Consider the following 72,089-nt stretch of genomic DNA (forward strand, 5'->3'; position numbering starts at 1 on the left):
GGAACCTGAGGAGACCACATCCTATAGCATGGCAGGATCCCCAGTGGAGTGATAGGGACACCAACCACATATAAAATGTATGATCCCAAATTTATCCCATGAAAAAGAAATGTAGAAAGCAAGCACCAATCACCCTACCATCACTTCTATGTATATATGTGTATACTTTCATGTATATGTGTATATGCACATATGTGTGTATGTGCTTATTATGTGTGTAGAGAACCGAGAACAGCTTTTGGGAGTTATTTATTTACTTCCATCCTATGGGATTTGGGGCTCACCGCAGGTCATTAAACCTCCAGGAAAGCAAATCTATCCATGGAAGAAACACCTTACTAGCCCTCAGCTTTTAAATTGTTAAAACTTTATTACAAATAACTTGTGAGTAAGAAAATATCACAAATTGAAATTATTCCAAAGTCTGTATAAATCTATACATTTAGAATAGCCATTCTGAGGCTGTGGGTCTTCACATTGCCTTTTGTGCTTCACTGTCAAATATGTTTTTATGCAGTTATCTACCATGACTGAGTTAAACTAGAAAAAGCTTTGAACTTTTTCATTTTCATGTCTCATGTCCACTCTCTGTTTTCTACCCTAGCTTGCCATTTAATATTTACTCTTTCCTGGAATAATAACGAAATATCATTGTGGTTTGGGATTATCTTTGCTTATCTGGACTACAATAGTATATCAAAAGATTATGGAAACCATACTTAACATTAACAACAAGCCACAAAGTTTTATTTCTCAGAAATAGAGAGGGTGAAAAGATTCCTTGAATTTTGGAAGGAGAAAGGAGTAGGAAATGATGTAATTTTATCATATCAAAAATTTAAAAAGCAGTTTTTAAAAAGTTCCTCTACTGTTGACATTTAGTCTAAGCTCAGCCCCACAGTAACCTGGCAAGAGCCAGGGTGCGTGACTCACTTTCCCTTTCCTCATTCTCTTTTGTAGAGAGCCACTTTGAAGTGCTATGACACCGAGCACGACTTGATATTGATCAAGGTGAAGTTCATGGTTCCTCCAGGTCTACGAATTCCTGAATTAAGCAGGTGACCCGCAGTGGAGCCAACCTAACGCCCAGTGAACAGCCAGACCAGTTCCCCAGAACACACCCCAGAACACACCCCGGAATTTGGGGAAAGAGTCTTGTCCCGCCTATATATATTTGGAGACCTTCATTAAACTTGAGTCTTGAGCAGGAAAACTTGTCTTGACTCCAAGTTTCTCTTGCGACACTGTTCCCATCCCCAGCTTTCCTTCCAGGTGACTGGGTAAACCAATTGAATGTAGCTGCGGATGGCTACACTCTTACTCTGTTTCCTTGCTCTGGCCTCTTGCTCCTACCCACCCCTCCACAAGCTCATGACCAGACTCTCCCCCCCTCCTCTCTCCCCAAGCCTTTCTTTCAACTCCCCTCCCCATGAATATACTCTGTTCTATACTATACTTTTGTGTGGCTGGTCCATCAGGGGAAGGGATGCCTCAGCAGCGGCATGAAGAGGAACCCTCTTCCCCACACTATACTTTGTGTCCACCAAACATATCTGCGGCCCCTTTATTTTTATAAAACACAACATTGGTGCCCTGAGTCAGATTTAGAAACTCAAAGATTCATATCCCTTGATGCTACACAGAGAGCTATCCCAGGCTAGACCTTTCCATCTAAAATTTGGAGAACTGGTAAGCTCCCTACCTTACCTGGTCCCAGGGGAGAGTTTGTGAGCTCGAACCACCCCGTGCTGCTCTTGAGGACAGGGACATTCAGTCTTTGGTCTTTTCACTGACCCTTGTTCTAGGACCTCAGACCCTTGGGTGACTCCTCCCTGCCCCCCACCCACCCCTCGGAAGTGGTTTTCTTTTGCTGCCATAGAAAAGATTTAAACTTAGGCAGAGTGCTTTTCCCTGTGAGTCTGGGACTCACATCTGATTTCACTCTCTGATTTCTTTCCATTCTGCCGTTTGTCTCTTCATGAGTTTTTGTCTACTAATACAACCTGTCAAAGTCAGATAAATAATGCTTTTTAAACAGTAAAAAGTCAAAGATCACCGCCTTAAATATATGTCTTAGATTTGTTGTTTTGGTTTGGTTTGGGGAGGTTTTTTGCTACTGACATTAAGATATAGTGTGCTCTATTTGCTAGACAAATTCTCAAACAAGTAATTAAACAAATCCAGGTTGTCCCACTCACATTTGCTCAATAGATATTGCTCTCAATCTTGTCAGAAGTTCACTAAATGTAATAATGTTTAAGCTTATGACAGATATACACCCAAACACTAACAGTTACCCCTACAAAGTCTCCAAGAAGATACTTACAAAAGACTACCTGGATTGTGGTATGAGAACCCCTGGGAAACACCACTCCATTGCCTTGACCACTTCCAGGACTTGGTCTACATTATGGACAAAACAGGATACTTTGAGAGTCAAAAGTCTCATATTGCCTAAGTCAAGGTGGAGCATTTCTCATTTTATATGTATTTATTCCACATTCTAAAAAGCTGTTTATCTTCTGGGCTTTACAGCTGGACTGGCTCCACCTAAGTTGCCATGGAGACCACAGGAACCGGAGAACTGTTTAGGTAGTGGACTGTACATGAAACTCTTGTCATTTTAATTAATACATGGTTCCTAGATTATAATTTATTCCCAGATTTCTGATTATATTGACAACTCTGGTAACTATAGTATGACAGCTAGAAAACAGGCCTAGCTCCTTACCCTAAAGTAATCCACCACTATATTTGCTCATTAATATATTCACTAGCTAAGACTGTCAGATTTCTTATAGCCTTAGAGATAAAGGTAGATACACAAGTTCAGATGTAGTATTTCACACATATAACCTGTTACTTCCTTACCTAATCTCAGTTTCCAGTGTCTAAATGCTTCATGTTTCCACTTCATGTTCCCACTTCTTGATATGCCACTGTCCTAACATTATTTGGTAGAGTTCATATAAATTTGCCTAACCCTAATAAAACATTCCACTATATGACCTAATTGTATAATCACATACTAAAAATTTTAAGTTTTCTTTGATATTAAGTGTTTCTCGTGCTGAATCTACATTATCATCTCTCTTGCTCAAATATAATTTCCTTCAATTGTCTTTTAGCTATAGATTAAGACTTTCTTTTGCTAAATTATATGATCAACTATCATAATCACAACATTAAGGTTCTGAGTTTCCTTTGTCTTTCAAATGTAAACTGAAAATTGTTTCTTGTTATACTAAATTTATATATATTCAGTCTTCTCGACAGAATAAAAAAAAAATCCCTCTTGCTTCTTCTGCTCCACAAAAGGATATTGTTTCCCCAAGCTCATCTTAAATACTGTTCATGTTGTCAACAAATCTCTTTTGTAAACTTAAAATCTAAAGGAAACCGACTCAGCTCTACCTCTTATGCTTGAAATAGACTACATTCAGATAAGTACACCAACTAATTAATAGCCTAAAGTTCCCACTTAACACCTATTCTAGAGAATAGGGGGATTCATTTGTTGTTCCTGGGATTGGAGCTCACCTCACCCACAACCACCAAGACCTAAAGGTTTCAAATGTACACCTAAGAAAAATTTTCTTCTTCCCTAACATATTTAACTTTATTATAGACCTATAATATATATTATATATATATATTAATATTAATAAAACACAGCAATGGTGACCAGACTCAGATTTAGAAAATTGATTATTTCAAATGTGGAAGGATTGTATACATACATCAAATGTCTTATAAACATCCCCATACCCATTAACTTTATATAAAATATTTGAACTGGTAATGGTATTATAGAAACTTTGTACAGGAGATAAGAATGGATCAATTTGCATTCTTCTACAAGTTTACTGCCAGTTGAACCAGCACCAATTATTGAAAATGCTGTCTTTTTTTCCTCTAGATGGGTTTAGCTCCTTTGTCAAAGAGCAAGTGACCTTAGGTGTGTTGGTTCGTTTCTGGGTCTTCAGTTCTATTGCATTGATCTACCTGCCTGTCACTGTACCAACAACATGCAGTTTTTATCACTATTGCTCTGTAGTATAGCTTGAGGTCAGGGATGGTGAGTCCCCAAGTTCTTTTATTGTTGAGAATAGTGTTATTTCACTATCCTGGGTTTTTTGTTATTCCAAATGAATTTGAAAATTGCTCTTTCTAACTCTATGAAGAATTGAGTTGGACTTTTGATGGGGATTGCATTGAATCTATAGATTGATTTTGGAAAGATGGACATTTTTATTATATTAATCCTGCCAATCCACAAGCCTGGGAAATCTTTCGTTCTTCTGAGGTCTTCTTTGATTTCTTTCTTCAGAGACTTGAAGTTCTTGTCATACAGATCTCCCACTTGTTTGGTTAGAGTCACATGAAGATAATTTATATTATTTGTGACTATTATGAAGGGTGTCATTTCCCTAATTTCTTTTGCAGCAGCCTCTTTATCCTTTGAGTATAGGAAGGCTACTGATTTTTATGGGTTAATTTTATATCCAGCCACTTTACTGAAGTTGTTTATCAGCTTCAGGAGTTCTCTGGTGCAATTTCTGGGGTCACTTAAGTAAACTATCATATCATCTGCAGAGAGTGAAATTTTGACTTCTTCCTCTCCAATTTGTATCCAATTGACCTCCTTTTGTTGTCTAATTGCTGTAGCTAGAATTTCAAGTACTATATTGAAGAAAGAGGGTGGGGGAGAAGGCAACATTGTCTAGTCCCTGATTTTAGTGAGATTGCTTCAAAATTCTCTTCATTTAGTTTGATATTGGCTACTGGTTTGCTATCTATTGTTTTTACTATGTTTAGGTATGGGCCTTGAATTCCTGATCTTTCCAAATTTTAACATGAAGGGAATTTTAATTTTCTCAAATGTTTTTTCAGCATCTAATGAAATGATCATGTGGTTTTTTTCTTTGAGTTTGTTTATTCTCTGGATTACATTGATGAATTTCCATATATTGAACTATCCCTGCATCCCTGGGATGAAGCCTGCTTGATCATGGTGAATGGTTGTAATGATGAGAATTTTATTGAGTATTTTTGTATCGGTATTCTTAAGGGAAATTGGTCTGAAGCTCTCTTTCTTTGTTGGGTCTTTTGAAGTTTTTTTGTATCTGCATTACTGTGGCTTTATAGAACAAATTCAGTAGTATTCCTTCTCTTTCTATTTTGTGGAATAGTTTGAAGAGCATTAGGTATTAGGTATTAGGGTATTAGGTTTTCTTTAAAAGTCTGATAGAATTCTGGACTAAACTCAGCGGGTCATGGCCTTTTGGTTGGGAGACTTTTAATGTCTGCTTCTATTTCATTAGGGGTTATGTGACTGTTTAGATGGTTTATTTGATCCTTATTTAATTTTTGTATTTGGTATCTGTCTAGAAAATTGTCCATTTCATACAAATTTTTCATTTGTGTGACATAAAACCAGATATACTGAATCTAATAGAAGAAAAAGTGGAGAAACGTCTCCAGCACATGGGCCCAGGGGAAAAGTTCATGAACAGAACACCAATGGCTTGTACTCTAAGATCAAGAATTGACAAATGGGACCTTTTAAAATTGTGAAGCTTCTATACAGCAAAGGACAGTGTCAATAGGAAAAAATGGCAACCAACAGACTTGGGAAAGATCTTTACCAATCCTTCATCTGATAGAGGGCATATATCCAATATATACAAAGAAATCAAGATGTTAAACTCCAGAGAACCAAATAACCTTATTAAAAAAGTGGGTATCTGAGCTAAACAGAGAATTCTCAACTGAGGAAACTCCAAGGGCTGAGAAGCACCAAAAGAAATGTTCAACATTTTTGGTCATAAGGGAAATGCAAATGAAAACAACCCTGAGATTCCACCTCACACCAGTCAGAATGACTTACATCAAAAACTCAGGTGACATCAGATGCTGGTGAGGATGTGGAGAAAGAGGAATACTCCTTCAATACAGGCAGGATTGCAAGCTGGTACAATCACTCTGGAAATCAGTCTGGAGGTTTCTAGAAAATTGGGCATAGTACTAGCTGAGGACCCAGCTATACCACTCCTGGGCATATACCCAAAAGATTCTCCAGTATATAACAAGGATACTATGTTCTCTACTATGTTCATAGTAGACTTATTTATAATAGCCAGAAGCTTCAAAGAACCCAGATGTTCTTCAACAGAAGAATGGATACAGAAAGTGTGGTACATCTACACAATGGAGTTCTACTCAGCTATTAAAAATGAAAATTCATGAAATTCTTAGGCAAATGGATGGAACTAGAAAATATCATCCTGAATGAGGTAACCCAATCACAAAAGAACACACATGGCATGCAGTCACTGATTACTGGATATTACCCCTAAAGCTTGGACTACCCAAGATACAATTCACAGACGACATGAAGCTCAAGAAGAAGGATGACCAAAGTGTGGGTGCTTAGGTCCTTCTTAGAAAAGGGAACAAAATACTCATTGGAAAAATATGAAGACAAAGTACAGAGCAGAGACAGAAGGAAAGGCCATCCAGAGACTGTTCCACCTGGAGATTGATCCCAGAGACAGTCACCAAACTACGAAACTATTGTGGATGCTAAGAAATGATTGCTGAAAGGAGCCCAATAAAACTGTCTACTGAGAGGCCCTGGCAGATCCTTACACTTAGAGTACAATGTTTGCAGCCAACCATTGTACTTAATGTGGGGTCTCCAGTGGAGGTGTTAGAGAAAAGACTGAAGGAGCTGAAGGGGTTTGCAACCCCATAGGAAGAACAGCAATATAAATCAAGCATATCCCCAGAGCTCCCAGGGACTAAGACACCAACCAAGGAATACCCATGACTCTAGCTGCATATGTAGAAGAAGACAGCCTTGTTGGGCATTAATGAAAGGAGAGATCCTTGATCCTATGAAGGTTTGATAAATGCCCCAGTGTAGGGGAATCGAGGGCAAGGAGGTAAGTGTGGGTGGGTGAGTGGAAGAACACGCTCATTGAAGCAGGGGGAGAGGAGATAGGAGAGGAGGCTTCTGGGGGAACCCTTATGTGTTCTGAGTATCTAGAGGCTTCCCTAAAACTGCTTTATTCATTGATAGCATTTATCATAAAATGCTAAGATTTTGGAAAAACAGAGGCCTGCAATAGGTCCATAATTTTCACAGAGCATGAAAAAAATCCAGCTACATCTCAACCCATTCTGGGATCTGCCCACAGTGTGGAAACCTTGGCTATGATTTATTTTTGGGAGCTAGTGATAGAATCCAGGGTCTCTTAAATGTCAGGCAAGCTCTTGCCCTCTGAATCCCAACAATGCCATGCAGTTAGTGTTTGTGCTACTTTATTTTACATTCCTCCAACATTTTGGAGATTCCATAGCCCAATGACTTATAAAAAGAGCAAAGAACATTGCACACACAACAGGAAACTGGAAAAGCCTAAGTTATGGAAAGAGTATGGTCAGTGGATGGGCATTTTTAAGGTGAGGGTATGTTAGAGAGTCAGCAAAGATGATGCTCCTCCTATCAGCCCAGAACCTTCTTTCACACCTCAGATATCAGTCCATGGTAGTCTAGGTACAGAGCGAGTGAGGATGTTGTTGGTAACGTTTTAAGAGAGGACACTCATAACTCTCTTATTAAAGCCTCTTAAGGAGAATGAGAACAAGCCTGTAGCCGAATCCAAAAACACATCAAAACGATCATCCACCATTATCAAGTAGGCTTCATCCCAGGGATGCAGGGATGGTTCAATATAAGGAAATCCATCAATGCTATCCACTACATAAACAAACTCAAAGAAAAAAGCCATATGATCATCTCATTAGATGCAGAAAAAGCATTTGACAAAATCCAGCATCCTTTCATTCTAAAAGTATTGGAAAGAACAGGAATTCAAGGCCCATACCTAAACATTGTTAAAGCAATATACAGCAAACCGGTAGCCAATATCAAACTAAATGGAGAGAAACTTGAAGCAATCCCACTAAAATCAGGGACTAGACAAGGCTGTCCTCTCTCTCCATATCTTTTCAATATAGTACTTGAAGTTCTAGCTAGAGTAATTAGACAGCATAAGGAGGTCAAGGGGATACAAATTGGAAAGGAAGAAGTCAAATTATCACTATTTGCAGATGACATGATAGTCTACTTAAGTGACCCGAAAACCTCCTCCAGAGAACTCCTACAGCTGATAAACAACTTCAGCAAAGTGGCTGGCTATAAAATCAACTCAAGCAAATCAGTTGCCTTCCTATACTCAAAGGATAAGCAGGCTGAGAAAGAAGTTAGGGAAATGACACCCTTCAAAATAGCCACAAACAATATAGAGTATCTTGGTGTGACTCTAACCAAACAAGTGAAAGATCTATATGACAAGAACTTCAGGTCTCTGAAGAAGGAAATCAAAGAAGACCTCAAATATATTTTCAATAATGTATTTCTGCAGCTAGAGATGTTTTGTTCATCTTAGACTTCACCATATGCTCCTTTTCCTTGCCATCCAGACACTACACTGTAGCAAGAACATCAGAAAAGACTGACTAAAATGTTTTGTTGCTGTTGTGTGTGAAGCTATAACATCATAAGTAACATTACTCTGCTTGTTTCATTTGTGAAAGAGGAAGAATTTTCGTCAAGATATCAAACCAGACTTGATGAAAATTGCCTGTATATTTACACAATGGAATACTACTCAGCAATTAGAAACAATGAATTCACAAAATTTTTAGGCAAATGGTTTGATCTGGAAAATATCATCCTAAGTGAGGTAACCCAATCACAAAAGAATACACATGGAATGCAATCTCTGATAAGTGGATATTAATTAGCCCAGAAGCCCTGAATACCCAAGGCACAAATTGCATAACAAATGACTCCCATGAAGAAGTATGGAGAGGGTCCTGATCCTGGAAAGGATTGATCTAGCATTGGAAGGGAATATAAGGACAGAGAAAAAGAAGAGAGGTGATTGGAGAAGGGATGGAGAGAAGAAGGTTTATGGGACATATGGGGTGGGGCGATCCGGGAAAGGGGAAATCATTTGGAATGTAAACAAAGAATATAGAAAATAAAAATATTAAAAAAAAGAAAATATATTTGGAGATGAGTATTAGGTTACCAACAGAATTTACAAGACACAATTTCTATTACATAAAGTTTATTTAGCATTAAGGAAAATGTCCCAAACATGTTAAACAACCATCCACAAGGAACAGAATCACCAGGACATCAGAAAATTGAACATTAATTTTCATTTTTCCAAGTGGAAATTATACTATTTGTGAGTTGATTTGTCCTTAAGGGAGTATGTGAAGTACATACTATCATCACAGAGAAGCAAACATGTTGGGAGATCATCAACTCACATCACAATGAAGGAAGCATGTCTGTAGATCACCAACTCATATAACTCTCTGAATATACAGCCTCTGTGTGAACAATGTGTCATTGCAAAAATTCAGAAGAATACTAAAATTCTACCTACAATCTATAGTTGGCTAGGTGCCATCTTGCAGTAAGGGGAGTTTTCCCACAATAAATATAATCCATATAGAGTTTCCATCAAATTTTATGTTACAAAAGTATAAGTAAAGCACAAATGTTCAACCTTTAGGAACAGTATATGATCAAGTAAACTTTCTCTAATATGCAAAGTGTTCTTAAAAAAAGCAGTATATAAACTTCATGGGGGGTGATTGAAAAGAAAAATGAACTTAATTCACCTTGAGCAGTTTATGCTAATGTATAAAGAGCTCATGATTGGAAAAACCCTAGCAGAAGTACAGTCCAATGCTCAAGCCATACAAATGTTACTATAATTATACCCTATTACATGTCTCTTCATCCATAGTTTCTTTTCTTTACTCATCTCTTTATTCATTTTTTGAAACAATGTGTCACTAAATACCAGTGGCTGTCCTAGAACTAGCTACAAAACTCAACCTGGTCTTGAACTCACAGACACCTGTCTAATTGCCTACGGTACTGCTAGAGAACAATATGCCAACTGATCCAGACCTCATGACTGCTTTCCATTTTTATTGGAAGCTATTTTTCCATGCAATACATTCAAAATTTGGCTTATCACTGTCATGAATCTCAAAAATGTTGGCCTGTAGCCAAACACTTATTTTTCCACTCTTCTGCCATTTTGAATACTCAAAGTACACTGAATTACAACAAATTGTAATTAATACAGATGATCAAATGATTATCCTCATTTTTGCAATATTTCTAAGATCAAGTAAGTCTAGTAACGTTCTCAAACATATACAGTAACCTTTACTCAATTTGAAAAGTAGCTTTATCCACAAGTCAGTTAATTTTGTGCCCATTCTTCACACAATAGTTCAAAATGTAACTGTCACATTTCTTTATTGATTACCCCACCTACATGCTCTGTTGACTCACAGATTTTCTTCTAACCAATTAATATACTTATCTCTTATTTTTAATCCTAAATTTAAAAACACTGGTGCTCTGGTGAATGAGAGGGCTCCGTGCACTCCTTTCTCTATATGCTCATGAGTAACTTTTACCCCAACATTTCTAAGCCGTGAGATGTAAATGAGACTATCATCTCTTAAGAGATCATGTTCACAAGTGACAATGTATGTTAATGGCAAACTCTGTAACTGGGAGTCATTGACTAGCAAAGGGGACAACCTGCTATCCACAAGGACTGGATAAGAAGCATTCATTTTTCCAAGAACTGGTTCAACGTAAACATGGTTCTTTTTATACTTCTCAGGAAGGTAGTCACTCCAGTTAACCAACTTGAATAGGTGTCTTGACTCTGTAGGCATATGCTCATTTCTCAGTGCAGCTTGGGGTAGAACTTTGTCTTCAGTCACATATAGGCTCACCAACTTAATTGCCATCTCCCTGGTTAGAATTGGACCGTGTTGATACTCTTGATGGGATGGTAACAAAGTATCAAGTGACTGTAGGCCAGGATACATCAAGGCTTGTGCTTTAATTTTATCTTTGAAGTTTGGATCATTCTGTAGCTAGAAATATAATGAAGTCTAATGAATCCATAGCTTCTAAACAAAAGGACTTGAAATATCATTTTACTATCCAGAAGTAAATAAATTCATTTGAAACTCTAGTCAATTTTCTCATGGCATTTATCATTAGAGACATGAGAGGATCTCATTATCATCCACATAGAAACAATATATACTCTGTTGTTCATGCATTTATTCTCATATGACAACTAAACAGCAATATCTGTAGCATCTTAATGATGATGACAACATTTTCATTTGGGATAATCAATTTTTTATTTTTATGTATGGTTTTTCTTTTTTATAAATTCAACTATTGTGGGTTATTTTAAAAAAAAATAAAGTCTTGTAGAATATCTCAGGGTTGTTCTGGAATGCAGTGTCCCCTTGTTTCAGTACCCCAATTGCTATAATAATAACAATCACGTATTCCCATGTCTAGTTTCCCTAAAAGAATTGTTGACATACTTTTTGACATAATGAGCAATATCTACAAATATAATGAAATACAATCGTCAATACTAACACGTAAAAAGTGTAAAGGAACTTGCCGTGCTCAGAAAGCATTTAACACTTATCTAAGTAGCATGGTGTGGTAGACAATACAGAGTAATTTATGAAAATCAGAAGATTAGAAAATGATATGAAGTCTCTGTTTCTTATCAGAAATAAGAGGAGTTGTGAGTCTGCAGTTTTATGCTTTGCTTCTTGTACACTCCATGACAGTGAACCTAAACTTCACCTGTGAACATGAATACTTCAATAACACCAGATTCTACAGCAGTTCTGCAACTGCTTGTCTGTAGTGTCCTTTGGAAATTCCAAGCTATCAAAAGTGCTCTCAAAGCCATGGCTTCATAAAGGCAAAGGGCAAATGTAAACTGACAGATTTTGCTCTATAAGGAAGGCCCAAGATAATTCATTTTAGGAAAGATTCCTCTTATTAATATGTTTTTCCTGTTATTATTAAACATATACAGCAATTTCTAGGTATTAGCTCATCCCTTTTGAGCAAATCTCTTCAGATCTACAAAGATGTACTTTTGTAGTATAACATCTTGTAGTGATGTTATATAGACAAATAGATGACTTCTTAATTCTGATTTCCTAATTTTATATCAATGATTATTAAGCTCATCTATAGTGGGACTGCTATTGCATCCTTTTCTTGTAGTCAAAATTGCAGTGAGGACTGCCGTTCTCCCATGTCACCAGTTAATTGTTTCTAGTTACTAACCAGACTTTCTCCTACACAGAGCACATTTCAAGAGATTGTTTAAACAATTAAGCAAAGGTCATAAAATGAGAGCTAAATTTATTATAGGTGCTAGGACAGAAGATAAAATATTGACTGGGTTTATCTATACAAAACTTCACTAAGAATTTAATTATGGTTTTAAGCCTTCACTAGGCGGTGGTGGCACGCCTTTAATCCCAGCACTTGGGAGGCAGAGGCAGGTGGATTTCTGAGTTTGAGGCCAGCCTGGTCTACAGAGTGAGTTCCAGTACAGCCAGGACTATACAGAGAAACTGTCTCGAAAAAACAAAAATCAAAAAACAACAACAAAAAATGGTTTTTAGCTTTCAGTGAACCTGTGGAGCAGAGTCAGGCGATGGATGTTTAGCCAGATAATTACTCCTAATAGATAATGCATGTAAACACTCTCTGTTGTAAACTTCTATTTCAATTTATGATTTGATTTTTTGTGTGAACTTGTGAGGAAAATTTTAACACGTGATCATGTCTTCTTAAAGATGTTTAAGTCCTGAAGAAAAAGAGAAGTGTCAAAAGAACTGAGCTGAGAACTTTTTTGGACAGAATGCTTAGACAAAGAGGAGAAGCAAGAACTTTTCCCTTATCCCCTTTTGCCATTCATTTAGTCCTTCCTCCTTTTTTCAGATAGCTTTTATTGGAAACATTTTACAACTTAGAAATAAATGCTATATTCACTTTTCAAAGTGTCCCTTTTTCCTCTTCTGACTTCAGATTAGCAGGCTGAAAGTTAGAGCTGCAAAGTTCCTACTGAAATAGAGCAAAGGCCACATTACTTAATTCCCACCCCCCAACCCTTCCACCCCTGCTGTCAGACTACATGTGTTAATCTCCTAAACCAGTAGCTTTTTACCGTCAGAAAGTTTTTAGGATTTCTTAAAAGTTTATCATCAGCATTTCAGTATAGTTAAAGAGCTACTAGAACATCAGGAGATCCTCAGATTTTAAAGCCACACCAGAGTCCCATTCTGTGCCCCACCACCACCCTTTCCAGGCCAGAATGTTGCAGGTACCTAAACATATCCCCATGCTTTTGCCAGTTTAGCATGCAGTGATCTTAGCTACCTTAGTTTAACTCATAGAACAAATTTGATTATTCTCAATCAGCTGAAGGATCAAAATGTAGAAAGTTAATGACTTTTACAAGCTACAACCCCAAGATTATTATTCTGTCAATAACTATTTCATATACTTTAGTAGATACTTAATTTTTACCATAATCATATATACCTGTACTTGTATATTTTATTTCTAGTCAAGAGACTCAAATCCTAACCTCAAAGAACAATTTGTAGGAGTCCCTATAAACCAGTGATCATTCCTCACCTTATTTTAAACAGTGTTTGTGTGTATGTGTGTGTGTATACAGTATATACTCACAGAAACCATCTCAAAAAATAAATATAAATATATAAAATATAAAACCAAATATAAGTATGTAAGGATCTAATTATATAATATGTTACATATAATTAAGTATTTTATTTTATTTAATATATAATTGCATGTTATCATGTATAGTTAATTACATGCAGTATTTTATTTTATTTTTTATTGTTCAATCTTTTTTTTTGCAGTCTAGTCTTATCCCCCTCCTGGTCTGCCCTCTGATCTGTTCCTCTTCCCATATCTCCTCCCAATGTCTCCAACCCTTCCCCACCAGACCTCCCCACTCCCTGGGGCCTCAAATCTCTCCAGGATTAGGTACATCTTCTCTCACTAAGACAAGTGAAGGTAGTTTTCTGCTGTATATGTATCAGGGGCCTCATAGTAGCTGGTGTATGCTGCCTGGTTGGTAGATTATTGTCTGAGATCTCAGGGAACCTGAGGGCCAGCAGAAAGAATGGAAACAATCAACCTCGGGAGGTAGGAGGTGGGGGGACACTCTAGAATCTTCCAGAGACTTGGGAGCTGAGAGACTCTCAGGACTCAAATGGAGGCATCTTACATGAAATGCTCTAGAGTGTTGAGAGGGAACTTGTAGAACCCACCTCCAGTGGAGGGACAGGACATCAAGTGTGGGATTGGGTTGCCATCCAACAGCCAAAAACTCTGACATAGAATTGTTCCTTTCTGAAAGAATTGCAGAGAAAAAATGGAGAAAAGCCTGAGGGAAAGGAGGTCCGGGGACAGGCCCAAATTGGCATCTAGCTCTTGGGGAGGTCCCAAGGCCTGATACTATTACTGACGCTATGATGTGTTTACAGACAGGACCCTAACATGGCTGGCCTCTGAGAGACCCAACAAGCAACTGAAAGAGTCAGATGCAGATACGTATACCCAACCAAAGGAGAGAAGCCTGGGACCTCTGGGGTTGAATTCAGGAAAATCTGGAAGGAGTTCAAGAGTTCCACCCAATAGGAAAACCAGCAGTCTCAACTATTATTTTTATTTTACTATGAAATAAATGTGTTGTTTATATATATATATATATATATATATATATATATATATACAAAATTAGAGAGAGAGTGAGTGAGTGAGAGAGAGGGGGTATTGAGAGGCTTAAGAAGAACAAAAGAAAAATCAGAATTGAAGCTGGGTACCAGAAATCATGTCCCCAGACTTCTTGATTTGGAAGATAGGAGCAAGCAGCCTCACACTCCTAGTGCTACAGCTATAATCAGCTACCACTGCCATGCTTTTGATGCTATGATGTATTTAATGTTCCAGGAGCCATTATAACCTCTTCCCTGTATTTTCTTCTTGTTGAATGTTTCATTTCAGAGTAGAAAAATACTTATAAACTCTTCAGCTATAATTATATAAAAATATTGAGAAATCCTTTATAGTTTTTCTATTTAAATTCAATAAGTATGAACAACAACAATGACAACAAAATATCCTGCATTGAACTAAATAGAGAAAGTCAAAGCAATTGGTGAACTTTTACCTAACATTGCCAGGTTAAGCCAGGGTTTTCATTACAGTTTCCTAATACTTGGTTCTTGAGTTTTAGGATGGAACATTCACAAGGTGAAAGCCTACACAAACTATAGAGCAATTTATGGAATCTAATCGAAAGCCTGTTTTGAAACAATAAGTTTAAAAGAGAAGGTTACATAGTCCTTGGTAGAATATTTGCCTGATTTCAGTGCCCTGAACCTTCCCCCAAAGCCCTAAAATGTACAATTTTAAAAGCTGTCCTTAGCATTAGACAATAAAGCCACTCTATAGTAATATCATGCAAAATAGATAATCAGACTTTTTAAATTTAAATTTCAGAAATAACAGTATAAAAATAATTCAGACACAGCTTCTTTTTCATTAGGATTAAAACATATATAACACATACAACATACCAGTTGAGTCACTGTTGCTGCCAAGGTACCCCCAGAACTGTCTCCCATAATGCAGATGCGTGTGGGATCCACTCTGTATTTTGCAAGAATATTTTCCTGGAGAAAGAACTTGATCACATAAACACAGTCTTCAAGGGCAGCTGGGAATGGATACTTAGGAGCAAGCCTGTAGCTTTAAAGATAAATCAAGCAAAACCACAACAAACTCATGTTAAAGTTCTGTGTGGATATATCTTACTCTCACCAACAGATACACTCATATGTTGGCCATACTTTGAATCCTAAGTCTCACCAATTAACAAGAGCTTACTGGTAATGTCTCTCTTAAAGTGAGGAATAGAGTCTACTTAAGGGTTTCAGGCACTGGTTCTAAGACTATTTCTGTTCTATGGAATTGTCAAGATACACAGCATTTTTTTTCATTCCTACTAATGAGAATTTCAGTAGTATAGTGGACAGATATGAGGTCCTTAGGTAATAAGTATTTGCTCATATTTTGTATATATTATTGTAAATGTTGGCAAAAGATTGTTGATAATATTTAGACTTTTCATTTGGAAAATGTCTTGAAATGTTCAAGTTATTGAAATATTTTTACCTAATAGAATTACAACCAAGAACAACTCTGACTCCACACAGTGTTTAGAAACAGGTCAAATAAGATATAATATCTCAAGAACATTATGAGTATACCTTTCTATATATATGTGAGAATTTTAATTTAGTTGCAGATAAAAAAATGATGCTTAAGAATCCTGGAGTTCATATTCTAAGAGATGTCATAACTCACATAACAAATATGCTTATTCCTCTGACCCCACACTTGTATCTAAAATGGCAGAAATCAAAATAAACACTGATGCCTTTGGGGGAATGTATTGACATTAAAATTATGAGAAAATATAATATAAACAAAAACCCATATATATATATTTGTTGGTTGGGAGACAGCTCTAAATAGACAAAGTTATGTTGTGAGTGCATGGACTGTGTGTGGCAAGAAGTATTGTCTTTCTCTTACTCTATTCCCACAACAACAGCATCAAGCTTGTTCGCTGTCCACCTGTTCAAATCATCATAGGCTGACATTTCTGAAATGAAAGAAATAAGTATAAAATAGTTCACTGTAAATAGTAAACAATGGAAACACTGAAACAGTCATGAATGTGATAGAAATGTGAACTGTGACTGGTTGGTTGACTGACTAACTGATTGATCATTTGGTTGACTAGAACACAATAATCACTTATTGTCACAGGCAACAATCTCTCAGGCCTCACAAAGAAGATTGTCTGCAACTCATTACAGGCATACTTCAGAAAACTCTTGGGAGAAGTATTAGAAAATTTGAAATTGAGTTGAAGATAACATTATAGGCAGCATTATAATTTTCACATATTTAGAGATTCAACATAATTATTATTTACTGAAGGAAGTTTTCAATGATGGGGCATCAACTTAAGTATAAGGTAGGAGATACAATTTAGTGCAATTAGAACTATTAAGTTTTTCTTTTGCCGGAGGTTTGCAAATTTATATAAGTTTGTGCAATTTAATATATTTACTTAAACTTTAGGTTACCATTCTGTATATAAATGAGAATTTAAGTATTTACTAACATCAAATAAGAATGTGCTCTTGTATTTGTAATTCTCTACAAAAGTTACCTGTAAATAAATAGTTAGTAAACTTAAGAGGTAGGAAAAACATAGTTTCCTAAAAGTTTTAATGGAACTTAATGTCAATTATTCTTTTAATTAACAACATATACTCATTTACTTACAAAGCATTAATTGGTGTCCATTATATTAAACATCAAAATAATAATTGTAAGAAAATGAACAAGAAAAAATAAAATGTGATTTTTAGGAAAATTACAGCAGTTTACTGAGAATTCACAGAGCTTGGGAAAGCATATATAGCTAAATATGTTAGAGGGAGCAGAGGCATAAAGTGGACGAGGTAGCAAAAATGGACTAAGGGGTCTATACTGCAGAATTTGACATAGGATTAATAAACAAATGGGTGTTTTTTTTCTGAGCTGTTTATTAATAATCAGTGTGGCCATATTTTTGAATCATGGTAGATTGAAAAAGAAGGTAATAGAAATGGCAAAATGGGGATGAGCCACCCGAGAGGAAATAATAGGAATAAATCTAAATGATAGTTTACATAGTGTGGGTACAAGCAAGAGGATGCTCAGAAGTTTTGTCCAGAACATTTCAATAAAGTGTGGGAGGTTGAAAGATTCTACAAAAGAGCATGGTAGTCACTATGGAGGGAAGTTTGCCTTTCTTGTGTTCTTGGGAGTTTTATCCATTTACTGTGGAGAAAGTCATGTGATTTTTTTCTGCTAAGGAATTCACATGATACACTAATGGCCAGGTTATGCAAACCAGTCTGCAGCTGAATTGACTGAACTTAAGTCCAGCAAAAATGTTAGAGATGGGAAACAGCCCATATCAACATGGACAAGAATGGGCACGGGGCTAGAGTGGAAAAAAAAATGAAGACATAAGTATAGGAAAACGTGGAACCAAAAACTGAAGAATGAAATACTGGGATGTGGGGAATATTCATATTGGTAAATTACAAACAATTAACTTATTTCAACATGGTTTTAGCTTTTCTCTTGTTTTGCAAGAGAAAAATGTTGCAGTTGTAAAAGGAGGAAAAAGGAAGAATGCACAAATCTCTTTTATACAACCTCATAGTGTAGCAAAGAGCAGAGGTTTTTTTTTTTTTTTCAGGTTCCATTGTTCTGAGAAAGAATTAAAAGGCAAGAAAGAGACAAGCATGGAAAATAGTCTCAGAAAATTGTAGAATGATAAGGAAATAATTAGAACAACTGAGGCAGAAAAGACAGTTCATATTTAGGAAATCAACAAAGGTGGTACAATTACAGGTAGAAGAAACAAATGAGGTGAGGATTTGGAAGAAAATATAATTCCTAGGAAAGTAGAGACTCATCTTGACCAAAAAAATAAACATGTAAGTAGATGTATTCCAGGATGTAAGTGGAGAAAATGCAGAAGAGACAGGCAAGATGCCAGTAAGTTGCAGACAGTGCAGACAGGTAAGGAAAGACGAGTGCTGGGAGATACCAAACACGCAATTATCTTCCAAAAGAGCAGGTAAGGTTGGAAACAGAACTTCAATTTAAAAAGATCACTTGAGTAAAAAGAGGCCCTAAGTGCTTCTGTGAGGTGGCATTTTCCATCCTACAAAATCTGCTCAGCAGGAGACTTAATCCTCTAGATTCTGCTCAGAGGCCCTTTGCTTCCTCCCTTTCCTAACTGTAGGTCATTGAAAACATTTCTTAATCTATTTGTTTCTGCACCACTAAAATGTGGAGATAATAGCTATCTGAAACTTGCTCACTCAGTTGGCTGCCCAGCTTTCCACAGTAGCCTCTTTGCTTATCTTAAAATGTTCACAGAGTATGAAAACAAAACACTGGATATTATAACTAAGCAGTGGGTTCACTGAGGACAGAAATGCTATCACCTGTTGTTACTTCTGTCAAGTGCAATATCCCAAACTTTTCTGTTGAGTGAATCAACAAAGTCATCAAAAGTCTAAAATGGTATGTGTTTCTGTTTCTGTCGGTTTGTATCTCTCTTAGCTACTACACTCACTTCCAGGCAAGAACTAACTACTCAGCTTTAAATCATTTTTATAATATTAGTACAAAGTTATGCTTGTTTCTAACCCTCAATATTGCTATATCACATTCTACAACTTGTACAAATTTTAACTATAGTATGGCAGCAATTATATTATTTCCTTTCTAAAGATTAATTCCTGGTTCACATCATAATAAATGTTTAATTTATGTGATTGGGTTATTTTACTCTAAATTACAAGTTTACTTTTATGTACTTTCAAGTTTAAGATATCAATATAGTAATGTAAGACTCTAATTTCTAACAAAACCATCTCATTTCTGTTTGGCTGTTTTACTACCAAGTTATATATAAAGAAGAATGTGAACTATGACCCATACATTCCAAAGTGCACATATTACTCAAGCCAGCATTGTACTCACAAATGTCTGTCAACTCATTGGTAGACAGCAATTATTTCAATATGAATATATCAATAGCACATGTATAAAAATATACTTACTGTAACTTCCCAAGACAAAGGCACCACCATGAATAAAAATTACAGCTGGCCTTTGCCTTTCAGACTTCCTCTTTGGCAAGTACAGACGAATAGGAATGTCACTAAACTTTGTGTCAATCACTGTAATGTTTTCATCTGAAACTGGTTTTGTAAACTGAACTGATGACAAAGTTAGTAGCATTTCTTCATATTTCAGAAGACCTATGTTATCACACAGTGTGGCCTATAAAAACAAGACAAAATTTTAAGCATTATGTACATGCAGTGGATGGTCGCAACCTGAAGAGTATGTGTGTCTCATCCCAAGCTTTGTAATAGAACACCTGGTACAGCTTCCCTTTTACTCCAGTCATGAACACCTGCAAGATATACCTGTTGGAAGAGAAGAACTGACCCTCATATGATATACCTAGACCTCTATATATGCCTTAGCATGAACCTTCACTCCTAGAATAACACACACACACACACACACACATGCACACACACACAAACATACATAAACAAACATGAACTAATTAATTGGTTAATTGATTAATTTTAAAATGTAATAAAGAGTTCTTGAGTATTTTCTAAATTAAATATAAACAATCGTGTCCAGTTAATATGAGTGCTTAAGCTATCAATGTATTCAGATAATTTTGCCTTCAATGAATTTGCTCTTGAAAATGAGAATTTTAGCAAATGGCTTTCTTTGTTTTATGACAATATTTTCTGGATGTACTACTGTGCTTGATACTTAAGCATTTTAACACTATAACAAAAACTACCCAGGTGAAAACTATCAAATGTTTTTCTAATATTCCTAATCTTTAATACATAGAACAATCCAGACAAATATTTAAAATTAGTATCCTCCCCTATAGGTTAATTGACACAATGCAGAGTGAAGGAAGTTTCTCAAGATTATGTGTTGATACTTCACAAAACCCTAAACAACATATGGTTGCACAACAATGCACTCACATTTTACTAGGCTATATTTTAAAGATCATTAGTTTTCACTTTCTCATTTTGGTTTTTTCAAGACAGGGTTTCTCTGTGTAGCCCTGGCTGTCCTGGAACTCACTCTGTAGACCAGGCTGTCCTCAAACTCAGAAATCTACCTTCCTCTGCCTCCCATAGTGCTGGGATTATAGGCGTGTACCACCACTGCCCAGCTTAGTTTTCACTTTCATATGTGAAAATTTAAAGATTGTTGTCTTTGCAATCTAAATTGTATTATTCCATGCTGAAATTATCAAAGATTTCCAAATTTTCTAGGATAAACTTTAATTACAAATTTATTTTGTCTATTATGATCTTAAAGGTGTAGGATAATAACTCATAATTTCAAATGTGTAAAGTATGTGTTTTAATGCATGATGGCTGGGAACATGTGAAACTAAGAAAGTAGGAGCTTCATATTAGAGTGAGATGTTCTGATAAATAATGTTGTGATTTTGATGAAAGTATGGATACTTCTCACCCTAGGGTTTAAATACATGTGAAATAATCAAAAGACAACTGACAGGGCTGGCTGCAGTATTCTTTCTTCAATTGAGTAATCAGAACATTTGAAAAGGAGAACTGTGGAAGAAAGACCTAGAGATGAAGAGATCATCAGTTGGAGAATGCTGTGTCATAGAACTCTGCCTCGTTCTTCTACACCTTGAAATGCCATCACTTCTGAGCAGCTACTGATTCTGTTGACTTATTTTTCACCCTCTGTCTGTTAGAGTTGCTAAAGCGCATTTCTGCAAGGTATCCAATCTGCACATAAAAGAGCAGAGTTGAATCATGCAGCATGGAGCTCAAATTTAAATTGTTGCTCTGTATTCACTCCTCTGAATATCTTTTTCTCTCATATAAACCATACAGTTAGAAGACAGTGGAGAATGAGAGGAGATATACGTACATGCAATGAAAGCACATATATTACATCATCAAAAGTACCAGTTTCTGACTATTCAGGAACAATTATAGCAACTATATCCACATTGCATATTCTAAGATAAGCCTAGAATTTCAGCAATTTAGAATTGGAGACAGACAACAGAGGCTATAAGATAATAAAAAGTTCTGATTTAATATCTAGCAAGTACTATTCATAATAATTCATATTTTATGCTATAAATAATTATTGGACCTGGTTTGTTTTTCTTAAAACACAAGTGAAAATCAAGATAACAATATTCTTTTAAAAGTAATGCTTTTTTCAAAAATATAATTTCAATAGTATTTTCAAAATATTCAAAAGATTTCTGTCTTAATCATTGAAAAAATTATATTCTCCTTACCATATATCACAAGTTTTAACAACTGCATCCAAGGCCATTACTTTCCAGGTTTCTTCAATGTTGTCAGGCATGGGTGTATAAATATAAGATTAAAAGCTAGCACAAAGAAGCTGCAAACAGAGAGCTTTGAATCCGATGGAATCCCAGATTAGAGATTAAAATATTTCCGTGAATACTGAATAAAAAGCCACAGATGAGTACATACTTGGAACCCTCTCAGTTAATGCAACTATTCTTACAATGTGAGGCTGATTTTTAATTCAAACATTACAGTGCTGGTTCTGACTTGTTTAGTCATAGACTCTTAAGTAGTTGTTGAAATTCAACAGGTCAGGCAGCTATTATTAACATGTAATTAAAATTCCCTGCATCATTTCTTCATTCTGTGGTATTAATGTCAGCATGAATAAATCTTAGGAAATCGGGACTCAAACGCAAGTACTAGATAATTCTTGAAGTAATCTTTTGTGGTTGCAATATTTTCTAACAGGCTTATAGAAAGCTACTTGATATCCAGTCAAAATATATGCTAATGTCACCACTAAGTATTATTACTTATGTTAACAAATCATGTCTGGTGTGGACCGAGTTTTAGAATAAAAGGAAGGGTGTGTGGAGACTTGTTCAAGTATTATCATGCACCAAGCCAAAACTTTAAACCTAGACCAGAAATACCAGAAAGTTCAGAACAAGTATTTTAGTATGCCTTCTGGCTTTTAGAAGATAGCATGATATCATGAATCAAATTCATGAATCAACATGACTTAGACTAGGTGCTTGGTATTAGTAAAATATTGCTCCTGAATGTGCCTGCAAGGGCGTTTCCAGAAGAGAACTTTGTGTTAGTCACAGAGACTCAGATATGGCTGGATACCATCAGATGCACTGAGAGTATGAGTAGAAGAATGAAAAGAAAGCATCATTTCACACATTTTCCTCTCTTCTTGAGCAAGCCTCATTATAATTATAATCATATTCATGTTAATCTGCTTCTACCTTCTGTCCTTGACCTGGGCTTGTCATCTTTAATCCATGTATTTGAGAATGTGTCTACTCATTTCTTGTTTTAAGTCCCCTCACCCTGAAGTTCTCTACCTCTTTATGCAGTTGTTTTCTGAGTCTGATGATCTTCCCAAAATATACTAAGTCCCTATGATTAGTTATTTATTCCCTTGAAATTAAGCAGTCTCACTCAGTCTCAGGAAACCTGCACAGATATACCCCAAAACTTCAACAATGGACTCTTTCCAAATGTCCTCCCTTCCCTCTTTTTTGCTCCCCTTTGGTTAATTGAAAGACAGTTTTCCTAATAGCTACTCTTTTTTTCCCCCTATTAAATATATTGATCCTCTTTTCCTAGGGACCACAAGTAAATAACCTAGGTTTACTTATCCTTCATTTAGCAAATCACATAAGAACTCTATCTTTCCTATCTTAGGATGTCAGAGCTTCCGGGTTTTGTCTATAAGAGTTAGAAACTTACACCACAGCCCCTATGCCTTGGGTCCTCAGGAGTTTAAACTGAATTATATCAGTGGTATCTTTTGTTCTCCCTCTTACAGATATAAGATTGTGGACCTACGTTTCTATAATAGCATCAACTAGTTCAGATATTTTGTATAGATTGAATACATACGGATATGTGTATCTATGAAACTCTCCATCCACTGCCCCATTCAAGTCAGAGTGGACATACTTCAGGGATGCAATAAACTGAGGATTTTCTTTCTGATGGGTGGGAGCTAATTGAATAGTACATATATAAAACTAATTTTTAATGATAGTATTCACTCAACTCAGAACATCCATTAGTGTTAGTTTTGTGGCTCATTTATTAGAAGGTAACAGCTCCTTTTCTGTAGTATATCTACCCTCCATATCAGAAAGCAATTTAGGCTGCAAGAAAACTACTTTTTGATAAGCACACAATGTTTAAACCCTCTTCTCTAACTTCAAAGGTGGGTAATCAGTTTTTCAATTTACGTATTTATTCATTCACTTTACATCCTAATCACAGCATGGTCTTTTCCTTCATCCACCATTCTTTTATGAGAATGGGAGAGACACCACTACCTCTGCAGGAAATAACCCACCCTAGCACATTAAGTTACTGCAAGACTAGACTCATTTTCTTGCACTGAGGCCAGATAAGGCATGACAGTTAGAGCAACAGCATTTCCCAGTCAGGCAACAGAGCCCCATCTAAAGTTTGGCGGTTGGTCTCTGCATTTGTTTTGGTCATTTACTGGGTGGAGCTTCACAGATGACAGTTATGCTAGGCTTCTGTCTGCAGGTATAACAGTGTATCATTACTAGTGTGAGGAATTGGTTCTTGGCTGTAGGATGGATCTCAATTTGGGTCAGTCATTGGTTTGCCATTCCCTGCATCCCTATTCCATCTTTGTCTCTACACATCTTGTAGGCAGGGCACATTTTGTTCAGATTTATATGGGTGGATTGGTGCTCTTACCTCTCATCTTAGATGCCTGCCTGGCTGCAGGAAGTAGCCAATTCAGGTTACATATCCCAGAATGCTAGGAGACTCAGCTAGAGTCACCCTTATAGACTCCCTGGAGACTACCTCATCCCAGGACTCTAGCAAGTCCTAGAGATACACACAGCCCAGTCTGAAGGAGATTTTGGTTGCTCGCCCTACACCACATCTCTCTTCTATCTGTGTTGCACTTTCTAAATACTCTCCCATTCACTCCCCTCCATCCATCTACTTCCTATTTCTATTTTATGTCCCCTTTTGAGTGAAGTTCAAACATCCTCCCTTGGGCCCTCTTTGGTTAGTTGACTTCTTTAGGTCTGTGGATAGTGGAGTAGCTATCCTGTACTTTATGGCTAATATTCACTTATAAGTGAAAACACACCATACATGTCATCCTCACCCAGGATATTTTTCAATTCCATCATCCATTTGCCTGAAAATTCATGATGTTCTTGTTTTTAATAGCTGAATAGTATGCCATTGTGTAAATGAACCACATTTTCTTTATCCATTCTTAAGCTGAGAGACATCTGTGCTGTTTCCAATTCCTAGCTATTGAAAATAAAGCTGCTGTGTACATAACCAAGCAAGTGTCCTTTTGGTATGATAGAGTATCTTTTGTGTATATACTCAGGAATGTTATAACTGAGTCTTGAAGTAGAACTTTCACCAACTTTCTGAGAAACCACTAGTTTGATTTCCAGAGAGATAGTACAAGTTTGCACTCCTACCAGCAATGGAAGAGTGTTCCCCTTGCTCCACATCTTCACCACTGTATGATATCACTTGCGTTTTTTCATCTTATCTTTTCTGATGGGTGTAAGCCAGAATCTCAGAATTAAGTTGTGGTCCAGGAATTAAATTTAATTCCCTTGTATGTTCATCTTTTCAATAAGAGGAACAATTTTCAATCCTTGTACTACCAGAGGATTTAGTACTTTTAAGGTGTAGGAATACAAAAAATTCTTTTTTGAATTAATAGATAACATCTTCAGTTGATCAATTAATGCCTAAAAGTATGCATAGGTAATCACTCATAGCCACTAGCAGCAATGGAGTTCAGATACTAAGATAAGGAGCAGCCACAGACATAAGGAAAAGAAGGAGAGCTAATGATTTACACACAAATGAGCAGCAAGGAAGCAGCTATGTGAGACAAGATGGACAACATTTGCATGACAAAGAGGCAACTTTGGAGAGGCTGTGAAACACAGTCAAACAGTTCTGGACACAGAGTGTTTATTTTTGTTTTCTCTTAAGATTTATCAGTGTTGTGTTAGTTGGTTGACACCATTGGCATCTTGGAAGCCTCCTCCTCTATTTTATTTCTTTTCTTTTTTTTTTTTTTTTACTTTTTTTTATTCGATATATTTTTTATTTACATTTCAAATGATTTCCCCTTTTCTAGCCCCCCACTCCCCGAAAGTCCCCTAAGGCCCCTTCTCTCCGCCTGTCCTCCCACGCACCCCTTCCCACTTCCCCGTTCTGGTTTTGACAAATACTGCTTCACTGAGTCTTTCCAGAACAAGGGGCCACTCCTCCTTTCTTCTTGTACCTCATTTGATGTGTGGATTATGTTTTGGGTATTCCAGGTTTCTAGGTTAATATCCACTTATTAGTGAGTGCATACCATGATTCACCTTTTGAGTCTGGGTTACCTCACTTAGTATGATGTTCTCTAGCTCCATCCATTTGCCTAAGAATTTCATGAATTCATTGTTTCTAATGGCTGAATAGTACTCCATTGTGTAGATATACCACATTTTTTGCATCCACTCTTCTGTTGAGGGATACCTGGGTACTTTCCAGCATCTGGCAATTATAAATAGGGCTGCTATGAACATAGTAGAGCATGTATCCTTATTACATGGTGGGGAATCCTCTGGGTATATGCCCAGGAGTGATATAGCAGGATCTTCTGGAAGTGAGGTGCCCAGTTTTCAGAGGAACCGCCAGACTCATTTCCAGAGTGGTTGTACCAATTTGCAACCCCACCAGCAGTGGAGGAGAGTTCCTCTTTCTCCACACCCTCTCCAACACCTGCTGTCTCCTGAATTTTTAATCTTAGCCATTCTGACTGGTGTAAGGTGAAATCTCAGGGTTGTTTTGATTTGCATTTCCCTAATGACTAATGAAGTTGAGCATTTTTTAAGATGCTTCTCCGCCATCCGAAGTTCTTCAGGTGAGAATTCTTTGTTTAACTCTGTACCCCATTTTTTAATAGGGTTGTTTGGTTTTCTGGAGTCTAACTTCTTGAGTTCTTTATATATATTGGATATTAGCTCTCTATCTGATGTAGGATTGTTGAAGATATTTTCCCAATTTGTTGGTTGCCGATTTGTCCTCTTGATGGTGTCCTTTGCCCTACAGAAACTTTGTAATTTTATGAGGTCCCATTTGTCAATTCTTGCTCTTAGAGCATACGCTATTGGTGTTCTGTTCAGAAACTTTCTCCCTGTACCGATGTCCTCAAGGGTCTTTCCCAGTTTCTTTTCTATTAGCTTCAGAATGTCTGGCTTTATGTGGAGGTCCTTGATCCATTTGGATTTGAGCTTAGTACAAGGAGACAAGGATGGATCAATTCGCAGTCTTCTGCATGCTGACCTCCAGTTGAACCAGCACCATTTGTTGAAAAGGCTATCTTTTTTCCATTGGATGTTTTCAGCCTCTTTGTCGAGGATCAAGTGGCCATAGGTGTGTGGGTTCATTTCTGGATCTTCAATCCTGTTCCATTGATCCTCCTGCCTGTCACTGTACCAATACCATGCAGTTTTTAACACTATTGCTCTGTAGTATTGCTTGAGGTCAGGGATACTGATTCCCCCAGAATTTCTTTTGTTGCTGAGAATAGTTTTAGCTATCCTGGGTTTTTTGTTATTCCAGATGAATTTGAGCATTGCTCTTTCTAACTCTGTGAAGAATTGAGTTGGGATTTTGATGGGTATTGCACTGAATCTGTATATTGCTTTTAGCAAAATGACCATTTTAACTATATTGATTCTACTGATCCATGAGCATGGGATGTTTTCCCATTTTTTGAGGTCTTCTTCCATTTCCTTCCTCAGAGTCTTGAAGTTCTTGTCATACAGATCTTTCACATGTTTGGTAAGAGTCACCCCAAGATATTTTATACTGTTTGTGGCTATTGTGAAGGGGGTCATTTCCCTAATTTCTTTCTCAGCCTGCTTATCCTTTGAGTATAGGAAGGCCACTGATTTGCTTGAGTTGATTTTATAACCTGCCACTTTGCTGAAGTTGTTTATCCGCTGTAGGATTTCTCTAGTGGAGTTTTTTGGGTCACTTAAGTAGACTATCATGTCATCTGCAAATAATGATAGTTTGACTTCTTCCTTTCCAATTTGTATCCCTTTGACCTCCTTATGTTGTCAAATTGCCCGAGCTAGTACCTCAAGTACAATATTGAAAAGATAAGGAGAAAGGGGGCAGCCCTGTCTAGTCCCTGATTTTAGTGGGATTGCGTCAAGTTTCTCTCCATTTAGTTTGATGCTGGCGACTGGTTTGCTGTATATTGCTTTAACAATGTTTAGGTATGGGCCTTGAATTCCTGTTCTTTCCAAGACTTTAAGCATGAAAGGATGCTGAATTTTGTCAAATGCTTTTTCAGCATCCAATGAAATGACCATGTGGTTTTTTTCTTTGAGTTGGTTTATGTAGTGGATTGCATTGATGGATTTCCGTATATTGAACCAACCCTGTATTCCCGGGATAAAGCCTGCTTGATCATGGTGGATGATCATTTTGATGTGTTCTTGGATTCTGTTGGCAAGAATTTTATTGAGTATTTTTGCATCGATGTACATAAGGGAAATTGGTCTGAAGTTCTCTTTCTTTGTTGGATCTTTGTGTGGTTTTTGTATCAGTGTAATTGTGGCTTCGTAGAAGGAATTGGGTAGTGTTCCTTCTGTTTCTATTTTGTGGAATAGTTTGAAGAGTATTGGTGTTAACTCTTCTTTGAAGGTCTGATAGAATTCTGTACTGAAACCATCTGGTCCTGTGCTTTTTTTTTTTGGTTGGAAGACTTTCTATTTCTCCTTCTATTTCTTGAGGCGTTATGGGACAGTTTAGATGATCTATTTGGTCCTGATTTAATTTTGGTATTTGGTATCTGTCAAGGAAATTGTCCATTTCCTCCAGATTCTCCAGTTGTGTTGAGTACAGGCTCTTGTAGTAGGATCTGATGATATTTTTGGATTTCCTCAGTTTCCGTTGTTATATCTCCCGTTTCATTTCTAACTTTGTTAATTTGGATACTTTCTCTGTGCCCTTTAGTCAGTCTGGCTAAGCGTTTATGTATCTTGTTGATTTTCTCAAAGAACCAGCTCCTGGTTTTGTTGATTTTTGGTATGGTTCTCTTTGTTTCTACTTGATTGATTTCGGCCCTGAGTTTGATTTCCTGGCTTCTACTCCTCCTGGGTGAAATAGCTTCTTTTTGTTCCAGGGCTTTCAGGTGTGTCATTAAGCTGGTAATGTATGCTCTATCCATTTTCTTTTTGGGTGCACTCAGGGCTATGCGTTTTCCTCTTAGCACTGCTTTCATTGTGTCCCATAGATTTGGGTATGTTGTGTCTTCATTTTCATTGTGTTCTAAAAAGTCTTTTATTTCTTTCTTTATTTCTTCCTTGACGAAGGTATCATTGAGTAGAATATTGTTCAGTTTGCATGTGTATGTGGGTTTTCTGTTGTTTTTGTTGCTATTGAAGACCACTTTTACTCCATAGTGATCTGATAGGAGGCATGGGATTAGTTCGATCTTCTTATATTGGTGGAGGTTTGTCTTGTGACCATTTATATGGTCGATTTTGGAGAAGGTACCATGAGGTGCTGAGAAAAAGGTATATTCTTTTGCTTTAGGATAGAATGCTCTCTCTATATATATCTGTTAAATCTAATTGGTCCAAAGCTTCAATTAGTTTCATTGTGTCCCTGTTTAGTTTCTGTTTTCCTGATCTGTCCATTGAGGAAAGTGCAGTGTTGAAGTCACCCACAATTATTGTGTTAGGTGCAATGTGTGCTTTGAACTTTAATAAAGTTTCTTTTACATAAGAGGGCGCCCTTGCATTTGGAGCATAGATGTTCAGGATTGAGAGTTCTCCTTGTTGTATTTTTCCTTTGACCAGTAAGAAGTGTCCCTCAGAGTCTCTTTTGATTACTTCGGCTTGAAAGTCAATTTTATCTGATATTAAAATGGCTACTCTAGCTTGTTTCCTGAGACCATTTGCTTGTAAAATTGTCTTCCAGCATTTTACTCTAAGGTAGTGTTTGTCTTTGACCCTGAGGTTTGTTTCCTGTAAGCAGCAAAATGTAGGGTCCTGTTTACGTATCCAGTCAGTTAGTCTATGTCTTTTTATTGGGGCATTGAGTCCATTGATGTTAAGAGATATTAAGGAATAGTGATTATTACTTCCTGTCATTTTTGACGTTATTTTTAAAATTTGATTGGTTAACTTCTTTTGGGTTTGATGAAAGGTTACTATCTTGCTTTTTCCAGGGTGAAGTTTTCCTCCTTGTATTGGTGTTTTCCTCCTATTATCCTTTGTAGGGCTGGGTTTGTGGATAGATATTGGATAAACTTGGTTTTGTCATGGAATATCTTAGTTTCTCCATATACGGTGATTGAGAGTTTTGCTGGATATAGTAGTTTAAGCTGGCATTTGTGTTCTCTTAGAGTCTGCATGAGATCTGCCCAGGTTCTTTTAGCCTTCATAGTCTCAGGTGAAAAATCTACTGTGATTCTGATAGGTCTTCCTTTATATGTTACTTGGCCTTTTTCTCTTACTGCCTTTAATATTCTTTCTTTGTTTAGTACATTTGGTGTTTTGATTATTATGTGACGGGAAGTATTTCTGTTCTGGTTCAGTCTGTTTGGACTTCTGTAGGTTTCTTGTTTATTCATGGGAATCTCTCTCTTTAGGTTAGGGAAGTTTTCTTCCATAATTTTATTGAAGATATTTGCTGGCCCTTTAAGTTGTAAATCTTCACTCTCATCTATGCCTATAATCCTTAGGTTTAGTCTTCTCATTGTGTCCTGGATTTCCTGGTTATTTGGGGTTATAAGCTTTTTGCATTTTGCATTTTCTTTAATTGTTGAGTCCATGGTTTCTATGGTATCTTCAGCATCTGAGATTCTTTCTTCTATCTCTTGTATTCTGTTGTTGATATTTGCATCTATGTCCCCTGATTTCTTCCCAAGGCTTTCTATCTCCAAAGTTGTCTCCCTTTGAGTTTTCTTAGTTGTTTCTACTTCTGATTTTAGATCCTGGATGGTTTTGCTTTGCTCCTTCACTTGCTTGTTTGTGCTTTCCTGTAATTCTTTAAGAGATTTTTGTGTTTCCTCTTTCATGACCTCAGCCTGTTGATCAAAGTTCTCCTGTATTTCTTTAAGTGTTTTTTGCGTTTCCTCATTATTGGCTTTTGTATTCTCCTGAATTTTTTTCAATGATTTTTGTGTTTCCCTTGCAAGGGCTTCTAACTTTTGATCCATTTTCTCCTGAATTTCTTTAAGTATGCCCTTCATGTGTTCCTGTACCAGCATCATGACCAGTGATTTTAAATCCAAATCTTGTTTTACTGGTGTGATGGGGTATCCGGGACATGCTGGTAAAGGAGAATTGGGTTCAGATGTTGCCATATTGCCTTGATTTCTGTTAGTGATGTTCCTGCGTTTGCCTTTTGCCATCTAGTTCTCATTGTTGTTAGTTGGTCTTGTCAATGCTGGACTCACCAGTGCAATCTGCCCCTTCCCAGGTGGCCTCTAGTGCACAGCTTACCTCCTGCACTGCCTGGAGACAGGGTGCTGTTGCCCAGGCTGTTCAGATCCTGAAGCAGACACCTGAAGGCTCCCGCTGGGGCCTGCTGGATACACCGGAGCACATGGACTTCTCCCTGCTGGCTGCTCAGAAGCCCCTCTTGCCTCTTGTAGGACCTGGAGATGTGGTGTTGCAGCCCAGGCTGATCTGGATCCTGAAGCGGAGAGATCTGAGGGCTCCTGCCAGAGGCCTCAGGACTAGAACCTAAGCTCCTTGCCACAGGAGCAAGCTGTGCTGTCCTCTATTTTCTTTCTTTTTTTTTTTTTTTTTTTTTTTTTTGGTAGAAGGTATATTCTTTTTTTTTAATTTTTTTATTCGATATAATTTATTTACATTTCAAATGATTTCCCTTTTCTAGCCCCCCCACTCCCCGAAAGTCCCGTAAGCCCCCTTCTCTTCCCCTGTCCTCCCACCCACCCCTTCCCACTTCCCCGTTCTGGTTTTGCCGAATACTGTTTCGCTGAGTCTTTCCAGAACCAGGGGCCACTCCTCCTTTCTTCTTGTACCTCATTTGATGTGTGGATTATGTTTTGGGTATTCCAGTTTTCTAGGTTAATATCCACTTATTAGTGAGTGCATACCATGATTCACCTTTTGAGTCTGGGTTACCTCACTTAGTATGATATTCTCTAGCTCTATCCATTTGCCTAAGAATTTCATGAATTCATTGTTTCTAATGGCTGAATAGTACTCCATTGTGTAGATATACCACATTTTTTGCATCCACTCTTCTGTTGAGGGATACCTGGGTTCTTTCCAGCATCTGGCAATTATAAATAGGGCTGCTATGAACATAGTAGAGCATGTATCCTTATTACATGGTGGGGAGTCTTCTGGGTATATGCCCAGGAGTGATATAGCAGGATCTTCTGGAAGTGAGGTGCCCAGTTTTCAGAGGAACCGCCAGACTGATTTCCAGAGCGGTTGTACCAATTTGCAACCCCACCAGCAGTGGAGGAGTGTTCCTCTTTCTCCACACCCTCTCCAACACCTGCTGTCTCCTGAATTTTTAATCTTAGCCATTCTGACTGGTGTAAGATGAAATCTTAGGGTTGTTTTGATTTGCATTTCCCTAATTACTAATGAAGTTGAGCATTTTTTAAGATGCTTCTCCGCCATCCGAAGTTCTTCAGGTGAGAATTCTTTGTTTAACTCTGTACCCCATTTTTTAATAGGGTTGTTCGGTTTTCTGGAGTCTACCTTCTTGAGTTCTTTATATATATTGGATATTAGCCCTCTATCTGATGTAGGACTGTTGAAGATATTTTCCCAATTTGTTGGTTGCCGATTTGTCCTCTTGATGGTGTCCTTTGCCTTACAGAAACTTTGTAATTTTATGAGGTCCCATTTGTCAATTCTTGCTCTTAGAGCATACGCTATTGGTGTTCTGTTCAGAAACTTTCTCCCTGTACCGATGTCCTCAAGGGTCTTCCCCAGTTTCTTTTCTATTAGCTTCAGAGTGTCTGGCTTTATGTGGAGGTCCTTGATCCATTTGGATTTGAGCTTAGTACAAGGAGACAAGGATGGATCAATTCGCATTCTTCTGCATGCTGACCTCCAGTTGAACCAGCACCATTTGTTGAAAAGGCTATCTTTTTTCCTTGGATGTTTTCAGCCTCTTTGTCGAGGATCAAGTGGCCATAGGTGTGTGGGTTCATTTCTGGATCTTCAACCCTGTTCCATTGATCCTCCTGCCTGTCACTGTACCAATACCATGCAGTTTTTAACACTATTGCTCTGTAGTATTGCTTGAGGTCAGGGATACTGATTCCCCCAGAATTTCTTTTGTTGCTGAGAATAGTTTTAGCTATCCTGGGTTTTTTGTTGTTCCAGATGAATTTGATAATTGCTCTTTCTAACTCTTTGGAGAATTGAGTTGGGATTTTGATGGGTATTGCATTGAATCTGTATAGTGCTTTAGGCAAAATGGCCATTTTAACTAACCAGAGCACTTTTAAACATGTTGTGGTAAAAATACTTTCTCAGTTTTCTCTATAATAAACCATGTTTCCCAGTAGAATAGTATATGTTTCCAACAATCTGCAAAATGTACCCATGCCCCTTTTTGTATAGTTGTTTAGCCTTAACTGCCAGAAATGATTGAGCTGAAACAATACATATGCCTTCTGGGATTGCTAGACTATCCTTCTCAGGATGATTCCCTTTTCTCTAGTCGCACACTCCTTCTGTGAGTAATGGGTACCTCAATATCCCTATTGTACCATCCAGTGAGCCTTCCAATGTCATTTATTGGTTACCTCTTAACTGTGCTGAAGTGCTGACATGTGCCACTGTCCCAATGACAAGAAACTGAATTTTCACCTTGTTCTCTAAAGAGGTGCATACAGAAAGAGAGTCTTCTGTGCTTTGTGTGTTTTTTCTCCAAAGGCTTCTTGTATTTGGGGATGGGTTGTTGAGTTGTTGAGAGGTAGTAAAACTTCTTAAATAATTTTTAATTTTTTTGATAGATTATAATTGTGTCATTTCCTCCTTCTATTTCCTCCCTCCAAAATTTATGGACTCCTTTATCATCAATTGTTCTTACATGCATATATACACATATATTTTTATATACAATCTATATATAAAAATATACACATATATATTTATATACACATATAAAAATATACACATATAAAAATATACACGTATATTTTTATATACAATCTGTATATAAAAATATACATGTATATTTTTATATACAAACTGTTCAGTTTATTAAATGTTACATATATATATATATATATATATATATATATATATATATATATATATTCTGGGCTCATCACTCATATTTGATAACCAACTGCTGTGTTCTTCCCTGGGGAATACTTTTCCCACTCTCAGCATTCTTTAGTTGTCTGTAGTTCTGAGGGCTCCTGGAAACATTGTAGTAAAGTAGACAGAAAATATGTTAAGAGCCTAAGGATCAGGTAGTGAGTGAGCTGGGCAGTGGTGGCACACATTTTTAATCCCAGCCCTTGGGAGGCCAGCCTGGTCTATAAAGTGAGTTCCAGGACAGGCAGAACTACACGGAGAAACCCTGTCTCAAAAAAAAAAAAAAATCAGGTAGTGTGTCTTAGAAGAGGTGAAGCTTCGGATAAGGTATTTGTCCACTAGAAACATGTGCTTATGATGTCTCTTCACCACAATCTAACCCTGAAAAAGACAATGGAAACAGAAAGAAAACTGGAGTTTGACCTCCAGCACCAGTATAAAAAGCTGGGCATGATGGGAGCACTTGTAATCCTACATAGGAGGACTGGTAGGGAGCTCACTGGCCATCCAATCAGGAAATTGTAGGGAACACTAGAGACCATGTCTCTAAAATAAGGTAGAGGATGTTGACATTTTACATAGACTGCACCCTACAGTTTCCTCGCAAAAGCCAGGTATGCCTGACACACTATAAAACAGGCTGCTTGCCCCCTCCTCTCTCTCTCTCTTGTTCTCTTGCTTATGCTCTGTCCTTACTCCTCCTCCCTCTCTCTCTCTCCTCCCCTCCCCCTTTCTCTCCACATGCTCATGGCCAGCCTCTACTCCTTTATTCTCTCTCTCTCTCTGTATCTGTCTCTCTCTCTCCGCCTTTCTCTGTCTCTACTCCTTCAAGTCCCCTCCGCATGTCCTAAATAAACTGTATTCTATACTATACTTTCATGTGGCTTCTCCCTTAGTGGAAGGGATGGCTCAGCATGGGCCCACAGAGGCACCCACTCCCCCACACCTGACTGCATATCCACCAATACAAATGAACACATGTACAGATGCCTGCAAACACACACACATACACACATACACACACACACACACACACACACACGCCCCCCACACGCACAGAGAAAGAGAACACACACACACACACACACACACACCACATGCAGAAACAGAGACAGAGAGAGAGAGAGAGAGAGAGAGACATATTTTCCATTGCCCTTTTTTGCCACATGAAAGAAAATGACAGTGGAAGAAAAAGTATGGAAATGAACATGTGGAAATGAAACCAGACTTAAGGGTTGAATTGTGTGTGAACCACAGACTACTGTTCAAACACTAGGTCTCCAGAAGATAATGATGTTCTGAGAAGTAGTCAAGTTTTTGGAAATGGTACCTAGCTTGTAGGTAAATGCAGATCTATTGAGATCAAACTAGAAAGTCATAGCCTGGCCTTGGTTCTGGCCAGTTTGCTTCTCACTACTGATGTGAGCCAACCAACTAGCTGCCTCCTTGTTTCACTGACAGGCACTTGCCTATCCCTCTGCCATGCCTCTTCCACCATGATAGGAAAGTGTTTTTTAATCTATGAAACCAAATATCTATCTTTCCTTCCTTGAAGAGTTTCTATTAGAAGTTCTGTCTCAGCAATAAGAAAAAGAATTAACATAGGCTTCCTTATTAGACAGTAAATATTTTTTATTTTTTTTTAACCTATCTCCCTCCAGGGCTATGAGAATCAAATCTTTGTGGTTTGTTGTTCATGATATATGTGTTGTCCATAATATTTTGCTACATGCTTGTAATCTGAATAAGGTAAGACAATCGCAAAGATGTTGTTTAATTATTCCATTTAAGTATAAATATTAGCTGATAAGGAAGGGATGAATATAGAAAATAGGCACAAGTCGTGGAAGAAAGAAGAAACAATGCCAATCATTTTTGTACTTTTAACTCTGAAATAGACCTTTCTTTTTCAGTTTTGGTTGGTAGATTAGCACATACAACTATATTTGATAGTGAAGCATAGAAGCAGTGTGAAGGCCCACAGCTTCAGAATGAGTATTCTAACTGTGCAGAAGTTGATTGATTTGGACAGACTTGGACTCAATTTAATTTCACTTTGGGTTGTTTTTCTTACATTCTCTTTATAATAAGGTTTTAATAATCTAATAGAAGAAGAAGAAGATCGGTAAAGAGTTCCTTCCATGATTAGGGCTGCTTTCCTGAAGGCCTAATGACCTGTGGCCAGCCTCAAGATCCCACAAGGTGGCAGTAGAAAAGTAACTCCCAGGAGCTGTATTCTGACCTCTACACACATACATATAACACACACACACACACACACACACACACACACACACACATGAACACACACCACAAAATCAAATATATAAAGTTATAAAATATCACAAAATTCTACCACATATGTATTGAGTAAGTAATGGATCTGAGTCTGATCAACCTTCTGGGGTCTTCTTGGTTTTCTCATGAAAATGCAAAGAGAAGAACGTAGTGAACTGCCAAAAGAGTATATGATAGGAAACTCTAGACACTTTTAGAAACCACACACGTCAAGTTTGTTTACTGACCAATTAGAAAGTTTAGCGTAGATACCTCCATACCTTCAGGAGAGAGCTGGTCTCCCAGGAGTGTGGACATGCCTGTGAGTACAAGTAAGACCACCACTTCTGCTCCAATGAACCCGCATGGAGTCCTCAGGCCACAGGATCCAAGGAGCAGCCTGGGACAGGATACTTCCATCTGCACCAAGAGCTGATCCTGTGCCTCAGCGCTCCATACCCAAACATCAGAGAGAACTGGTCTCCCCAAAATGCTGATTTACCTGTGAGCACATGCAAGACCACTAATTATGCCCAAATCCTTGGCTCAAGAGGGACTTGCCCTGAGTCATCAGGACACAGGAACCAAGGAACAGCTGGGGACAGGATCCTACCAGTTTCCATCTGCACCCAGGAGCTGACCCTGTGCCACAGCTCTCCATACTCAAATAACTCTCTGAGAGAACTGGTCTTCCAAGAGTACTGACATACAGGATTACAGGGGGCACAAGTCACAGTCAGAGACAGCAAGACCAGCTCACAACAAAGATAAAAAGATGGCTATAGACAAAGGCAAGAGCATAAGCAACAGAAACCAAGGCTACTTGCATCATTAGAACCCAGTTCTCCCACAACAGCAAACTGTGGATACCCCAACACAATGGAAAAGCAAGACTATCATTTAAAATCACATCTCATGATGATGATAGAGGACTTTAAGAAGGACATTTATAACTCCCTTAAAGAAATACAGAACACAGGTAAACAGCTATAAGCCCTTAAATAGGAAAAACAAAGATCCCTTAAAGAATTAGAGGAAAACAAAACCACAGGTGAAAGAATTGAAGATGAATTTGATAATTGCTCTTTCTAACTCTGTGAAGAATTGAGTTGGGATTTTGATGGGTATTGCACTGAATCTGTATATTGCTTTTGGCAAAATGGCCATTTTAACTATATTGATCCTGCCGATCCATGAGCATGGGAGGTTTTCCCATTTTTTGAGGTCTTCTTCCATTTCCTTCTTCAGGGTCTTGAAGTTCTTGTCATACAGATCTTACACATGTTTGGTAAGAGTCAACCCAAGATACTTTATACTGTTTGTGGCTATTGTGAAGGGGGTCATTTCCCTAATTTCTTCCTCAGCCTGCTTATCTTTTGAGTATAGGAAGGCCACTGATTTGCTTGAGTTGATTTTATAACCTGCCACTCTGCTGAAGTTGTTTATCAGCTGTAGGAGTTCTCTAGTGGAGTTTTTTGGGTCACTTAGGTAGACTATCATGTCATCTGCAAATAATGATAGTTTGACTTCTTCCTTTCCAATTTGTATCCCTTTGACCTCCTTATGTTGTCAAATTGCCCAAGCTAGTACCTCAAGTACAATATTGAAAAGATAAGGAGAAAGGGGGCAGCCCTGTCTAGTCCCTGATTTTAGTGGGATTGCTTCAAGTTTCTCTCCATTTAGTTTGATGCTGGCTACCAGTTTACTGTATATTGCTTTAATGATGTTTAGGTATGGGCCTTGACTTCCTGTTCTTTCCAAGACTTTAAGCATGAAAGGATGCTGAATTTTGTCAAATGCTTTTTCAGCATCCAATGAAATGACCATGTGGTTTTTTCTTTGAGTTTGTTTATGTAGTGCATTGCATTGATGGATTTCCGTATATTGAACCAACCCTGCATCCCTGGGATAAAGCCTACTTGATCATGGTGGATGATCGTTTTGATGTGTTATTGGATTCAGTTGGCAAGAATTTTATTGAGTATTTTTGCATCGATGTTCATAAGGGAAATTGGTCTGAAGTTTTCTTTCTTTGTTGGATCTTTGTGTGGTTTTGGTATCAGCGCAATTGGGGCTTCGTAGAAGGAATTGGGTAGTGTTCCTTCTGTTTCTATTTTGTGGAATAGTTTGAAGAGTATTGGTGTTAGGTCTTCTTTGAAGGTCTGATAGAATTCTGCACTGAAACCATCTGGTCCTGTGCTTTTTTTTGGTTGGAAGACTTTCTATGACCCCTTCTATTTCTTTAGGGGTTATGGGACTGTTTAGATGATCTATTTGTTCCTGATTTAATTTTGGTATTTGGTATCTGTCTAGGAAATTGTCCATTTCCTCCAGATTCTCAGTTGTGTTGAGTATAGGCTTTTGTAGTAGGATCTGATGATTTTTTGGATTTCCTCAGTTTCTGTTGTAATATCTCCCTTTTCATTTCTAATTTTGTTAATTTGGATACTTTCTCTGTGCCCTTTGGTCAGTCTGGCTAAGGGTTTATCTATCTTGTTGATTTTCTCAAAGAACCAGCTCCTGGACTCGTTGATTCTTTGTATGGTTCTCTTTGTTTCCACTTGATTGATTTCGGCCCTGAGTTTGATGATTTCCTGTCTTCTACTCTTCCTGGGTGAAATAGCTTCTTTTTGTTCCAGGGCTTTCAGGTGTGTCATTAAGCTGCTAGTATATGCTCTCTCCATTTTCTTTTTGGAGGCACTCAGGGCTATGAGTTTTCTTCTTAGCACTGCTTTCATTGTGTCCCAAAGATTTGGGTATGTTGTGCCGTCATTTTCATTAAATTCTAAAAAGTCTCTGATTTCTTTCTTTATTTCTTCTTTGGCCAAGGTGTCATTGAGTAGAGTATTGTTCAGCCTCCATGTGTATGTGGGCTTTCTGTTGTTTTTGTTGCTATTGAAAACCACTCTTACACCATAGTGATCTGACAGGAGGCATGGGATTAGTTCGATCTTCTAGTATTTGTTGAGGTCTTTCTTGTGACCAATTATATGGTCGATTTTGGAGAAGGTACCATGAGGTGCTGAGAAAAAGGTATATTCTTTTGCCTTAGGGTGAAATGTTCTATAAATATCAGTCAAATCCAATTGGTCCAAAGCTTCAATTAGTTTTCCTGTGTCCCTGTTTTGTTTCTGTTTTCCTGATCGGTCTATTGAGGAGAGTGGAGTGTTGAAGTCACCCACAATTATTGTGTTAGGTGCAATGTGTGCTTTGAGCTTTAGAAAAGTTTCCTTTACGAATGAGGGTGCCCTTGTATTTGGAGCATAGATGTTCAGAATTGAAAGTTCTTCTTGGTGGATTTTTCCTTTGACCAGCAAGAAGTATCCCTCAGTGTCTCTTCTGATGACTTTAGGTTGAAAGTCAATTTTATCTGATATTAGAATGGCTACTCCATCTCATTTCCCGAGACCATTGGCTTGTAAAATTGTCTTCCAGCCTTTTACTCTAAGGTAGTTTTTGTCTAAGACTGATCTTAAATAGCAACAAAAACAACAGATACACATACATATGAAAGCTGAACAATGCCTTACCCAATGATAACTTGGTCAAGGAAGATTTAAGGAAAGAATGAAAGCAGTGCTAAGAGGAAAACTCATAGCTCTGAGTGTCTCCACAAAGAAACTGAAGGGAGTATACACCACCAGCACACCTGAAAGCTCTAGGACAAAAAGAAGCAAATACATCCAAGAGAGTAGAGAGTAGGAAATAATCAAACTCAGGGCTGAAATCAACCAAATAGAAACAAAAAGAACTATATAATGAATCAACAAAACCATGAGCTGGTTCCTTGAGAAAATCAACATAATAGATAAACCCTTAACCAGACTAACGAGAGGGCACAGAGACAGTATCCAAATCAACAAAATCAGAAATGAAAAGCAACAGAAACTAAGGAAATTCAAAAAATAATCAGATCCTTCTACAAAACCTATACTCAACACAACTGGAAAATCTGGATGAAATGGAAAATTTCCTAGACAGATACCAGGTACCTAAGTTAAATCTGGATTAGATAAACCATCTAAACAGTCCCATAACCCCTAAAGCAATTGAAGCAGTCATTAAATGTCTCCCAAACAAAACAGGACCAGAAGAGTTTAGTGCAGAATTCTTTCAGACTGACAAAGAAGAACTAATACAAATACTCTTCAAACTATTCCACAAAAGAGCACCAGAAGGAACACTACCCAATTCATTTCATGAAGCCACAGTTATACTGCATATTCCCCCTTGGAGATGGAATTGTTTCTGTCTAATCAGGCACCTGTCACATTTTACATTACAATGTAGAACTTAGATTCAGCACAGTAAATTAAAACATGAAAAGGCAACCCTTAAGAACATTATATACCTGGTAAGTGGGCATGGTTTAACAGTCTCATACATACTCAAAGTGCTCAAGGAACTTCTTGAGAGGGGAAATAAAAATGAAATCAGTACAGAATCTTTAAAAAAAACCATGATCATATTAACACAATTCACAATGACAAATATAATGAAAACCACCCAAATGGTTTCATTAGATTCATTAATGTTCTCTAGCAGATTAAACATGTAAATATGTGTGTATAATTGAAAATTATAAACTTTCAAGGTAAAGAGAATATCTTTTGCTACAACATAAACCATCCTTGTCACCATTATGACACACGAAACAAGGAATCACAAAAGGAAAAACATTTGTATTCTAATCAAATGATATATTTAAAAGGGACAACAATTCTAAAAAGTTGTAAGGACAAGGAGAAAAAAGGACAGAAGCTGGTGTTGTAAAGTGACTTTAAATGTGCTTAGATTTAAGTACATAAGACATTGGTGATGGTAAACTTAATAGTATCTATTTTTGCAATGCTAAATTAAAAATAGTTTTGAAAGGGCTTGCTAGGTAAGATGGCAGATTAGAAGCAGACCCTTTGTGATTCTCCTAAGAAGGAGAAAAATTGCACACAATTCAGTCTTAGTCTTTAACAGTGAAGGATACAGTGGTCAGTTGTCCTGCCATCTGTGACACTGGTCAAAGTTAGTCACCTGAGTGCCACTGGGGATACTGAAAACCCTAGTTCTTAGGTTATTGGGATGTTCATCCTTCAAGGCTACATCACTGTCTTCTTATCTCCCTGCCCAATGGATCTTTCAGACTACATAGTCTTCCCTGTCTCCCACTGAGTATTTGAGATAGATAGGCTATACAGGTGGCAAAATTGGTTTTTCATCCTGACCTTTGTACTCTGTATGTTTCTTACCAAGCTTGGGAGGCACTCCTAAGATTGAAGAAATTGAAAATGAGCCACTCTACGATGAAGAAGTTGAGAAGTCTCTGGACCAAAGCTGATTTTAGCCAGCAGAGGCTCCTAGTCTTCAAAGAATATAAGTTTAGAGGGTGATAGTAATTCTTTTGGACATCTGGTCCCTTAAAGTTTAGGCTCAGAACCAACCTCAACCATAGTAAAATGAGACTACTCCAACTTTGCCTGAAATTTTCCTCTAATTGCTAAAGTCTGAGGATAGGTACCTAAGAAAAAAGTTGTGTCCACATATTTTTTGTAAATTTATTTTTTACCTTTTTCCTTATAGCATATTTTAATACTATCCTTAAGTTCTGTCATTGTTTAAAGTGGGTTGTATCTATTTTTCTTCTATTTATATATTTTTGCCTGTGCACCATTTCTTTATTTTGTATATATTTCTCTCTTCCTCCTTCTTACCCACTTCCTAGCGCAGGTGACCTTTCTCTTTGGTTTCAGACACAGGGACAAGGGCAGGAGGTACATATTTTACATATCAAAGCAGACTTGGCCTCCAGGTTCTCCCAGCATGCCCTCAGTTCCTACCTGGCAAACTCTGCCACCAACCATGAACTTTTCACCCTGGGTCTGGGTTGCTTTTCCCTGAGAGGTTCTTCCCTATTTAATACATACATCTTGGTCTATCTGTCTTTCTCTTCTTTTCCCTCTCTTTTCTCTCTGGTGCACTGACTCCACCCCGTCTTGCCTCCATGACTACGCCCCTGGACTCAATCCTTGGGGCCAATGAACTCACCCAAGAACAGCTTCCCAATAAATCTGCCTTTAATATAATCTAATTAGGCATGAGTTGCGTCATTTCACTGGTAGCAGAAACATAACCTATTATGTTCTTCTTTGTTTCTTTTATTTAACTTGGCCCTTCTTTCTCTCTTGTCTTTCCTTACCTCTTTTATTTAACTAACTTACTGTTTTTATCTCATTGATTGTAAGCTCATAAGTTAAATTATTTTGCCATTTTCTATTCAACATTCATTGATGGTATATTGGTTATGAAGTAGAAAAAAATAGGAAGACCAATTATAATATTTACTTCATGCTCATTTCATTATTACCTAGGAAAAAGTCATGTCGAGAACTAGCTGAAACTATGGGCCATTGCCCTTAGCAACCTGACCACCTTAACTCACTCCTGCCAATTATAACATATGCCTTTAAAAAACAAAATGCTAGCTAGAGAGAGCTTCTGTAAAATCTCACTTGTTGCTCACCCCCACCTTATGGATGAGAGTATATAATGGGAATGCCAAGTGGATCTGACACCAAATCATTTCAGATGATACCCTGGCTTCAGTCCACTGTTGATATATCCTCTCTTCACACTATTAGTGTCAGGGCACTTTTCCCAGAGTAATGCATGCAACAGGTTTTTTTTTCCTCAATGTTAAGCTTACTTCTATTTGGCTTATTTGATTGGATGTTATACCTGTTAAAGCAGTATGACTTTTTTTGTCAGTGGCACTAAGAATTGATCCCTCGAGAATTTGCCCTTAGAAGATCACTAAATGAAAGATACATCTAAACTGACAGAATTTTAAATCAACACAGAAATTCGAGAAATATTAAAAGCATGAAGATATGCCTCCTGTGGAAGATAATATTCTACAATCAGTAAAGTCAAAGACACTAAGCATGATTAAAAGTTTTAAGAGGACTTCTGGAGTTTACTTATAAATGTGACCAATAGCTTTAAAGTGTATAAACCAGCAAATTAAATCAGATAAGAATTAAAAAAAGAAATCAGACTATATAGTTGAAAAAGTCATCAATAGAATCAACTTCTGAACAACAACAACAAAAGAAAACAGAAATAGCAGTAATGAGGTAAGGCGGTGTGCTACTTTAATCTCACTATTGGGAGCTGAGGCACAATCATCTGGAGTTCAAAGACGGCCTGGGCTATACAGCAAGATCAAGAAGAGCCTGGATTGTCTTGTTTCTCTTAAAATAGATTTATTAAAATTAAATTTCAATAAACTCAACAGAAATAATTCAAATTATCACACATAGACATATTTTAACATATCAAGAATAAAAATAACAGGTTTGAGGAAATGCTATATTCTGATATGGATAGAAGAAAGGTAATAAACAATCATTAACATAAACATTGAGTACTGTGGGATAAGATCAATTAAATATCTTATTTTCTGAGACCTTGAGAAATATCACTCAGCATATATAGCTACAAACTTTTCCTTAATACTGCTTTTGTTCTGGGAGACGGATCTGATATTTTGTTCTCACTTTCATTAATTTATAAGAATTTGGTCTGTAATGCAGTTTAAGTTGGAAGAGTCTCTGTGATGGTTTTTGTTTAGATGAAAAACAACAAGTGCCAAAATAAAAGTAAGACACAAAAAGTGTAATGAAAATAAGAGCAGAATTAATTAAAGGGAAATTTAAAAGAAAGCACAAAGAAAGAATGAATGAAATATTTGATTATTTGAAAATACGGTTTAGTCCACAAACTTTGTGGATAAGAACATGATATAGCACTGTTTTCTGAACCTTCTGAGCAAGCCAAGCTGCCTTGAGCAGGCTGCCATCCCAGGGAGGCCCCATTCTCCTGCTGCCTCTCCTCTATCTCTATCAGACTCCTAAACCAATAAGGTAAGCTTCCCTTGCCCCACACATCTTCCCTGCTGCCTGAGCCCTCTAGTTCAATGCAAGCTGGCCTGGATAGCCTGTCATCCCAGGGATACCTCCATTCTCTGACAATCTCTCCACTTCCTCCATCAGGCTCCTAAACCACACAGAAAGATTCCTTTACCCCACCCAACTTCCCTTCTCTTTTTTGCCATCTGGGACAGGCCAAGTTGCTTTGAGCAGCCTGCCATCCCATGTAGACATCTATTCTCCTGCATCCTTTCTGCCCAACTTCATCAAACCTGGGGCTCCTGAACTATACAGAACTACAGGTCCAGAACCATACAACCCAAGGATAACCATCAAAGACTTGGCATACCAGGATCATTTAGGTTCACCACTCTGTCAATACCTACTACAAAAAGAATATCCAAGGACCAAAATCATCTGTATGGATAAAGGCTTTCAAAAGAACAAAATCAACATGAGCCTGGGAAATATGACACCTCCAAAACATAGCTACTCCACTACAGGAAGCTCTGAATACCCAAACATGACTGAAACAAAAGAAAATGACCTCAAAACAAAAGAAAATGACCTCAAATTTAATCTTATAAAGATGATAGAGACCTTTAAAGAGGAAATGAATAAATCTCTTAAAGAAATATAAAAATTTACAATCAAACAAATAGAGCTCCTTAATTGCCAGAACCTGGAAAGAACCCAGGAATCTCTCAACAGAAGAGTGGATGCAAAAAAATGTGGTATATATTCACAATGGAGTACTATTCAGCCATTAGAAACAATGAATTCATGAAATTCTTAGGCAAATGGATGGAGCTGGAGAACATCATACTAAGTGAGGTAACCCACTCTCAAAAGATTAATCATGGTATGCACTCACTAATAAGTGGATATTAACTTAGAAAACTGGAATACCCAAAACATAATCCACACATCAAATGAGATACAAGAAGAATGGAGGAGTGGCCCCTTATTCTGGAAAGACTCAGTGAAGCAGTATAGGGCAAAACCAGAACAGGGAAGTGGGAAGGGGTGGGTGGGAGAACAGGGGGAGGGAAGGGGGCTTATGTGACTTTCAGGGAGTGGCGGGCTAGAAAAGGGGAAATCATTTGAAATGTAAAGAAAAAATATATCGAATAAAAAAAAGGAAATGAATAAATCTCTTAAAGACATACAGGAAAACACAATTAAAGAGGTCAAGGAAATAAATAAAACTGTGCAAGACCTGAAAGTGGAAATAGAAGCAATAAAGAAAATATAAACTGAGGAAATCCTGAAGATTGAAAACACAGGGACAAGAACAGAAACAATAGATGCAAGCATCATTAGCAGAATACAGAAGATGAAAGAGAATCTTGGGTATAGAAGATACAATAGAAGAAATCAATCAAAGAAAACATTATGGTAAAAAATTTCCTGACACGAACACAAAATTTTCCTGACACAAAACACCCAGGAAATCTGGAGTAACATGAAAAGACCTAACATGAGAATAATAGGGCTAGAAGAAGGTATAGAGTCCTAGCTCCAAGGCCCAGAAACATATTCTCAACAAAACCATAAAAGAAAACTTTTACAATCTAAAGAATGAGAAACTTATAGAGCACCAACATGACTAGACCAGAAAAGAAAATCCTCCCGGCACATAATATTCAAAACACAAAATTTACAGAACAAAGAAAGAATATTAAAAGTACAGGAGCATGTTGTCCTCTGAGAGGCTCTACTCAGAAATCAGATACAGACACCTACACAAACAGTGGATGGAACTTGGGGACACTCATGAAAGAATAGGAGGAAGGATTGTGAGCCCCTAAGGGGATAAGAACTCCATAGGAAGACCAACAGTCAACTAACTGAGACCCTTGGGACTCTCAGAGTCTGAATCGCTAATCAAGGAACATACATGGGCTGGACATAGGCCTTCCCAATCATATGAAGCAGATGTCCAGCTTGGTCTTCATGTAGGTCCTCAATAATTAGAAAGGAGGCTATTCCAAAAGCTGTTGCTTATAAAGGAGATATATTCTACTAGCTGGGCTGTCTTGTGGGACTTAGTAGGATAGGAAGCATTTAGCCTCACAGAGGCCTCAAGTGTTATGGTGCGGGTAGATACACAGTGGTCTACATCCACTCAGAAAAGAAGGGGAGGTGGAACTGGGGAAGGATTGTAGGAGGGGTGACTGGATGGAAAGCAGGGAGCAGGATACAAAGTAAATAAATAAATAAAAATTAAAGTAATTGTAAAGAAAGAACATGATATAACCAGTGGCTGTGGTTTCTGAAGAGATGATAGCCTCTAACTTCAGGACAAGTGTCACACTCTCTAGCCTAAATAAAAAATGAATCTCGATATCAGATGCTGTATTATGTCACCTCATTGCAACACTAGGTTTTCACTAGACTTTGTTTGATGATGGCTTTATTATGGTATTTGCCAATGACTGGACATTCTTTTGATATACAAGATTGTATTTTTAAATATGAACACATTATTTAATGTTTATTTGAAGCAGATTAAAATGTAAAAATATACTCTCAGAAATCTTAGACTCATAAAACTTGATTATTAATGAGACTCACTGTGAAATTCTCCCAATCTTAAAGAAAAGTTATATCCATTGACAAGCATTTTTATGAGAAGACATAGGCAACTACTGTCAGAGAAGCAAAGAGATTAATTGCAAATCTTCACCTCTCCTTCCATTCATTCAAGTCCAAGCCAGCTCCCTAGCTCTGCAGCAGAACACATAATGTAAACTCCCTTCCCTTCCAGCACACATTTTCAGTGGACCCCACAGATCTTTCCCTTTAAACTTCCTTTTCTTCTGCCATTCATTGCTTAGCTCCAGGTCCTAGCTCGCCATGGTAAACCACAAGGCACACAGAAGGGAGCAGGTACATCAATGGGCCAGATTCATCCCTCTCCATTGGCCCAAGTCATATCCCAAAATTTCAACCCAAATCATTAGCAGAACTTCAACTGTGCCTTCTCCTCACTATCCCTCCACATTCCTAGGTGAATAAGGAAGAATACTATGGTGAAACACTCGCCTTTCTTCTTTTTATGAAACCCCTCAACTGTGCCCAGCCCATTTCCATTCCTAAGCCTAAAGATGCAATACATAGAAACACATTTTGGCAGAAACTTTTGGTGCCCAAACTTAACAGGACCCCAAATTTTCCTACTAGGACACATAGAGACCACACTATTCTAAGAAAAAGAGAAGAATTTTAAATCAAAGAGCAAAACACTAATAAATAAAGACAAGGCCAGTATCAGCACCTACATTTATAATCTTCCTAATCCCAGATGCCAAAATACCAATATAAAAATAAGAGCAAAACTTCCAGGACAATATGTCTCCATTAGAGCCCTACAACCTTATCACATAGTCCCTAAATATTCTGACACAGTTCTAACACACACACACACACACACACACACAGTAATCACACTCAAGAGGATTTGAAAGTAAAAATTAATCAAATGCAGTACTAAGATCAATAAAATAGAAATAAAGAGAACAATACAATGAAACCAATAGGTAGTTCTCTGAGAAAACCAATAAGATAGACAAGCCCATATCTGAACTAACAAAAAGGCAGAGAGGGAATATCTAAATTAACAAAATTAGAAATGTCAAGGCAAACATAACAACAGACACAAGGGTATCCAGAGAATCATAAGGACATATTTTAGAAAATATTTATGACATCAAATTCAAAAATCTAAAAGAAATAGACAATTTTCTGATTAGGTACCACTTAAAAGTAGTCATGAGTGAAATAGAAGTATGAATTAAAATTATTCCAATCAATAAAAGGTGCTCAGAACCAGATGATTTTGGTGCAGAATTCAGATTTCCAGAGAAGAGTTAACTCCAATATTCTTCAAAGCATCCCACAAAATAAGAGTACAAGAAACATTGCCCAATTTATTTTATAAGACCAGTTACCCTGATATACAAACTGTATAAATAGCCATCAAAAGACAATTACAAATTAATTTCCTTTATTACCATAGATGCAAATATATTCAACAAAATTGAAAAAACACTAGTAAAAAAATACTTGCAAGAAAAATATTTGTAAAACAAATCCAATATCACATCAAAAAGATTGCCCACCATGCTGTTTCATCCCAGAGATGTGGAGATGGTTCAATATATGAAAAATTAATGAATGTAATCTGTGATATAAACAAACTAAAAGAAAAAACAAATGATCATTTTATTTAGATGCAGAAAAGGCCTTGACAAAATACAACACATCTTTATGATAAAAGTCCTGGAGAAATTAGAGAGCTAAGGGACATAAACCTAAATATAATAAAGTCAGCTTACAACAAGTAAACTATAGCCAATATCGAATTAAAGATAGAGAAACTCAAAGTAGTTCCACTAAAATCAGAAACAAGACAAGCTGTCTCTCTCTCTCTCTCTCTCTCTCTCTCTCTCTCTCCAAATTTTTACAACATAGTACTTTAAGTCTTTGCTAGAGCAAAAACACAAGTGAAGGAGATTAAAAGGATACAAACTGGAAAGAAAAACATGAAAGTATTGTTATTTTGAAAACTATGATAGTATACTTAAATGATTCTAAGAGTTCCACTGGAACCACAACTAGTAAACACATTCAGCAAAGTGGCTGCATATAAAATTAACTTACAAAAAAATCAGTAGACCTTTCATATACAAATGATGAATGGACTGAGAAGGAAATTTGGGAAATAAAACCTTTCACAGTAGCCTCAAATAATGTAAAATATGATGCAGCTACTCTGTCTAAGCAAGTTGAAGATTTCTATGATAAATTACAATGGAAATTCAAATGTTTGAAAACACTTAAAGAAATGTACAATATCCTTAGATGCAACAGAAATCCACATGAAAACTACATTGAAATTTTATTTGTCAGAATACCTAAGATCAACAAATAACAACTAATTCTGACAAGGATGCGGAGTAAGAGAAGCACACATATATTGCTGGTAAACTTACTAAAATATATACATATTTGAAGGTGACCTAAATGAAATTGCCAAATAATGGAAGAGACAGAGTACAGAACAATTGTCTCTTGTCATCAAAGAGAACATCAAGTACTGGATTTGGATTGCATCAGGTTGAGTTGTTGGCCAAAGGGGTCTCACTGGGTTCCTCAAACAACACAGGGTGTTGCCAATACTATAGGTCTTGCTCTCCATAAACTCACAGAAAGCCTGTTGCTATGGACCCATAGCCAAACATTACACAGAGCATGAGAATACTTTGAATGGTCAACATAAATGGTATGTCTCCATAAAATCCCTCCCTTCAGAGCTCAGGGACCATTGCATCAGAGGAGTCAGCCAGTGTAAGAGCCTGATGGTATCCAGGATGCCAAGAAAACAAGACTGTCTACAACAATGTGAGCAAAACTCATATAAACTCACAGAGATTGTGGCAGCAAGCATAGGACCTGCAGAGTTCTGTACCAGGTCCTTTGTATATATATATTGTGGCATTTAATTTGTGTTTTTTATTTCATTTTTCATGGAATTCATGAGTGTGAAAATGAGTTTGTCTCTGATAATTGTGCCTTCCATTGGTCTTTTTTCCTTTTGGTGGCTTGTCCTGCCCAACTTTGAAGGGATAGTTTTTGTTCTATCTTAGATACTGAAAAAGCCTTTGACAAAATCCAAAATCCCTTCATGGTAAAAGTAGTATTAGAGATCAAGTATACAAGGCATATATCTAAGTATAATCAAAGCAATGTACAGCAAGCCAAAGCCAACATCAAACTAAATGGAGAGAAACTTGAAGGAATTCCACTAAAACCAGGAACACAAAAGGCTGTCCACTCTCTCCTTATCTATTCACTATAATACTTGAAGTTTCAATTAGAGCAAGAAGACAACTAAAGGATATCTATAAGGGGTACTTCTGATGCTAAGGTCCTATTCCCCAATTGGTTCTTGATTTATCAGTAAAGAAGCCAGGGACTAATTGCTGGGTAGAAAGAATAAGCGGGACTTCTGGGTCCCTGCAGGCAAAGAGATAGACACAAAAAGGAGTGAGAGAGTTCGCCATGCTTCTGAGGGAGAAAAGGTGACCAGCCATGTGAGATCTTGGACAAAGTGACCACAGGCCACTCCTACAGGTATGTGGTTGGTAGTGTTAGCTGGGACTAGATATAACTGAGCAACTAAAGTTGAGAGCAGGTGGAGAGATACTAAGCTAAGAGTATTGATAAGTGCATGCTTCTCCAGGCTGGAGATAAATAGCACCCAGCAATTGTGCCAAAAACGCAGGTTGAAATTGAACAACTGTGTGTGAATGTGTTTTTGTCTTTGGATTTAAGGGAATCTGGGTGGGAGCTGGTAGTGTTCCCAGAATTTAAGCAGTGTAGCAAAAACTATTCATAGCAGAAATCAAGGGGATACAAATTGGAAAGGAAGAAGTCAAACTATTACTATTCACAGATGATGTGATAGCATATATAAATGGCCCAAAATATTCTACCAGTGAATGCCTGCAGCTATAAACAGCTTAAGTAAAGTGACTGAATACGAAACTTAAAAACAAACAAACAAAAACCAGTAGCCCTCTTTTATACAAAGGATAAACAGGCTGAAAAAGAAGACATGGAAATAACATCCTTCACAATTGCCACAAATATCCCGGTGTAACTTTAACCAAGCAAGTGAAAGATATATATGATATGAACTGAAGTCTTGTTTCTGAAGAAAGAAATTGAAGATATCAGAATATGAAATTATCTCCCATTCTCATGGATTGGTAGGATTAACATAGTAAAAATTGCCATGTTGTGAAAAACATGTGCATATTCAATGTAATTCCCATCAAAATTCCAATACATTTTTTTATGGAGCTATGAAAGAACAATTCTCAAATTTGTATAAGAAAACAGAAAAGCCAAAGATAGCTAAAAACAACCTGTAAAATAAAGGAATTTCTGAAGGTATCAGTATTCCTGACTTCAAGTTGTACTATAAAGCAATAGTAATAAAAACTGCATTAGTATCAGTACAAAAACTAATAGATTTACCAATGGAATCTAATCAAAGACTGAGAAATAAACCCATACACCTATGGACACAAAGATAACAGAACTATACAATGGAAAAAGGGAAGCATCTTCAACAAGTTGTGCTCGTCTAACTGTATGTCTGCATGTAGAAAAAATGCAAATAGATTCATGTTTATATCAAAGACCTCAACATATAACTGGATACACTAAATCTAATAGAAAAGAAAGTGAAGAATATCCTTAAATACATTGGTAAACAACTTACTGAAAAGAACACCCTTAGTTCAGGCACTAAGCTGAACAATTAATAAATGGGACCTTATGAAATTGAAAATCTTCTTTAAGGCAAAGGACAGAGTAAATAGGTCAAAATGGCAGAGTACATCTTCACTAACCCTATATCTGACTTCAGACCAATATCCAAAAATATATAAAGAACTCAAAAAGTTTAACCCCAAAAACCTAAATAATCCAATTTGAAAATGGGATACAGATCTAAAAAGAGAATTCTCAACAGAGGAATCTCTAATGGACAAGAAATGTTCAACATTCTTAATCATCATAGAAATGCAAATCCAAAAGGCTCTGATATTTAACTTGACAAGGATGTGGAACACACCTCCCTTGCTAATGGGAGTGGGAAATTGCAACCACTCTAGAAATCAGTCTGGTGGTATCTCAGAAAATTGGGGCTAGTTCTACTTCGAGACCCAGCTATACCACTCCTTGGTATTTACCCAAAAGATGCTCCACCACACCACAAGAAGACATGTTCCACTCTGTTAATAGCAGCCTTATCTGTAATAGCTGGAAACTGGAAACAACACTGATGTCCTTCAGCAGAAAAGTGGAAAATAAAAATGTGGTTCTTTTACACAATGGAATAGTACCTAACTGTTAAAATCTAAGGACATCATGAACTTCCCACACATGGATGGAACTAGACAATAACATCCCGACTGAGGTAACATAGACCCAAAAGGACATGCATGATATGGCCTTACTTATAAGTACAAATTTGCCATAAAGTACAGGATATCCATGTTACAATCCACAGACCCAGAAAAGCTAAATAACAAGGAGTACCCATATAAGGTTGCTTGAATCTCACTCAGGGAAATAAAATAGTGATCAGAGGCAGATGGAGGGAGGAAGTTGGGTAGGAGAGGGGATGGAAAGGGAAATGGGTGGGGATCAGGTGTGCAGAGAAACAGGAAGGAGAGGGTCATGAATAAGGATGGAAATTAGTGGCTGGAGGGGCTAGGTTGAATGTCTTGTGCAAGAGATCAGGGAAAGCTTGAAGTACCTGGAGGAGATGGGAACTCCATTGAAAGATGAACAGAACCAATTAACCTGGATCCTCGTTGGTCCCAATAGACTGAATGACCAACCATAGAGCATATATAGGTCTGGTCCTAATGGTACCCCATACATATGTAGCAGATGTGCCACTTGGTCTTCAAAGAAGTCCATCAATAACTAGAGCAGGGGTTGTCTCTGAATCTGTAGCCTGCCTGTGGAACTTGTTCCCCTAACTAGGCTGCCTTGTGTGGCCTCAGTGAGAGATGATGTGCCAGGTTCTGCAGTGCTTGAATTGTCAGGGTGGGTTGTACCCAGCAGGGGCCTCACCATTCTCAAAAAAGAAGGAAAGGGAGGACTGGGAAAGGCGTGTGCAACAGGAGCCTGGGAGGAGAGGGGTGGCTGAGATCCAAGTGTAAAGTAAATAAATAAATTAATGAGAAAAATTTAAAAAATAAAAACTTAAAAAATAAAGTTTATGTGCTTTTGCCTATCTTATACTTATTCTTTCAAATTATTGAAAGAATTACTGATGAGTACTTTTTCATGTTTTTTTGGTCAAATATGTTAATTACTATTTTATGAAATGGGTTATAAAATGTACCTTTATTAAACAAAGAATTCTCACCTGAAGAACTTCAGATGACAGAGAAACATCTTAAAAACTGCTCAACTTCATTAGTCATAAGGGAAATGCAAATCAAAACAACCATGAGATTTCACCTTACACCAGTCAGAATGGCTAAGATTAAGAACTCAGGAGACAGCAGGTGTTGGTGAGGATGTAGAGAAAGAGGATAACTCCTCCACTGCTGGTGGGGTTGCAAATTGGTACAACCACTCTGGAAATCAGTCTGGCAGTTCCTCAGAAAACTGGGCACATCACTTCCGAAAGATCCTGCTATACCACTCCTGGGCATATACCCAGAGGATTCCCCAGCATGTAATAAGGATATATGCTCTACTATGTTTACAGCAGCCCTATTTATAATTGCCAGATGCTGGAAAGAACCCAGGTATCCCTCAACAGAAGAGTGGATGCAAAAAATGTGGTATATATACACAATGGAGTACTATTCAGCCATTAGAAACAATGAATGCATGGAAATGGATAGAGCTGGAGAATATCATACTAAGTGAGGTAACCCAGTCTCAAAAGATTAATCATGGTATGCACTCACTAATAAGTGATATTAGCCTGGAAAACTGGAATACCCAAAACATAATCCACACATCAAATGAGGTACAAGAAGAATGGAGGAGTGGCCCCTGGTTCTGGAAAGACTCAGTGTAGCAGTATAAGGCAAAACCAGAACAGGGAAGTTGGAAAGGATGGGTGGGAGAACAGAAGGAAGGAAGGGGGCTTATGTGACTTTCAGGGAATGGGGGACCAGAAAAGGGGAAATCATTTGAAATGTAAATAAAAAACATATCAAATAAAAAAATGTACCTTTATGGAAACTCTCTGAGCTATTATAATTCATAGCAATGGCAAACTGTATATCTATTGAAATTCATAGGACTTCCTCAATCACTCTGATGACCATTTTAAGAACTCATATTTTCTTACATAATAAGTAAAGATACATACATATATACATATATATATATATATCATTACATGTGTCATTTCACTTTGAAACTTGAGAAAATAAAAATCAATAGCTGTGTGTTTTCAGAATACATTCCTATTGATGAAGATGTTTTAGCCATTATATAAGTTAGGTTCATGAGAAATTCTAAAAAGATGTAGCAGTTTCTCTACTAAAAGGTACTGGTTCATTCACCTCTTCTTCTATTGTCCAGGACACAACGTGAAAAATGATTTAGTAGAGAACAGAAACAGTGCAGGGTGACCCAGATCTGAGAACAATACATATTAGGTGACCAGACAGGAATTCTAGGAGCTCTTCTGCAGGAGGGTTTAGGTCCCATTGTCCTCATTTGCCACATTCCTTGTATCTCTGCCATTTATCATTTTCTCCTATCTTCTGCCTACACTTCCTCTTATCTTTGTATCCATACAGCTTCTGGACAAAAGTATATGTTGGTTAAAAGTAGCCTAGTATGTTCTGTGTTCAAATCTGGTGTAGACTTGTGTTCAAATTATATCACTTCATTAAAAAAAAAGTCTGAATTCTAGCAACTTAGAACCAAGAGACCAAGCAACTAAGACCATCAGTAGATCTCACAAAGTGGCATTTGAGCCATTGTCTTTGAGACTTGTCAGGGAGTTGTCAACTATGCATGTCAACTTAAAAATAAATAAGTTCTACTCTTGAGTATACAGTGCACCTTTCCAGCAAATTATACAGAAGGGATATCACAACAGACTATTGCAAATACAGAAGAGAGAGTCAATTATCTTCCACAAATAAATGTAGTAGAGATCTGAGAAAATGAGGTAAATACACTATCACTTCTACATGATATTAAAACATATCTCACGTAATTATAAATATATTCATTGTATTAACTTGTAATGAGAACATCATCATCACAGACACAACTGATCACTGAATTAATATGGACAAATATATCCAATGAAAATTTATTTGGAGGCCTGAGTAACATAAAGAGCATACAAACTTTGTGTGAAGTACTTTAAAAAATAAGTAGAATAATATGTGATTTAAATTCACCAAAATTTTAAATTGATGGACATAATATGTGGGATTCCAGAGAACGTATGAGTCGAGGTATTCTCAAAAACATCACATCAAGGATTCTCAACAATTACAAAATATTTCTTTTAGACAATACTATTTCTTTTATTCTGATGTTGATATATCATAACATTTAGTGTTTTAGCAAACACCATGTGCCCCTCTGCTTTAGACAATCAGACATCACGTTAGTGATTAAATGAAAACCAAGATTGTCTGGTTTACATATCATAAAGAAAACTTAAATCTCTTCCAAACATATAGAAATAAAGGAAGTTTCAAATATACTTATGTCATCCCAATTCCCCAGTAAAAAATATATTACCACCAATGAAGTCATTTTTATAAGAGTGCTGATGAATCTCACTTTCCACGGTTCTTCAACATTTTCTGGAACGGGTGAATAAATACAATAAGCAAATAAAATACAAAAGAATCCAAAGCACAGAGTCTTGTACCCCATGATAAATCTGCAAACTTGAATGTGTTGCTAGTGAATGCCACCCCATATATATGCCATGGAGCAGTAAGACAAAGGTAAGTAAACTGTGTGAGGTACAATGATGGTGTTAGCAATAGTGACCTGACATTGATTTATAAGACCAAACCACTGTTGAAACTGGTTATGCAACTGTAATTCTTTATGAAACAGAATTTACTCCAAAATATCTGATAAAGTATGTAGCAGTGGCAAAAAAAAAAAAAATCCTTTATGAGAGCAGTGAGTTCCTATGTCACCACATAATACCAGAGGAGCAGAAGCATTTAGGAACCTAATTAGAGCAATGAAAAAAAAAGACCAAGAAATCCCTTTGTTCTATTGCCATTTACAAAGAGTGGTGATAACAGGATGAAGGCCAGATTAAATGTGAGGTAACATTTGATCGACCTTAAGGCTAACGCCCACAGCTCTGGTCATTGAAACTTTCAATTCAATGAAATTGCTATTCTTTTCCAATTTACAAAGAAAATCACCTAATACTTAGATTTGTACATATTAAACATAAAGCTTGTAGATTCATAAAGTTACTTGTACAATCATGGAAAAACTACACTTTGATTAAACAAATACTTGTTGCATCTTGTAAGTCCATATATTCAGATTAGATGAAAATGAGCATAACATGGCATCATCTCTTCCCCTGTGAAAATCTTCTCTCTTTCTCTTAACCACAATCTACCAGCTCTTCCATAGAATACCTACCTCAGGTGAGGCCTCTCTCACCTTCCTCTTAACCTGTGAGGCTGAAGCCTTTCCTGGCACTCTTACTCCTCTCATGATGCAATCTTAACACAACCCTGCTTTGACATCCATATGAAAACCAGGACATCAGCATCAAAGGTCATTCTCCTATTTGGGGAATTAAAAGGGTATGGATCACGGACAGAAGAAGGTTAGAGATGCTGCAAACAAGCTGAAGGAAACAATCCTGCATGTGCATCCTGGAAGCATCAACTCTCTATTTGAAATATTAGGGTACTTTTGCATGTTCTTCCTTCCCTCTCTGCTCTGAGGTGCAAAGAACTCACATGGAATTCAATGGACCTGTTCCTTCCTCCCATCCAGTCAGATTAGCTCTGTTTAGCCTCAAATTTTCAAAGTCACAATTATAGTCAGTAAGAAAGAATTTTTTTAAAAAGCTTTTAAACTGTCAAGCTTCTGAAATCACATTTTTCCTCTATATGAAAGAATGTCAAGAAATTATAAAATTAATTCATTTGATGGTTTTAGTAAAAACATAAAGATGAAGGCATGAAGGACATAGTAGTAAAATTTATCTCAATGAAATTAGAGAAAATCTTAAATGTAAAAGGTAAAAGCCCTAAGAACTGTGTTCATAGATTGATTTAATGTGTCTGGTTGACTCTCACAGTCAAAAGAGAAAACTAGTTTTGTGTGTGTGGGGGGGGGGTGCTTTGCTGGGAGAGATTGAGGGTGAGTTAGGTTCAAACTGACAGGAGACATTAACATATACTCCAATATCTCAGCAAACTACAAGCTGTATAAACACAGAGGAATGAATCCCCAACAAACTCACTACTGCTGACCCAACCAATTTTAAATCTTTGTTGTAAGAAAAATTCCAAGGTGGTAATAAGTAAAAACATCAAGGCTCCCAGCCACAGGGAGATACACATTATCTGACAGTCAATCAATCAATAATCTTAGTACAGTGTGAAGAAATTTTGTAGATGAAATGAAGTTTTCAACAAGTGGCCTACAGATGAAGTGCCTAGATTAGTTAGCATAACCAATCATGTGATTCCTTAAACCAAAGGGTTTTTTTTCCACTTAGATGCAAAAGACACACCTTAGAGGATAAAAGGGGAGGCCATCTGACAATTTATCAATTGCCTCTTGAAGTAGATGGGATCACATGGCCGTCTTTAAAGGAGAGAGTTAGTTTTAATCAAATAGAAAGCAGGGAAGGAGGGAAGTATGGAAGAGCACAGCTGAAGTCACAGCAAGAGTTCATTGAAAAGAATGATGAGTTCAAAGTGAACCTTAGCAGTAGAGCGGGCTCCAAGTCAGTCTTACTATGGGACAAGACCTTGCTACGAAATATAAAAGAGGCAGGGAGGGAGGAAGGTACAGAGAGGGGTTGGATGAGGAGAGAGATGGAGTACAAGGAGAATAAGAAAAGAGAGTAGGGGAAGAGGGAAGAAAGGGGAGAGAAGAGGTTGTAGTAGGAGAGGGAAATATTAAATTCACCTTAGTTCTCCAGCCGTAGGAAACTACAGAGGCCCAGGTTTTCATCCAAAGATCTGCACCCAGTAGCCCACTTTTGTCATCTAGACAGTGACACTCTTACCAGCTGGCCTTTACTTCCCAACAGTTCCTGGCTTCATTTGCTTCTTTAAACACCAGAGTGATGTTTCTATGGACATGAGCATTTTAATACCAAGGCAAAGCTTAAGGACTCTGCTTAGGACACTGTGAAGAAATTTTGTAGATGAAATGAAGTTTTCAACAAGTGGCCTACAGATGAAGTGCCTAGATTAGTTAGCATAACCAATCATGTGATTCCTTAAACCAAAGGGTTTTTTTTCCACTTAGATGCAAAAGACACAGTTTTTCAATGGGGGTTGGATTTCATTGGCTCTATATAGCCTTTGTATAGTGACCATTTTCTCAATATTAATTATTGATATTCATAGCCATGATAGAGCATTAGACTCAGGTATAGAATCATCTCACCTGCAAATAAGAATGTTTGACTTCTTGTTCTATTCACATCTCTTCCATTTGCTTATTTTGTCTTATTTTCCTAATGAAGTCTTTGAATACTATTCCACAAACTATTCGACTTGCACAAACCTGCCATTTTTACTCAAATGATGTTAAGTATAGTTTTGCACATATACCTATTTTAATGCTGAGATATGTCCCTTCCCATCTGAATATTGCTATGAAGAGTGTTGTTTGTCCAAACTTTTCCCACATTTAACAAACAATCACTTAATTTCTCTTCTCGAATTCATTTATGTTACTGACAACACTTACTGGCTTATATATTCTGAACCATTCTTGTGCGTCTCCAATGAAGCCTACTTATAGCGAATGAACTTTTTGATACATTCTTGAATTGTGTATACAAATATTTTTAAAATATTTTTGTAAAGGTTTGATCATAGATATCAATTTGTCATTTTCTTTTTTCATAAAATCTTCATAACTGTCTTTGGTGCCATGACAATGCTAGTGTCCTACTTAGTTTTTGTTAACTTGACAAACAAGATCCACCTTGAAGGAGGAAATAAATTAAGGAAATGTCTCCATCACATTAGCCTGTAGCTATGTCTATGAGACATTATCTTGATTAATGATTATGGGGTGGGAGTTGGGGTACACTACTGAAGGCTATGCGTGGCCAGGTAATCTTGGGTTGTATGAGAAAGCAAAATGGAAAGCAAGTCAGTAAGCAGCATTCCTCCATGGTCTCACATTCAATTCCTGCCTCAAAATTTCAGTTGTGAGCTCTAGTTCTGGCTTTTCTTGGGGATAACTGTAACTTGTACAATAAAATAACCACCACCTCACACACACACACACACACACACACACACACACACAAACACAAACGTTTTTTGGTCAATTTTTTTTCAGAGCAACAGACAGCAAACTAGAATAGAAATTTATACTTGTAAGTAGGATGTTGCTGTAATGTTATTTGGAAAGGGCTCTTTCCAAATTTTAGAGCTCTGAGCTAAAAACATGCCATTGATTTCCCAAGGACTGATTATTTATTAAGGCAGCTTGGTAGGTAGGAGTGTTGGTAGAGGTCCAGATGAAGCAGGCATGACTTGTGAATTTCAGAGAGAAGCAAATATGCTATCAATATCATTTAAATAATATTTTAATTAAAAATCTATGGGAGTGAAAGCTTTCCTTTATTCAGATAATTGATGATAGATGTTATGGGTATAAAGTAATCAGCTGGTATGAATATGAGACTAACATCCCTGTGGTAAAACCTGTGGGTATAGCACAGTGTTCCTAGATGTTTACAAATGATAACGACTTTTCTTCCCAGTAGTGTATTTGGAAACCATGAAACACAGCCAGCACAGCTGACGTTTACCAGATCAGTATTAGCTTGATTTCTCCATGTTCTATGACTCAAATGTCTTCATCAATAGTCTTACAAGCTTCTAAGAGCTGTTAGACATGATAGTGAGTGTGTCACTGATGAAAATGTCTTTGAGTAATTTATACTGCTGTCAGTAATCTCTCACCCATATTCACATCTATAACCTCAATAAAACTCAGAGTTCACGGAGTTGAAATTTGGTGGTATCTATATTTTGGTGTGTCATAGACTCCCAATTTGAGGTGAGTAGACATGTAGATGTCTACTCCAAAGTCTTCCCAGGAGAAGCCCATATCCTCCACAACAGTAGGATGTAGAGTCCTTTCAGGATATGTCCTATAGAAATATACTGGATCATGTGATGAATTTATTTCTGCTATATGAGTTGGCTCCTACACCAACAATTAGCATGTGGTGTTCTTTCTCCATTTCCATGCATGTGTTTTTGCTTGTTTGTTGTTGTTTTGTTTTGCTTTGTCCCTGATATTAGCCATTATGAGTGAGGTAAGTTGAATTCTCAAAGTAGTTTTATTTTAAATTTCCCACATGGATAAGGCTATTCAACTAAAAGGAAGCATTTCTTTTTTATTGAAAAATCAATGTTTTTCATATGATATATTCTGATTATGATTTTCCATCCAGGTTTCTTTCTACCTCTCCTGACTTCTGTATCCATTCTCTTTCTGTCTCTCCTTAGAATTAAAAATAAGGCATCTAAAGAATAATACTAAAATTAAATGAAAACAAACAAAAAGAGGGAGGAAAAGCACAAGAAAGGGACAAGAACAGATACTTACATAAAGACACACTCATTTTCACATTCAGGAATCCCTTAAAAACACAAAACCAGGAGCCATAATTTATACACAAAACACTTTCTGCCTTATCTTCTACAGGGTTCCATGAGAAGATGGATTTTATGGAGACATCACATTTAGAGCTGAGTGGTCCAAGGTCTCTCGTGCCTTGTCTTTTGTCTGAACGTGGATCTCTGCCCTTGTTTCCATCTTCTGAATGGGGCGTAGCTTCTCTGCTGATGGCTGACCAAGCACAGTCTTTGTATAGCAGAATATCATTATATGCCATTTTATTGCTTTGCTCATTTTGTAGAACAGAAGTATTTGGTTGTCCCTGAGATATCAAGTTTCGTGTTTATCATCACTCTGATAGCATTGCATATGGGTTCCATATCAAAAAGTAGGCTCAAATAAGATATTGCTTGGCTAGTCTAAGTGTTATAGCTTCAAGGGGAAAGGTTTCTAGAATGCAAATGTTGTAGCTCTGAAGGGAAAGGTGTCATAGCAGGCAGGAGCCAAGGAATGTCATAAAGGCACACTGCATAACAAATCTTACACAAGAGATTTACTGGGAAAGACAAAAGAGAGTAGCTTTCTCTGCTCAGTAAAAAGCAACAAATAACTTGGCAGGAGGTAATAATACTCATTATATAAGATTTTTTTGTGAGGGCCTGGATCTTTCGAAGGTAGCCTGGACTTGGTGCTAGTTTGTGGCCTGATTTTCTGACAAGCTAAGAAACTAGTGGGATTCTGTAACCTGATCTTAGGACAACCTCAGGGATTGGTGGGATTCTGTGGCCAAATCTTGAAGTTTTGTTTGTTTTTGTTTTTGTTTTTTGTTTTTTGGTTGTTTGTTTTTCCCTGTAAGGCAAACATGGCCTCCTGAGTCTTGAGATGCTGAGCTCCACAGTCAAGGAAGTCTGAGGTTGGGGCCTGGCCAGTCCCATCTCAAGAGGTTTACAGTTACTTCTATATGTTTAGTGTTACTATTAATTCTGTGTACCTTACAGATGGGATACCTTTGTAAATGAAAAGGTGTTTAGCTGGATTTCTGTTTATTTTTCTCCTTTGATAACATACGGAGTAATTGCCTAATCCAAAGACACTGGGAGGTAAGGGTAAAGCTCTTGTTAGGCACTATTCTTCTCCATCTTCAGGGAGTTCGGGTCTTAAGTAGTATCTTTAGCTACAGGGCCTTTCCAGCAGTTTGCAACAAGTTGGCTTGTTTGGAGATTTCCAAGGGGCCCTTGGTCAACTACTCCATTACATGGAATCCATTCTCTGTCCTGAGGTATCATTTGGGGATGAGAGATGTCCAGTTAAGTCTCTAGCTCCTCCATTATTTTGGCACTTTCATTTAGATTGTTTCGTGTACGTATAAAATGTTTTGACTGTACTAGGTTTCCATATTCCCCCTCAAATGGATTTTGATTTTAGCTATCCTCCCTTATTCTCCTACTCTTTCTCCTTCTGTATTTTATACTTCCATTCCAGTCTTCCCTTTGTCCATCTGTAATGATATATTCTCTTTTCCCTTCTTAAGATGATCTGTCTCTCCAACCAGATCTCTTACTCTACACCTGTGATTCTGCAGACTATAGTTTACTTTTCTTTTTTTTATTCGATATATTTTTTATTTACATTTCAAATGATTTCCCCTTTTCTAGCCCCCCACTCCCCGAAAGTCCCATAAGCCCCCTTCTCTCCCCCTGTCCTCCCACCCACCCCTTTCCACTTCCCCGTTCTGGTTTTGCCAAATACTGCTCCCCTGAGTCTTTCCAGAACAAGGGGCCACTCCTCCTTTCTTCTTGTACCTCATTTGATGGTGTGGATTATGTTTTGGGTATTCCAATTTTCTAGGTTAATATCCACTTATTAGTGAGTGCATACCATGATTCACCTTTTGAGTCTGGGTTACCTCACTTAGTATGATGTTCTCTAGCTCCATCCATTTGCCTAAGAATTTCATGAATTCATTGTTTCTAATGGTATAGCTTACTTTTCTTAACAGCTAACATCTACATATAAATTGATACACACCAAATCACCAAATTTGTCTTTTTCTGTGTAGTTACCTCACTCCATATTTTTCTACTTCTGTCCTTTACCTACAGATTTTATAACTTCACTATTTTAAAGACTGAGTAATATTCCACTGTGTAAATATACCACATTTTCATGATCCAACTATCTCTTAGAAGACATCTAAGTTGTTCAAAATTTCTGGTTATTATGATTAAAGAATAGCAATGAACATGGTTGATCAAGTATCTCTGTAGTAGGATGAAGAATATTTTGTGTATATGCCCAAGAGCAGTATATCTTCTTAAGGAACTACTACATCATTAATCTGGTGGTTATACAAGTTTTCATTCTCATCTGCAATAGCTAAGATATCTTCTTATTCTACATCCTCAATAGCATGGGCTGTCATTTGTTTTATTTATGTTGGCCATTCTGATTGGTGTAGAATAAAATCTCAAACTAGTTTTAATGTGCATTTTACTGATGACTAGGAATGTTGAACATTTCTTTAAGAGCTTCCCACCCATTTTAGTTTCTTCTTTTGAAAATTTACTATTTATATGTCTCCACATTTTTCATGGAGGTGGTTTGGTGTTGTATATTTGAGTCATTTATAAATACTTTGATATTTATATTAAAATTTATAAAATAATTTTGATATTTGGCCGCTGTGAGATGAGTAGTTAGAAAAAGATCCTTACCCATTTTGTAGGCTGCCATTTTGTTCTAATGATTCTTTCCTTTGCCTTGTAGAAGTTCCTCTGTCTCATAAGATCTCATGTATTAATGTAGTACATAATGCCTGTGCTAACCTGTTTTGTTTGGAAAGTCTTATCCTGTGTCAAGGAGTTCAAGCCTATTCTGTCCATTCTCTTCTTTTTTTTATTGAATATAATCTTCAGTATATTTCAAATGGTAAAATTTTTCCTGGTGTTCCCCCTCCCCCAAAACCCCCAACTCCTCCTCCCACCTCCTGCCTCCAAATATATGCCCCTCCACCTGACCCACTCCCATCTCTACCCCCTAGATATTTCTTTGTTGTGGCATCTATTGTGCCTTCACCTGACCAAGGACCATTCCTCTCACTGGTGCCCGACAAGGCATTCCTCTGCCACATTTTTGGCTGGAACCATATGTACCCCTTGGTTGATTGTTTAGTCCCTGGGAGTCCTGAGGCTTCTGGGTGGCCTACATCATTATTATTCCCGTGGGGCTGGAGACCCCTTCAGCTCCTCTGGACCAACCTCCAAATCCTCCATTGGGCACGCCATGCCCAGACCAATGGTTGGCTGCTAGCATCTGCCTATGTGTAAGACTCTGGCAGGGCCCCTCCAGAGACAACAATGGAATGCTCCTTTTGATATGTACTTCTTGTCATTTATAATAGTGTCATAGGTTTGGGGACTATTTATAGGATGAATCCCCAGGTAGGGCAGTCTCTGGGTGGCCATTACTTCAGTCTCTCCTCCACACTTTGCTGCCTTTATTGCTCCTGTGAGTATTTTGTTTCCTTTCTTAGAGGAACCAAAGCACCCTCACGTCAGTCCTCATTCTTCTTGAGTTTCCTGTGGTCTGCTAATTGTAATATGTTTATTTTGATCTTTTGGGCTAACATCGACTTATCAGTGAGTGCATACCATGTGCATTCTTTTGTGATTGGGTTACCTAGCTCAGGATGACACTTTCTAGTTCCATCCATTTGCCTAAGAATTTTATATATTAATTGTTTTTAATAGCTAAATAGTAGTACTCCATTGAATATATATACCACAGTTTCTGTATCCATTCCTCTGCTGAAAGACATCTGGGTTCTTTCCAGCTTCTGGCTATTATGAATAAGGCAGCTGTGAACATAGTGGAGCATATGTCCTTATTACATGTAGGATCATCTTCTGGGTATATGCCCAGGAGTGGAATATGAGGAGGATCCTCATGTAGTACTATGTCTAATCTTCTGAGCAATGAACAAACTGATTTCCAGAGTGGTTATACCAGCTTGCAATCCCACCAGCAATGGAGAAGTGTTCCTCTTTCCCCACATCATCTCCAGTATCTGCTGTCCCCTGAGTTTTTCATCTTAGCCATTCTGACATATGTGAGGTCTAATCTCAATGTTGCTTTGATTTGCATTTCCCTGATAACTAAGGATGCTGAACATTTCTTTAGATGCTTTAGAGCCATTCAAGCTTCCTCAGTTGAGAATTCTATGTTTAGTTCTGTACCTCATTTTTCAATAGGGTTGTTTTACTTCCTGGGGACTTTTTGAGTTTTTGGTATATATTGGATATTAGCCCACTATCAGATATAAGATTGGTAAAGATCGTTTCCCAATTTGTTGGTTGCTGTTTTGTCCTATTGACCACGTCCTTTGACTTACAGAAGCTTTGCAGTTTTATGACATCCCATTTGTCCATTCTTGTTCTTAGAGCAGAAGCCATTAGTGTTCTATTCAGGAACATTTCCCCTGTGCCCATGTGTTCAAGATTCTTCCCCACTTTTTCCTCTATAAGCTTCAGTGTATCTGGTTTTAAGTGTAGATCTTTGATCAACTTGGACTTGAGGTTTGTACAAGGAGATAAGAATGGGTAGATTTGCACTTTTGTGCATAGTGACCTCCAGTTGATCCATCACCATTTGTTAAAAATGCTGTCTTTTTTCCACTGGATATTTTTAGCTCCTTTGTCAAATATCAAGTGACAGTACCTGGGTGGGTTCTTTTCTGGGTCTTCAATTCTATTCCATTGATCTTCCTGCCTGTCTGAATACTAATACCAAACAGTTTTTATCACTATAGCTAGGTAGTATAGCTTGAGGTCAGGGATGGTGATTCCCCCAGAAGATCTTTTGTTGTAGAGAATAGTTTTTGCTATGCTGGGTTTTTTTATTATTCCAGATGAATTTGAGAGTTGCTCTTTCTAGATCTATGAAGAATTGATTTGGGATTTTGATGGGGATTGCATTGAATCTTTAGATTGCTTTCAGCAAGATGGCCATTTTAACTATATTAATCCTGCCAATCCATGATCATGAGAGGTTTTTATATCTTCTAAGGTCTTCAAATTCTTTCTTCAGAGGCTTGAAGTTTTTGTCATACATATCTTTCACTTCCTTCATTAGAGTCACACAAAGGTATGAAATATTATTTGGGACTATTGTGAAGGGTGTCATTTCCCTAATTTCTTTCTCCTCTTATTTATCCTTTGAGTAAAGGAAGGCTACTGATTTGATTGAGTTAATTTTATATCCAGCCACTTTGCGGAAGTTGTTTATCAGCTTTAGGAGTTCTCTGGTGGAAGTTTTGGGGTCACTTAAGTATATGATAATATCATCTGCTAATAGTGATATTTTGATTTCTTCCTTTCCAATTTGTATACCTTTTACCTCCTTTTGTTGTCTGATTGCTCTGGCTAGAACTTCAAGTACTATATTGAATAGATAGGGAGAGATTGGGCAGCCTTTCTGGTCCCCAATTTTAGTGGAATTGCTTCAAGTTTCTCTCCATTAAATTTGATGTTGGCTACCAGTTTTCAGTATATTGCTTTTACTATGTTTAGGTATGTGCCTTGGATTCCCAATCTCTCCAAGACTTTTATAATAAGGAGATGCTGAATTTTGTCAAAAGCCTTTCAGCATCTAATGAAATGACCATGTGTTTTTTTTTTCCTTGAGTTTGTTTATGTAGTGGATTGCATTGATGGATTTCCATATTGAATTATTCCTGCATCACTGGGATGAAGCCTACCTGATCATAGTGAATTATAGTTTTGATGCATTCTTAGATTAGGTTGGCCAGAATTTTGTTGAGTATTTTTGCATTGATTTTCATGAGGGAGATTGGTCTGAAGTTCTCCTTCCTTGTTTGGTCTTTGTTTGGTTTAGGTATAAGTGTTACTGTGGCTTCATAGAATGAGTTGGATAGTGTTCCTTGAGTTTCTATTTCATGGAATAGTTTGAAGAGGATCCATAATAGCTCTTCTTTGAAGATCTGATAGAATTCCCCACTAAACCCATCTGGTCCTGGGATCTTTTTTGATGGGATACTATTAATGACTGCTTCTATTTCCTCAGGCCTTATGGGACTATTTAGATCCTGTTTTAATGTTGGCACCTGGTATGTATCTAGAAAGTTTTCCATTTCATCCAGATTTTCAAACTTTGTTGAGTATAAACTCTTATAGTAGGATCTTATGATTTTTTGAATTTTCACAGTTTCTGTTGATATGTCTTCTTTTTCATTTCTGATTTTATTAATTTAGATACTGTCTCTGTGCCCTCTGGTTAGTCTGGCTAAGGGTTTATCTATTTATTGATTTTTCTCAAAAATAGCTCCTGATTTTGTTGATTCTTTGTATAGTTCTTTTTGTTTCTATTTGGTGGATTTTGACTCTGAGTTTGACTATTTCCTGCTGTCTACTCCTTTTGGGTGTATTTGTTTCTTTTTGTTCTAGAGCTTTAAATTGCTCTGTCAAGCTATTAGTGTAAGCTATCTCCATTTTCTTTTTGGAGGCACTCAGAACTAGGAGCTTTTCTGTTGGCATTGCTTTCATTGTGTCCCATAAGTTTTGGTATGATGTGTCTTGATTTAAATTAAATTCTAAAAAGTCTTTAATTTCTTTCTTTATTTCTACCTTAACCAAGCTAACATCGAGAAGAGCATTGTTCAAAGTTCATGTGTATATGTGTTTTCCAAACATTCCATTGTTTTTGTTTGAGCTTAAGACTAACCTTAGGCTGTGGTGATCTGAAAAGGTGCATGGAATAATTTCAATACTTCTGTATCTGTTGAGGCCTGTTTTATGTCCAATTACATGGTCAGTTTTGGAGAAGATACCATGAGGTGCTGAGAAGAAGGTATATTCTTTTGCTTTAGGGTGGAATGTTCTATAAATATCTGTTAGATCCATTTGGTCCAACACTTCAGTTGGTTTCACTGTGTCTCTGTTTAGTTTCTGTTTCCATGTTTTGTCCATTGTTGAGAGTGGAATGTTGAAGTCTCCCACTATTATTGTGTTGGGTGCAGTGTGCACTTTGAACTTTAGTAAAGTTTCTTTTATGAATGTGGATGCCCTTGCATTTGGAGCATAGATGTTCAGAATTAAGAGTTCATCTTCATAGACTTTTACTTTGACCAGTATGAAGTGTCCCTCTTTATCTGTTTTGACAACTTCTGGTTGAAAGTCAAATTTATCCAATATAATAATGGCCACTCCAGCTAGGCCGTGGTGGTGCATGCCTTTGATCCCAGTACTTGGGAGGTAAAGGAAGGCGAATTTCTGAGTTTGAGGCCAGCGTGGTCTACAGAGTGAGTTCCAGGCCAGCCTGGTCTACAGAGTGAGTTCCAGGACAGCCAAGGCTGTACAGAGAAACCCTGTCTTGAAAAAACTGAAAGAAAAAAAAGAAAAAGAAAAGAATGTCCACTCCAGCTTGCTTCTTGGGACCATTTGCTTGAAAATTGTTTGCCAACTTTTGACTCTTAAGTAGTGATTATCTTTGTCATTGAGGTGGGTTTCTTCTATGTAGTAAAATGTTGGGTCCTGTTTACAGATCTAGTCTGTTAGTCTATATCTTTTTATTGGGGAATTGAGATCATTAATGTTAAGAGATATTAAGTAAAAGTGATTGTTGCTTACTGTTATCTTCTTTGTTAAAGGTGAAATTCTGTTTGTGTAGCTATCTTCTATTGGGTTTGTTGAAAGATTACTTTATTGCTCTTTCTAGGGTGTGGTTTCCCACCATGTGTTAGCATTTTCCACCCATTATCCTTTGTAGAACTGGATTTGTAGAAAGATATTGTGTAAATTTGTTTTTGTCATGGAATGTCTTGTTTTCTCTGTCTATGGTAATTAAAAGTTTTGCTGGGTATAGTAGTCTGGGCAGGCATTTGTGTTCTCTTAGGGTCTATATGAGTTGTACCCATGATCTTCTAGCTTTCATTGTCTCTGGTGAGAAGTCTGGTGTAATTCTGATAGGTATACCTTTATATGTTACTTGACATTTTTCTCTCGCTGCTTTTAATATTCTTTCTTTGTTTAGTGCATTTGGTGTTTTGATTATAATGTGACAAGATGAATTTCTGCTCTGGTCCAGTCTGTTTGGAGTTCTGTAGGCTTCTTGTATGTTCATGGGCATCTCTTTCTTTGGGTTAGGGAAGTTTTCTTCTAGAATTTTGTTGAAGCTATTTACTGGCCCTTTAAGATGTAAATCCTAGCTCTCTTCTATACCTATAACTCTTAGGTTTGGTCTTATTATTGTGTCCTGGATTTCCTGGATGTTTTGGGTTACAAGCTTTTTGCATTTTGCATTTTATTTGACTCTTAAGTCAATGTTTTCTATGGAATCTTCAGCATCTGAGATTCTTCCTTCTCTCTCTTGTATTCTGTTGTTGATGCTTGCATCTATGACTCCTGAACTCTTTCCAAGGTTTTCTATCTCCAGAGACGTCTCACTTTGCGATTTCTTTATTGTTTCTACTTCCATTTTTAGATCCTGGATAGTTTTGCTCAGATCCTTCACTTGTTTGTTTGTGTTTTCCTGAAATTCTTTAAGGGATTTTTATGTTTCGTCTTTAAGAGCTTCTACCTATTCACCCATGTTCTCCTGTGTTTCTTTTAGGGATTTTTGTGATTCCTCCTTAAGAACTTCTGTATGTTGACCCATTTTCTCCCATAGTTCCCCATGGGAATTTTGTGTTTCCTCTTTAAGGGGTTCTACCTGCTGACCCATATTCTCCCATCTTTCTTTAAAGGATTTTTGTGTTTCCTCTTTAAGGGCTTCTACCTGTTGACCTATGTTCTCTTGTATTTCTTTAAGGGAGTTATTTATGTCCTTCTAGAAGTCCTCTAACAGCATCATGAGATGTGATTTTAAATCCAGCTCTTGCTTTTCCAATGTGATAGAGTATCCTGGATTTGCTGTTGTGGGAGACCTGGGTTCTGATGGTTCCAGCCTGCCTTGGTTTCTGTTGGTAATGATCTTATATTTGCCTTTGGCTATCTAGTGATCTCAGGTGTTAGCTGTTCTTGCTGTCTCTGACTGACTTCTCTGTCCTGCAGCCTTGTGTATCTGTACTCCTCAAATGCCCTGCATACAGCTGGTTCTCCAGGAAGTATCAGGAGATGGGGTCTTCCCTGTGGCAGATTTGGCAATGGTTGAATGCCCTATAGGCTGCTATTTCTCAAATGCCCCACTGTTGCTGGATCTCTAGAAAGTGTCAGGAAATGGGATCTTCCCCATGGCAGAACTGGCATGGGTCTACCTTGTGGGAAAAAATGGGACAGGTGATGGCAGAAGATGGAGGGGTAGAAGGATGGAAGGGAAATGGTGATCTGGAGGGATGGCAGGTTTTGGTGGTTGCTGGGTATTGTGTCCCAGCCAGCAACTCTGGGCCTCCAGAGGTGGGGGTGGTTCTTACTGAATGCCCTGCTGCTTCTGGATCTCTAGAAAGTATCAGGAAATGGGGTCTTTTCCATGGAAGAACTGGTACAGGTCTACTGTCCCTTCCCCCACAACATTAAGCTGGCTGGCAACCCCCACTCTTCCGATGGGTTATCTCCGGCCTTTGTTCCTTGGAACAATAAGGCGCCTTCACCTTGACTACCAACACTGCCTCAAGGCGGTTTCACCTGGGACCCAGCAGAGACCCCGCCAGACTGGAAGCAGGCGACCTGCTGAGATTTGGAGCCAAAGAGTTCTCGGCCTACCCTTTGATGTGACCAGCTTCTGGGAGGGGTTGGGTTATTCCCCTAAGACTATATATCTTGATATAGAAATATTAAAGTTAGTCTTGACCGGCACTGTCGCCTTGACTCAGTCTCTCTTTTCGCCCCCTTCCCATCCCCCTCAGAATTCTCTTCCAGGTAATCTGGTTCGTATGTGGCCGCTGGCGGCCAACATATTGGCGCCCAAACAGGGACATGACCTGATATGGGAGAATTTCCTGAGGTGACCCTATCTGGCGAAGCTTCACAGAAAAATTGGAAAGAAGATGGTATCCGCACGGTAAGCAACATAGAAGTCAAATGCTAGCGCTAGTGTAAAATTTTATTCTTTGAAACTATTGTTGTGAGCGCAGAGGGATATGGTTTAGCAAGCAAAATTGTGCTGACCCGGCACAGTGGCCGCTTGGGGTTAAGCGATAGGGAAAAATGGGACAGGAAAGTTCGCACACACACACACACACACACACACACACACAGTTCATTCATTCAACATGAAGAAGTCAAACAAGTACCAACTTTGAGCTTTCATCCCTCTATTCTAGTGTTTTTGGTGAGAAAAAGTACTCTGCCTGCTACCAAAAGAGAACCACAAACACAAAACCAGTCACATACACACATCCTGTCTGTATAATATGTCATGGCAATGGTAACACAGAATTTATAGGAGTATCCAGCCAACATTTGGTTTGACTGAAAACCCACTCTACAAGATGGAATCCATACCCTACAATGTTTCAGTGACCAGGAATCAGAGAACAGATAGCCCAGAAACCAAGGGTAAAACCAAGAACTACTGGTCTAAAAAGAAATAAGTATCAATGAAGTGACTTCTAATGATGTTCTATTACACTCATAGATAAGTGATTTATTCCATCATCATTTGTGAAGATTATTCCAGTAGCAGATGGGAACAGATACAGAAACCAAAAGGTAGACATTATATAAAGTATCTAAATCATATGCCTTCATCAAATTCTTTGTTCCATGTAGAGAGCCTTATTTAGTTGCCATGCCACTTCCTAGCAGGAAGTTGATATCGACCATATGTGAAAGTTCCTCTCACAGCCTTTGAGTGGGAACTCCTGTGTCAGCCATAATCCCCTCCACCCAGGGTGGAGTGTTCAGACAAAGGTGAATACTATTCTTCAAGAACCTGCAGTTTCCTGAAAAACACTAGGCACTTGTGGAACAACTGAGCTGATTCTGCTGAGAAGCTTCCAGACTTTTCCCCTACATATATATATATATATATATATATATATATATAGTTCTTCATTAAACTTTGAGACCTTGAATAGCAGGTGTTATCTTGGTCTCCGTCTCTTTTTTGCCTCCTTCCAATAATTTCCCAGTTTCCCTTCAAGGTAACCCATTCAATGTAACTGTGGGCAATTATAGTCCCAGAGCTCAGGGACAAGGATATGGAGGATGTACGAGCCAGAAGGAATGGAGAACATCAGGTGAACAAAGCTCTCTGCAACAGCCAAGTAAAGCTCAAATAAATGCACAGACACCAAGTGTAGGGCCTACAAAGGTCTGTACCAGGTCCACTGCATATGTATTTATAGGTTTCAGCTTAGTATTTTTATAGGTCTTAGTGAAGTGTTTGGACAGGTAGGTCTTGGGTCTTAGGATTGTTCTTGGGTCACATTTCCTTCTTTTGGGTTGCCTTCTGACCAGAATTAATA

General features: G+C 37.5%; 1 protein-coding gene across 1 annotated transcript; it reads right to left on the reverse strand.

Annotated features, from left to right (window-relative positions):
• Positions 1 to 10,392: 10,392 nt before the first annotated feature.
• On the reverse strand, positions 10,393 to 55,732 carry LOC127682344 (arylacetamide deacetylase-like 2). Its single transcript, XM_052178714.1, has 5 exons — positions 55,595 to 55,732; positions 19,699 to 19,921; positions 16,592 to 16,661; positions 15,571 to 15,742; positions 10,393 to 10,995 (listed from the first exon to the last, which is right to left on the reverse strand). The coding sequence occupies exons 1-5, from the start codon at positions 55,730 to 55,732 to the stop codon at positions 10,393 to 10,395; spliced, it is 1,206 nt and encodes a 401-aa protein (XP_052034674.1).
• Positions 55,733 to 72,089: the final 16,357 nt, after the last annotated feature.

The sequence above is a fragment of the Apodemus sylvaticus genome, chromosome 4, assembly GCF_947179515.1.
Source record: "Apodemus sylvaticus chromosome 4, mApoSyl1.1, whole genome shotgun sequence".
Lineage (NCBI taxonomy): Eukaryota > Metazoa > Chordata > Mammalia > Rodentia > Muridae > Apodemus > Apodemus sylvaticus.

Excerpts from the sequence above, each read along its gene's own strand:
- LOC127682344 (XM_052178714.1), bottom strand. The coding sequence starts at position 55,732 with ATGGGGTACAAGACTCTGTGCTTTGGATTCTTTTGTATTTTATTTGCT. Across the intron at positions 19,922-55,594 it reads TAAAAATGACTTCATTGGTG|GCCACACTGTGTGATAACAT; the intron begins GTAATATATTTT and ends TTGTTTTTATAG. Across the intron at positions 16,662-19,698 it reads CTTTGTCTTGGGAAGTTACA|AAATGTCAGCCTATGATGAT; the intron begins GTAAGTATATTT and ends CTTTCATTTCAG.